This window comes from Grampus griseus (assembly GCF_964374135.1).
Source record: "Grampus griseus genome assembly, chromosome: X".
NCBI classification, from domain to species: domain Eukaryota; kingdom Metazoa; phylum Chordata; class Mammalia; order Artiodactyla; family Delphinidae; genus Grampus; species Grampus griseus.
The window spans coordinates 88,686,780-88,758,868 of NC_138999.1; the positions used below are offsets into that span (position 1 = coordinate 88,686,780).

The following is a 72,089-nucleotide window of genomic DNA, read 5'->3' on the forward strand; positions in this document are numbered from 1 at the left end:
ATCACATTACAAGACTATATAGTTTTTTTCTTAATTTTCATTGCAATATTCTATTTCTGTTTTACACATTTTCATCTTTAATCCACCTGGGATGTATCTTTGTGTATGTGGCTAGTAGGAATCTATGTTCATTTTCTTATGATTGGATAGTCCATGTACTTGATTCTTAGGTTAAAAAACCTCCTTGAAAATGTGTAAAATCTTTAAATAAAAATGCTTATAGCTAAATATTTGCTCACTGCTGTGATTATTTCCTTAGGACAAAGTTTAAGCAGTAGAATTTGGGAGTCATGGAGTATGCAGAGTATAGAGCTTTTGGTATTTATTGTGAATAGAAGCAAAAAAAATGAATATAGCAATTTACTCTTTCATTGAGTATGAAAATGCCTACATCCTCAATAAAACTGAGTATTGTAAGTAAACATTTGTCTATTTGATAGGTAGATAACAACTTGTTTTATTTTATTCATTTTTCATTTGTCTTTTTGCCTTCTACTAAGGTTGGATAATGCTTATTCTCCACATAGATTTACTTGATGAGTACCCTCAATTTTCAGGCTATGGTACCAACCATTTTGACTTTCAGGAGCCCTTAATTACGAATTGTAAACAATTAGGCTCTTTGGTTATAAGAAGACTCCTTCTGCACTGCTCAGCTGAAACAGGGTCTATAATGAGGATTTTTGAAGCAGTTTTGAAGAACATAATTTCATGGGAACCCCAAAATGAAGATTCCAAGGCTATATGCACAGAAATTCTGACTTTGTAAGAGTATGTGTGTGTATGGGGAGCTATTTGTCATAAATTTGTATTTGTAATAAGCACTCTAGAAGATTATAATGTCAGGAGCTGACTTTTTGAGAGACATCAATTAATTATACAAGGTTATATATAATAGTTTTATAGACTGAATTTAGGGAATAATTCCTTTCTTATTGGGTTCTTTTTGAAAATGTAAGTTACAGTTTCTAGAGAAATAGATTATTTCCAATTTTATGCAATCAGAAGTAAAACTGGGCCAAGAACACTAGAATTCTAATTAAGTAAACATTTATTAAGTACCCACTATGCGTAAGTCACAGCAGTAATCAATAGAAATATAATGAAACGATAAAATATAATGAAATATTATAGTCTTTACTTTGAAATGGAAAATGCAAAGTCCAGTTAAGAAATAATGCTTAAGTATACATATATACATATACATAAAACAATATATGTACATATATACACTAAAAGGTATAAATACATATATTTCTATATATGTGTATATGTTTATATATATAATATGTGTTATACATATATGAGTCTTACAAAGAATTCTTACACATGTTTCAGGATTGGAAGGGATGGAGAGAAGGGGATTGTTTCCCTAGATCTATTTCCTACATTACTTTTTGCAATTTACACATGTCTCCTGAGAGTCTTCTGAACCAGTAGGGCAGGCCTGACAGGAGCCTTCAGGGAGGAATCATCCCACAAGAGCAAGAAGACAAAACCTCAGTTCTTAGACTTCAAGCAGCAACTCTGACTATAGCGTGACATCCTTTGCTCAAATTTGAACCCTGGTCCAACCCCCAAAATGGACTCATCATGTCTGACTCCTATGGAGGAAGTGTCCTGTGGCTGAAAATGGAAGGGGCTGTTTTACTAAAAACTCTGTTAAACACTGTGGCCCAAGCAATCCTGGAACAGTCCCCACCTCTGTTAAGCATCACTATAAAGCAGAGAGAAGCTTTAGAAGACAGAGTGGGGATTCAACGCACTGGGGACTCCAGGAAACTCAACGGGGCTTTGGCACTCAAGGACTCCACTGCACCACCAGCAGCAGGGCTAGCAGAGAGCAAAGGGCCCAGCAGAAAAGGCAGCAGTGCCCAGCAGGCCTGGCAGGACCCAGGGGAGCCAGGGGTGGGGCTCAACAGCAGAGGCCTGGCATGGAAGTCCCCACCTCCCTGCCTATTGGACTTGTTCCTGAGCACTGGTTGAGTCATGCCAGGACAATCCCTCCCTCAAAACTGATGTTCTGTAGTGGGTTGGGGTTCTGTATGCATAGGTGGGAACAAGAGCCCACCAAGCACAGCTCAGTCACCTCATTTCTTCCCCACAGCAGCCCTGTGAGGCAAATGTTTTCCCATGAAAAGACTGAGTCTTAAGCAAGTGTATCTACACTAATTGCCAGTTTTATTTCTCTGGCTAAGAGATCCAGAGATAATTTGAAGTTTACATTTCTTTCTTATAGTTCTGTTATTAAGAGTTTATTAAGTGTTTCATTGCCCTTCAAAGGTGATTGACAAGTTCTTTTATTGTGTCTGTTTATTTTAGTTTTTTCGTGACACAAGTAATACACACATATACACACATTTATATTATTCATTATTTTGGAAAATGAGAAGATGCAGATAGGCAAAAAATAAAATAAAATACAGATCACAGAGATTCACTGTTAACCTTTTGGTGTATAATAATTCAGACATTTTTTTGCATTATGACATGTATAAATGTACCTATAAGATATATATAGATAGACATATCTATATATATCCTTTTGCAACATATTATTTTCACTTTACAATATACAATGAGCATCTTCCCATGCAAACGAATGAAACAACCCTATTAAATGAGTGAGATTGGGTTAAAGGATGAAATGGTAACGAGTCATATGTAAATCAAAGGAACACTGAAGGATTGGAATAAAATAGTAGCAAATATTTAGCAAGAAAACGCAGACAAAGGGAACCAATGTTGCAGTATTAATAACAGAAAATAGTTGAATTCAGGGGAGAAATGCATTAAATGGGATAAGGACGGTCCCGAGAATGCCTATGGTTAGAATGCAGAGCCCTAAATTTCTTTCTCAGACCCCTTATCTCTTCCAAACACCTTTCCATCTCGTCTCCCTCTCTTGTCTTTTCTTCATCCTTAAAATGCCTATAGTCTATGTCCTCTTTAAATTCCTCGAGAGACTGAAGCAACCTTTGCCTAAAATTCCCTTCTGTTTGCTGGCGTTCGAATTCTCCATAGGGGCGTTCTTCCTCCCTCTTTGGCACGCTGCACTTGGGCTTTCCTTCATTTTCTTTGCAGGATTTTTGCATGCTGTTGCGGTTTCCTGCTTAAGGCCAGGGAGAAAATGTAGAGTAAGATTGCTTCATTTCTTTTCATTCAAGATTGTCAGTTTCTCTCTGAAGCTAGATAGTCGCCTAATCTCCCACCCCTGCTTCACTGGTCCAGCCCTCCGAAGTTCGAGATGCACCCCTCCCTCCCCTACCCCTTCTCCGCCCCCTTTCCCCTCCCTCAGCAGCCCACCATTTCTCCAGCAGACGAGGCTAATGGCCTCTCTGATGGGCGGCAGGAGGGGAGCGAGACAGGGAGTTGAGCTGTGGGGCCGCTACAAATTTTACCCAGCTCTTGCCCTTCCCAACTCTCACCCTCAGAGACCCCCGTCTGAGTGCTCCCCTCCCTGAGACGATTCGGGATAGTTTCCTCCTCTTTTACTTGCCTGGAGATGTCTGTGAACACAGACTCTCAGACCTGCAGACAGAAAGGAAGGGGCGGGAAGGAGGGAGTTCTCTGTGGATCGACCAGCGCCAGAGACAAGACACACGTTATTATCTTGAATCTAGGATCCTCATCACCGTGTCGCCCCAAATTTCCCACCTCCTGTTTCCCCTCCTGTTCTTATCCCTTCCTACCGAATCTCTGCCCCCAACCCCCCCCCAACCCTCAGGCCTAGTCCCGCAAGGGCCCTGTCCCCACCCCTCCCTCCCCACTCCTCCACATCCCTCTCGCAGGCTAGCATTGAATGAGGCGAACTGTTTTCAAATTATCTCTAAATTTCTCTGTCTCCACATCAGGATTCCAGCCTTTCTCCACGCACCAGCCCACACCTCATTTCCTCCAGCGGAGTTGGGAAAAGAGAAGGATAAAGGGAAATCTTGCTAGTCTGAGAGAAGCTGAATATTTCTAAACTACACTAAACCTCTGATGTCTCTCAGGAGACTTCCACCTACTCCAGCCCCACCCCCCTTCAAAAATATAATTATCTCCGACGAGTTTGCACGGGTTTGGAGAAAGCAATCCTAGACATATTCCAGGCACTAGATTCAGTCACTACCACCCCAAGAGTCCCAGTGGTTCCCTCACACCAACCTTCTGGGATTTAAAGAATTTACGTCCTCTTTCTCTTGGCCACAAGCACGAACGCCTGCAGGGCAGTAAGGAGCTGGTACCCAGAGGAGAAAGAAGCCCGGGAATATGAGGACTTCACATCAGCTCCTGATCACGTGAGGATTATGTCATCCTCCAACTCTGGTCCCCACTTTCCCCTCCCACCAACTGTGCTGCAGAAATGGAACGGCTTACCAACCACCCACCACCCCCCACCAGGCCCTGTCACTCATTTTTGTCATTGCTAATTCCAGAGGTCAAAAGTGGCCCCTTCTCCCTGTAGTTGGAATTTGCCTTTCTCTGATTACCAGAGAAGGGCTGCATTTTCCCATAGTCATATTAACAATTTTTTAATGGTTGTGTGGAGAGAGAGGATTATTCATCCTCTTTTAAAATACAAGAACAGAAAGGGAGCAGTCTTCCCTCCACCCACCCTCTCCCCAGTCACTAATAGCCACCATTTTCCTTGCACTTCAGTTCTTGCAACCAAATTGGAGGGAGTGAGGTAAATTAAGGAAGGAAGTAATGACTGGGATTGTGGTTTTCACTTTCATTCTGATAATTTCCTATTCTTTTCCCCCATAAACATATTATATTCTTTTAATAATCAGAAATATGGTAACAGTACGTACATTTGGAAAAAAGATTCAAGATAGGAGGATAAAAAGATCCAGCCACCTGTTTCTGTTGCTGAGTCATAAGATAAATATAGACCCTCCAAGCAGACACATTTTTGTAAGTTTAGGATGTACAGGGCAACTGGAAGCTACCTTTTTGAGGCACTCCTGAGCATGTGAGGCCTTTTCATTAGGTGAGCTTCTGAGTCCATAATCCTACATACCTAGATTTTCAGATATCAAAAGTCAGTCATAAAATTCTACTGCTTCGATCTCAGTATCATGCCCTCTGTCTCCCAGTTTGTACCATACCCTTGTATCTCCCTCAATACTGTGTTTAAAAGATCCCACCTTTCCTCAACACTCTTATTTAGAATCCAATAGTTTTTCGTTTCTCCCACACATCTCTATCCTATTTATGTTTCCTTAGACCTTACTCAGCCACACTGGGGAATTAGAAGCACTAACAGAAATTGGCCCCATTTAGTCACTTATCACACAAAACTTTTTGTTGCTAAGGCTTTTGGTACTAATCTAAGTGAATCTGTTGTTGATTGGTTAGCTTGAAATATATGCAACAGAAAGAAGGATATGTTCTTTCTTTTAACTTTTTTTTTTAATTTTTTTTTTTTGACTGCACTGTGCAGCTTGTAGAATTTTAGTTCCCTGACCAGGGATTGAACCCGGGCCCTCTCAGGCAGTGAGAGCACGGACCACCAGGGAATTCCCAGGGATGTGTTCTTAGTATTTGTTTTTAGGAAAACAGTGGCTCATTATAAATGCAAAGTTGCCACTAACAACTTTGAAGTAAATGGTTCCAGAAAATATTTAAGAAGAGAAAGAGAAGAGATCTTAAAAAGAGTAAGGCATTGTTATCATGGTTATTAAGGAATGGTTAGTTGTGATAGAAGCAAATGATTTGTTGTTGGGGTGGAGAAATCCTGAATCCTCTATAAACGGCTTTTCATGCAGATCATTAGATTTATGTGTTTTTTTTTCCAATTTGAAAGCAGTCATTCTTTATTAACTGACCAGATTACAAAAATGATGGCAAATACCATAGTTCATCCTTCTAATAAGCCTGCTTTTCTGGTCTTCCCTGTTGCCAGCATCTCCACCTTCTGTAAAATGCGTGGTCTTTTTCTTCATTGTCTTCATGACTGACAAATACCAAGTGCTCCAATAAGTGGCAGGTCTCAATGATTACCTCCAAAGTATCTCAGGAATCCTTCCAATTCCCACTCCGGCTTCCCTGTCACTTCCCAAAGGCAAGCAACCATAAACTCCGACCACTACAACAACATTTACTGGCCTCTTTAACTTACATCTTGCCACCTTCCAATAAAATGAAGATTCTAAACAACAGATATGATCATGTCACTGCCCTGCCTTATTTTACTTCATTCTCCAAAAATTCTATTAGATCTGGACAGCTTTAGTTTATCTAAACATTTCACAGAATACATCTCCATCTATAAGTAAAAGCTGTTATAAAAATGCATGCAAATGCAAGCAAAGTAGGATATTGAGTTAGATTTAATTTGTTTCCCTACTATTGGTTGATGGGACTCATAGGTGAGGACAAAGAGGCATTATGTATCATGAAAAAAAAGTCCAATAATTGGGACCTGATACCTTCATAAGACCTTACCAAAACCCGTCTAAGCCGTGTATCTACAACAATGTCCCAGTCCTCCTTCTCCCAAATCAGTGTAAGGAGACAGGTAAGGGTGACAGGTAAAGAACTGTGGGAGCCATAGACTTTGCGGGGAGTTCAGTGTCATTCATTATAACAACAACACCGATAGTACTTCATACTTACATAATACTTGTAATATACCAGGCACTCTTCTAAGCACTTTACATATACTAACGGAATTACTATTCATTACTACTCACAATGCTATTATTAGCAAACTAAGGAGTACAGAGGTTAAGTAGCTTGCCCAAAGTCACACAGTAAATAGTGGAGATAGAATTTTAACCAAGGTATTCTGACTCCAGGGTTGGCACATGGTGAAAGTCAATTCTATCCCTTTCTCGTGGATGAAAGGGAGAGCATAGTTCTTTCCTCTTTTAAACCAAGTAGAGGTGGAAGCTCTAAGAGAATTACATACAGAGAGAGGTCTGCAAGAACAAGGTACTGGTGTACAGTTCTTAGTTAGATCACTGCTTATTCTGTTGATCCAAAAGAGATAGCAGGGTGAAGATAGACACATAGTGTACTCTCCCCATTGCTATGGCAAGGAGGGGTGAATTTTCCTGTGTGTTAGGTAGACACCAGGCTGACTTGCTGATTCTTTTCCAGTATGGCTTCACAAAGGGTGAGGGGACTCTATAAGCAAATAGTCCTAGAATTGTGCAAAATATGCTCAAATAAACCAAATGACAAATGATGGAAAAACTTGGATTAGGCATATCCTCCTGCCTTGAATAACTAGATAACTGGGCAAATATATCAAATAACTACAAATTTTTTTAGATTCTAGACAATTGGCAGCACAAGGGTGTCGTCCCTGAGAGAAGAGAAGCAATCAAGATGAGCCCTATGATTGCTTTGGATTTTGACTAAAGGCATCCTATGGATTGTGGCATAGAGAGGAGGAGCATTGTGAGGAAGAATACAAGAGATGATTGATTAGTGCAGAAAATCATTCTCCAAAAGTCTTTTAAAAGTTTCCCTTGAGCCTGTTGCTATATATTAAGCTGCACACACATAAAGTGAAACTTCATGAGGCTGGGCAAAGAATGACAAGTGAGTTACAAGCCAGACACAAAAGGCCACATATTGTATGATTGTATTTATATTAAATATCCATAATAGGCAGGTCCATAAAGACATAAAGCAAATGAATGGTTTCCAGGGGCTAAGAGAGGAGATAATGGGGAGTGAATGCCTAAGAGGCCTGGGGTTTCCTTTTGGGATGAAGAAAATATTCTGGAGCTAGATAGTGTTGATAACTGTACATTTGTGAGTGTACTAAAAGACACTGAATTCTGCAATTAAAAATGGTTGAGGTGTGACCAACATGGTGGAGTAGGAAGACCCTGAACTCACCTCCTCCCACAGGCACACCAAAATTATAACTATTTACAGAGCAACTGTCTATGAGAATAACCTGAAGACTAACAGGCAAGATTTTCCATAACTAAAAATATAAAGAAGGAACTACAATGAGACAGGTAGGAGGGGTGGAGTCATGGTATAGTAAAGACCCACACCCCTGGGTAGGCAACTCACAAATGAGAGGATAATCACAATTGCAGAGGGTCTCCCCAGGGAGTGAAGGGTCCAAGCTCCACATCAGACTCCCCAGTCCAGTGTTCCTGCACTAGGAAAGCAAGTTCCAAGAAAATCTTCTTTGAAAGCCAGTGGAACTTGTGTATGGGAGAGCTAGAGGGCTGTGGGAAACAGAAACTCTGTTCTTAAAGGTTTCACACAAAATCTAACAAGCTCTAAGTCATAGTGCCTGGTTTGGACCCACTTGCTGATCTTGGCGAGCCTCCCAGAGAGTCAGGAGACAACTGGGACTCCCTCTGGGCCATAGATGCTGGCAGTAGCCATTTTGGGGAGCTCCTTCTACCACAAGGACACTGGTACTGGCAAGCACTATTTTGGAGTCCTCCCTCTAGCCTATAGCAACAGGAGCTTACCCACCCACCAGCAGGCTGGCACCAGCCTTGGGCCCTCCAGCTGCACAGCCAGCTGCCCCAAGACCCAGGCCCACCCATGAGCAGATTGGCAACTATGACAAGAGGCAGAGCCTGGCAACCAACTGGGCTGGGGGTCAACCCAATCTACCACTGTGCCCACAGTAGTCTACTCCACCACAATAGAAGAGCCCATGTAGCCCACATAGGGGGCATCCTTGGAGCATAGGGCTCTGGTGATGAAAAGGGAGTGTGGTACTGGGCCCAACAGGACATCTCCTACATAAGGTCACTTCTCCAAGATGAGGAAATATAACCAACCTGCCTAATACATAGAAATGAACACAGAGAATTAGGCAAAATGAGGAGATAGAGGAATATGTTTCAAACGAAGGAACAAGACAAAACCCCAGGAGAAGAACTAAGCAAAGTGGAGATAAGCTATCTACCCAATAAAGAGTTCAAGGTAGTGATCATATAGATGCTCACTGAATTCAGGAGAATGGATGAGCATAAATGGATGAGCACAGTGAGAATTTCAAAAAAGAGTTGAAAAATATAAAGAATCAAACAGAGCTGAAGACTACAATAACTGAAATAAAAAATACTGTAGAAGGAATCAACAGAAGATTAGATGATACAGAGGAATGAATCAGAGAACTGGAAGACAGAGTAGTGGAAATGACCCAAGATGAAGGGAAAGAAGAATTTTTTAAAAATGAGAGTTTAAGGGCTTCCCTGGTGGTGCAGTGGTTGAGAGTCCGCCTGCCGATGCAGGGGACACGGGTTCGTGCCCCGGTTCAGGAAGATCCCACATGCCATGGAGTGGCTAGGCCCGTGAGCCATGGCTGCTGAGCCTGTGCATCCGGAACCTGTGCTCCGCAACAGGAGAGGCCACAACAGTGAGAGGCCCGCATACCGCAAAAAAAAAAAAAAAAAAAAAAAAAATGAGAGTTTAAGAGGCCTCTGGGACAAAATCAAGTGTACTATCATTCACATCTAAATACATAAAGCAAATATGAACAAACACAAAGGGAGAAATTGACAGTAAAACAATAATATTAGGAGACTTTAACACCCCAATTACATCAAAGGATAGATCATTCAGACAGAAAATCAATAAGGAAACGCTGGCCTTGAGTGACACATTAGACCTTATAGACTTGATGGATATATGTAGAACATTCCATCCAAAAGCAAGAAAATATGCATTCTTTTCAAATGCACATGGAACATTCTCCAAGACAGATCACAGGTTACACCAAAAAACAAGTCAATAAATTTAAAAAGATTTAAATGATATCCAACATCTTTTCTGACCACAACAGCATGAAAGTAGAAATCAAGTACAAGAAAAAAAACCTGCAAAAACCAGAAACATGTGGAAGCTAAACAATATGCTACTAAACAATCAATGGGTCACTGAATAAATCAAAAAAGGAAATAAAAAAATACCTGGGGACAAATGAAAATGGAAACACAATGATCCAAACCTAATGGAACACTGCAAAAGTAGTTCTAAGAGGGAAGTTTATAGTGATACAAGCTTACCTCAGGAAACAAGAAAAATCTCAAAGAAACAACCTAACCTTACGTGTAAAGCAGCTAGAGAAAGAAAAACAAATAAAACCCAAAGTTACTAGAAAGAAAGAAATAATACAGATCAGAGCAGAAATAAATTAAATAGAGACTAAAAAACCCAAGAAAAGATCAATGAAACTAAGAGCTGGTTCTTTGAAAAGACAAACAAAATTGATAAGTCTATAGCCAGATTCATCAAGAAAAAAAGAAAAAGGGCCCAAATAAAATTTAAAAATGAAAGAGAAGTTAAAACCAACACTGTAGAAATACAAAGGATCATAAGAGATTACTATGAACAATTACATGCCAGTAAAATGGACAGCCTAGAAGAAATGGATAAATTCCTATAACTGTGCAATCTCCCAGGACTGAATCAGGAAGAAATAGAAAATATGAAGAGACCAATTACCAGTAATGAAACTGAATCAGTAAAAAACAAAAAACTCCCAACAAAGAGAAGTCTGGGACCAGATGGCTTAATGGATCAAGTCTAACAAATATTTAAAGAAGAGTTAAAACCTATCCTTCTCAAACTATTCCAAAAAATTAAAGAGGAAAGAGTACTTCTGAACTCAATCTATGAGTCCAGCATCACCCTTTGTCTGATACCAAAATCAGACAAAGAGACCATAAAAAAGAAAATTATAGGCCAATATCACTGACAAACATAGATGGTAAAATCCTCAACAAAATGTTAGCAAACTGAATTCAATAATAGTTAAAAGGATAATACACCGTGATCAAGTGAGATTTATCCCAGGGATACAAGGATGGTTCACTATCTGTAAATAAATCAATGTGATACACTACATTAAAAATTGAAGAATAAAAACATATGATCATATCAATAGATGCAGAAAAAGCTTTTGACAAAATTCAACATCTATTTATGATAAAAAATCTCAACAAAGTGGGCATAGAGGGAACATACTTCAACATAATAAGGACCACATATGACAAACCTACAGCCAACATCATTTTCAATTGTGAAAAACTGCAAGTATTTCCTCTAAGACCAGGAACAAGCCAAGGATGCCCACTCTCACCACTTTTATTTGATATATTCCAATAAAATATATATTTTGTTGGAAGTCCTAGCTACAGCTGTTAGACAAGAAAGCAAAAGAAAAGTAATCAACATTTGGAAAGGAAGAAATAAAATTGTTACTCTTTGCAGGTGACATGATTCTATATATAGAAAATCCTAAACATGCCATGATAAAACTATTAGAACTAATAATTGAAATCAGTAAACTTGCAGGGTACAAAATCAATATACAGAAATCTGTTGCATTTCTATACACTAACAATGAACTATCAGAAATAAATTAAGAAAAACAATCCTATTTACAACTGTATCAAAAAGAATAAAATATTGATACCTAGGACTATATCTAACCAACGAGGTAAAAGACACGTACTCAGAAAACTATAAGATGTTGATGAAAGAAATTTAAGATGACACAAATGAAAAGATATTCCATGTTCATGTATTGGAAGAATTAATATTGTCAAAATGACCATACTCCCCAAGGCAATCTACAGATTTGATGCAAGCCCTATCAAAATTCCAATGGCATTTTTCACAGAATTAGAACAAATAATTCTAAAATTTGTATAGAAACATAAAAGACCCCAAATAGCCAAAACAATTTTCAGAAAAAAAGAACAAAGCTGGAGGTATCATCCTCCCCCTTTCAAACTATACTACAAAGCTACAGTCATCAAAAACAGTATGGTACTGGTACAAAAAACAGACACAGATATTATGGAAGGGAATAGAAAGCCCAAAGATAAACTCAATCTTACATATGGTCAATTAATCTACAACAAAGGAGGCAAGAATATACAATGGGGAAAAGACAGTCTCTTCAATATATGATGTTAGAAAACTGGATAGCTATATGCAAAAGAATCAGCTGGATTACTTTCTCACACCATATACAAAAATCAACTCAAAATGTATTAAGAATTTAAATATAAGAACTGAAACCATAAAACTCCTGTAAGAAAACATAGACATTGAGCAATTTGATATTGGTCTCAGCAATATGTTTTTGGATATAGTCTCCTCAGACAAGGGAAACAAAAGCAGAAATAAACAAATGGGAATACCTCAAACTAACAAGCTTATACACAGTGAAGGAATCTATCAACAATACCAAAGGCAGCTTACTGAATGGGAGAAGATATTTGCAAACCGTATATCTGATAAGTGGTTAATATCCTAGATATACAAAGAACTCATATAACTCAACATCAAAAAAAAAAACCCAACCCAATTAAAAAATGGACAAAGGACCTGAACAGACATTTTTTGAAAGACATACAGATGGCCAACAGACACATGGATAGATGCTCAACATCACTAATCATCACAGAAATGCAAATCAAAACCACAGTGAGGTATCACCTCACACCTGTCAGAATAGCTATTAACAAAAAGACAACAAATACGTGTTGGAGAGGATGTGGAGAAAGGAGAATACTTGTGCACTGTTGGTGGGAATGTAAATTGGTACAGCCACTATAGAAAACATCATGGAAGTTCATCAAAAAATAAAAAAAAAAGTTTGTTGTCTTAAGCCCCTAAGTATTGGGGTTATTTGTTATGTTGCAATACCAAACACAAACAGTAGAACAAAAAAAAGGAACAAAGTGATTCAGGCAATAATATGGATGAAGCCAGGCACAAAAGAATATGTACAATATGATTCCATTTATACAATATTCCTGAGAAGGTAAAACCTATCTATAGTAATAGAAATCAGTTTATTTGTTTCCTGGAATAAAGTTTATTGGGGTACTAACTGCAAAGGGGCATGACTTTCTGAGGTAATGGAAATGTTCTATATCTTAAATGTGGTAGTGATTATGTGGGAGTATACACTTTTCAGTACTCACTACTCATTAGAAATGTATTCTTCATATGTGTACAATTTAATGTCTGTAAATTATATCTCTAACAGTTGTTAGAAAAGTGATCAAAACAAAATCAATACAAGGTGAACCTGACGCTTCTGCAAAACAAGGCAATCAATTTGGACTGTGAAAGGCTATACAGGAGCCCCTCAATTGTCATAATTTTGTAGCATTTTTATCCTAGATGGACATTGCCTGCAGATTGAGTGAAAACCACAGTGATATTTTCAATAATTGCATGCAATTGTAAAACAAAGAAATGCAGGACTAGTTATATAAACTGGGAAATCACTGAGTCAATTCATGTGGTAGAATTCTTAACAACCCTGATCTTGTTTATTATGAGGTCATTAGAAGACCCTGAAACCTCACTGTCACTACCCTTGTTATCATGTTATGATTCTTGAAACTCACGTAAAAAAAGAAAGCTTGTAAGTTTTAAAGCATTTTTATTATAAAATATAACCTAGAAACATTTAAAATGTATAGGGCAGTGAAATATTGTGAGATGAACACTCCTATAACCATAATTCAGATCAATAAATAGAACTTTTTCAGCTACCCCAGAAGCCTCCATTAATGTATGGCTTTTTCCTCCATCTCTTTCTTTTCCTCACAAATTATCTGTGGAAGAACTTGGGCTGTTTCACTTGTAGGGTTTCTCACAGTCTGGATTTTGCTAACTACCTATTTCTTGTTCAACCTGATCCTCTTTCCTCTAATCCTGCAAATTTGCAGCTATATCTAGGAGATTAAAATATTAACTCCAACAGTTTTCCCTTACCCAGTTGATATCATTTTGTGACTACAGGTCTATGGGGGCCAAATTGACTTTTAGGTCTTCTGCTGATATTTTATAGTCATCTTTGAATGAGATCGTGTGCCTTTAACATTAATTAACCCAACCTACCATATTAACTTGTCTAGTCACTCTGTCTTGAAATTTCAGAGCCTTGTCTGACTCTCACCCCCTTTGATAGCCAGTAAGCCTCCATCTTTCTTTATTGTGACAGCTGAACTTATTATGCTGGTTTAGGCCCTTTTGAGCTTGCATCTGAACTGTTATGGCACACTCTTCTCTGGTGTTCTTCCCTCCATTCTCTCTCTCTCTCCTTTTGAGAGGTTTAAGTAAGGTGTCCAAGGTTACATGGCTGGTTAGTGTTGAGTCTGGGAACCAATCCAGGTTTTAGAATGAAGACTGTCTCAATATAACCCTATGTCCTCTCCCATATTCTCCATTCAATTTCTTCCCTTTGTTCACGGTTGAGTCAATAGGTATTTTGGGGACCTCCTCAGATGCCCAAGCCCTGCCCTGTGTGCTCTGAATGATAAGGGTTAGGTCTCAGAGGAGGGTACTATGCTGGTGAAAGATATACTCTCTCTGGGTAGGGCAAATACCCCTACATATGAGGCCATTTGGAGAAAGCTAAAGGAAAGGGTGAACTGTCAGGCCAATAGGGGCTTGGAGATAGCAATGGCCAGGTTCGCTCAAAATAGAAAAGCCTAGAGGAGGAAAAGGAACTTGACCTGGGCCTCAGAACATGGGCACAACCTAGAAGTAGGGTGGGAAAGAGGAGACCTGTCTGACAAGCCAGGCCCACTGGCTTATCACTAATTACTCTGGCCTGTCTCATGCTGCCTTGTGAGTACAAGTCTACTTAGTCCTCCTTTGGAGGTACTTAAGTCTATTGATGGTGTCTATGGTCTCAAAGTGGGTTCAGTGCAAGCTCTTTATGACACAAAATCAGGAAGTCTGTACTCTACACTCCCCCAAGGGCTTTCTCGCTTATTTCCAGGTAATGGAATATGAATTTCTCCACCTTTCTGTATAGAACTCAGGCATTTACATTTAAAATACGGGTGCCCCTTGAGCCCACAAATTCATTCCTAGGTATCCATGCTAAGGAAATAATCAGTGGTGTTCACAAAAATTTAACTATGACAAAGTTATAGTAAATATGGATGATCAGGGTCTCTGTACACCACACGGCTATTCACCCAGTTGATTTTTCTTAGACATAGAGAAAACTTTGTTTTGCACTAAATGGAATTGTGTGTGGATGTAGTATCTCAGATGATCAACTTTACCAAAGTTTGGGTGATGATTGTTAACTTTATTGCCATCACTTATTTTACCCAAGACTGATAATTGCCCCCAGTGACAATTTTCCCTATCTTCCTCTAAGTAATAGGATTTCCTTTCCCAATGTTCTAGAAGAACTCTTGATCACTCAACAAGAAATTAACATTCCCTAGCCTCCTTTGTAGCCAAGTACAGTATGTCTTTTGTTCAAGTTCTTTGCAATAGAATATGAGCAGATGTGGAATGTGCAACTTCTGTATCAATTTTTAAAAGGGAATTGTTTGCCTACTACTTTCTCTTTCTTGCTTCCTGTGTCCTAGAACTCAGACAAAGTATAAGGACAACACTCTAGGAGATAGCAGAGCAACAGAATAGAAGGCACCTGACCTATACAGCAGACAAATTCACCTGCCCAAAAGTCCCTTCCTATCTCTGGACTATTTTGTATGAGAGAAATACACTTCCCTCTTGTCTGAACCATTTTATTCTTGGGGTCTCTATTACAGTGGCTTATCCTGTATCCTAAACAAACTGTGAAGGGAGTGATAGATTTTTCATGTGAAAAGAAAGGTTTTCTCCATATCACTTTTTTCTGAAGCATGGAAAAATGAAGTTAAAATGAATTCATGATATATATTGTGCATATTTCCTAGTTTATTTGCTATGTTTGTTTCTGGTGGTTTTACGTACAGAAATTGCTTATTTTAATATTGATTGTATAAGAATATTCAGAAATAAGGATTGATTATATTTTATCATTACATTCTTTGTTTATATGTATACATATGCATATAGATATATATTACAATCCCATTGAGCATATTGTTTCTAATCTACTTTTCTATTATTTAAAGTGTAAATCATGAAAGGTATTCTTTATCATTAAATACACTTTTACAGTGTACTTTTACTACTTAACAGAACTCAATTATGTGGATAGGCAATAACTTGTTTAAGCCCAATAATCTATATTTGTATATTTTGTTTCTTCTATTGTTTGGCTTTATTTGTTTTACTACAAAGAACATCTTTATGTGCAAATCTTTCCACACATGTATGATTTTTTTCTGTAGAACAGAATGCAAAAAATTAAATGACTATATCAAACAATATGAACATTTCTTTTAATAATTCCTGTCAAATAGCTCTCCAGAAAGAATGAACCAAATTACAGATAAACAACAAGGTCCTACTGTAAAGCACAGGGAGCTAAACTCAATATCCTGTGATAAACAACAGTAGAAAAGAATATGAAAAAAAAGTATATATGTATAACTGAATCACTTTACAGTAGAAATTAACACAACATTGTAAATCAACTGTACTTCAATAAAATAAAATTTTTAAAAAAGAATGTACCAAATTATATACCCACCAATAATGTGAGAATTTTTTTTTGAGTTTAAGTTTACTATGAGAGGAATGATGTAAGCTTGTTCGGCATTTAGGGAATATTTTACTAGAAATAAAATACATATGTAAAAGTGCTCAAATCATAAATATGTAGCTCAATAAACTTTTACAAATCAAAACCATTTAACGAACACTCAAAACAAAAAACCCGGAACATTAACAACACTGTAGAAATTCCATTCCAGTCATTTACCCAAGACTGCCACCCTGAATTCTAGCATCATAGATATTTATGATGGTTATGCCTATGTTTAAATACATACAAACTCATATACATTATTCTTTTTCACTCTGGCTTCTTTATCTCAATATTATGTTTGTGAGATCCATTTATATTATGTGTAGTTGAAATTTGTACATTTTTAACATCTTTCTTGGAATATAATTGCTTTACATTGTTGTGTTAGTTGCTGCTATATTACAGAGTGAATCAGATATACGTATACATATATCTTCATATCCACTCGCGCTTGCGTCTCCCTCCCGCCCTCCCTATCCCACCCCTCTAGGTGGTCACAAAGCACCGAGCTGATCTCCCTGTGTTATGCGGCTGCTTCCCTTTAGCTACCTATTTTACATTTGGTAGTGTATATATGTCAGTGCCACTCTCTCACTTCATCCCAGCTTACACGTCTCTCTCCCCGTGTCCTCAAGTCCATTCTTTACGCCTGCGTCTTTATTCCTGTCCTGCCCCTAGGTTCTTCAGAACCATTTCGTTTTTTTAGATTCCATATATATGTGTTAGCACATGGTGTTTGTTTTTCTCTTTCTGACTTACTTCACTCTGTAGGACAGACTCTAGGTCCATCCACCTCACCACAAATAACTCAATTTTGTTTCTTTTTATGGCTGAGTAATATTCCATTGTATATATGTGCCACATCTTCTTTATCCATTCATCTGTCGATGGACACTTAGGTTGCTTCCATGTCCTGGCTATTGTAAATAGAGCTGCAATGAACATTGTGGTACGTGACTGTTTTTGACTTATGGTTTTCTCAGGGTATATGCCCAGTAGTGGGATTGCTGGGTCATATGGTAGTTCTATTTTTAGTTTTTTAAGGAACCTCCATAGTGTTCTCCATAGTGGCTCTATCAATTTACATTCCCACCAAGAATGGAAGAGGGTTCCCTTTCCTCCACAACCTTTCCAGCATTTATTTTTTGTAGATATTTTGATGATGGCCGTTCTGACCGGTGTGAGGTGATACCTCACTGTAGTTTTGATTTGCATTTCTCTAATGATTAGTGATGTTGAGCATCCTTTCATGTGTTTGTTGGAAATCTGTATATCTTCTTTGGAGAAATGTTGATTTAGGTCTTCTGCCCATTTTTGGATTGGGTTGTTTCTTTCTTTGATATTGAGCTGCATGAGCTGCTTGCTAATTTTGGAGATTAATCCTTTGCCAGTTGCTTCATTTGCAAACATTTTCTCCCATTCTGAGTGTTGTCTTTTCATCTTGTTTATACTTTCCTTTGTTGTGCAAAAGCTGTTAAGTTTCATTAGGTCCCATTTGTTTATTTTTGTTTTTTTTCCATTTCTCTAGGAGGTGGGTCAAAAAGGATCTTGCTGTGATTTATGTGATATTGTTCTGCCTATGCTTTCCTCTAAGAGTTTTATAGGGTCTGGCCTTACATTTTAGGTCTTTAATCCATTTTGAGTTTATTTTTGTGTATGGTGTTAGGGAGTGTTCTAATTTCATTCTTTTACACGTAGCTGTCCAGATTTCCCAGCACAACTTATTGAAGAGGCTGTCTTTTCTCCATTGTATATTCTTGCCTCCTGTATCAAAAATAAGGTGACTATATGTGTGTGGGTTTATCTCTGGGCTTTCTCTCCTGTTCCATTGATCTATTTTTCTATTTTCATGCTACTACCATAGTGTCTTGATTACTATAGCTTTGTAGTATAGTCTGAAGTCTGGGAGCCTGATTCCTCCAGCTCTGTTTTTCTTTCTCAAAATTGCTTTGGCTATTCGGGATCCTTTGTGTTTCCATACAAATTGTGAAATGTTTTGTTCTAGTTCTGTGAAAAATGCCAGTGGTAGTTTGATAGGGATTGCATTGAATCTGTAGATTGCTTTGGTTGTATAGTCATTTTAACAGTGTTGATTCTTCCAATCCAAGAAAATGGTATATCTCTCCATTTATTTGTATCATCTTTAATTTCTTTCATCAGTGTCTTATATTTTTCTGCATCCAGGTCTTTTGTCGCCTTAGGTAGGTTTATTCCTAGGTATTTTATTCTTTCTGTTGCAATGGTAAATGGGAGTGTTTCCTTAATTTCTCTCTCAGATTTTTCATTGTTAGTGTATAGGAAAGCAAGAGATTTCTGTGCATTAATTTTGTATCCTGCTACTTTACCAAATTCATTCATTAGCTCGAGTAGTTTACTGGTGGCATCTTTAGGATTTTCTATGTATAGCAGCATGTCATCCGCAAACAGTGACAGTTTTTCTTCTTCTTTTCCAATTTGTATTCCTTTTATTTTGTTTTCTTCTCTGATTGCTGTGGCTAAAACTTCCAAAACTATGTTCAATAATAGTGGTGAGTGTGGGCACCCTTGTCTTCTTCCTGATCTTAGTGGAAATGGTTTCAGTTTTTCACCATTCAGAATGATGTTGGCTGTGGGTTTATCATATATGGCTTTTATTGTGTTGAGGTAGGTTCCCTCAATGCCCACTTTCTGGAGAGTTTTTATCATAAATTGGCATTGAATTTTGTTGAAAGCTTTTTCTGCATCTATTGAGATTACCTTATTATTTTTCTCCTTCAATTTGTTAATATGGTGTATCACATTGATTGGTTTGTGTATATTGAAGAATCCTTGCATTCCTGGGATAAACCCCACTTGACCATGGTGTATGATCCTTTTAGTGTGCTGCTGGATTCTGTTTGCCAGCATTTTCTTGAGGATTTTTGCATCTATGTTCATCAGTGATATTGACCTGTAGTTTTCTTTTTTTTGTGACATCTTTGTCTGGGTTTGGTATCAGGGTGATGGTGGCCTTGTAGAATGTGTTTGGGAGTGTTCCCCCCTCTGCTATATTTTGGAAGAGTTTGAGAAGGATAGGTGTTAGCTCTTCTCTAAATGTCTGATAGAATTTGCCATTGAATCCATCTGGTCCTGGGCTGTTGTTTATTTGAAGATTTTTAATCACAGTTTCAATTTCAGTGCTTGTGATTGGTCTGTTTATAGTTTCTATTTCTTCCTGGCTCAGTCTCAAAAGGTTGTGCTTTTCTAAGAATTTGTCCATTTCTTCTAGGTTGTCCATTTTCTTGGCACATAGTTGATTGTAGTAATCTCTCATGATCCTTTGTATTTCTGCAGTGTCAGTTGTTACTTCTCCTTTTTCATTTCTAATTCTGTTGGTTTGAGTCTTCTCCCTTTTTTTCTTGATGAGTCTGGCTAATGGTTTATCAATTTTGTTTATCTTCTCAAAGAACCAGCTTTTAGTTTTATTGATCTTTGCTATCGTTTCCTACATTTCTTTTTCATTTATTTCTGATCTGATATTTATGATTTCTTTCCTTCTGCTAACTTTGGAGTTTTTTTGTTCTTCTTTCTCTAATTGCTTTAGGTGTAAGGTTAGGCTGTTTATTTGAGATTTTTCTTGTTTTTTGAGGTAGGATTGTATTGCTATAATCTTCCCTCTTAGAACTGCTTTTGCTGCATCCCATAGGTTCTGTGTCATCGTGTTTTCTTTATCATTTGTCTCTAGGTATTTTTTGATTTCCTCTTTGATTTCTTCAGTGAATCTTTGGTTATTTAGTAGTGTATTGTTTACCCTCCATGTGTTTGTACTTTTTACAGTTTTTTTCCTGTAATTTATATCTAGTCTCATAGTCTTGTCATCGGAAAAGATACTTGATACGATTTCAATCTTCTTAAATTTCCAAGGCTTGATTTGTGACTCAAGATATGATCTATCCTGGAGAATGTTCCATGAGCACTTTAGAAGAAGGTGTATTCTGTTGTTTTGGATGTAATGTCCTATAAATATCAATTAAGTCCACCTTGTTTAATGTATCATTTAAAGCTTGTGTTTCCTTATTTATTTTCATTTTGGTTATCTGTCCATTGGTGAAAGTGGGGTGTTAAAGTCCCCAAATATTACTGTGTTACTGTCGGTTTCCCCTTTTATGGTGTTAGCATTTTCCTTATGTTTTGAGGTGCTCCTATGTTGAGTGTGTAAATATTTACAATTGTTATATCTTCTTCGTGGATTGATCCCTTGATCATTATGTAGTGTCCTTCTTTATCTCTTGTAATAGTCTTTATTTTAAAGTCAATTGTGTCTGATATGAGAATTGCTACTCCAGCTTTCTTTTGATTTCCATTTGCATGGAATATATTTCCATCCCCTCACTTTCAGTCTGTATGTGTCCCTAAGTCTGGAGTGGGTCTCTTGTTGACAGCATATATATGGGTTTGTTTTTGTATCCATTCAGCCAGTCTATGCCTTTCGTTTGGAGCATTTAATCCATTTACATTTAAGGTAATTATCAATACGTATGTTCCTATTATCATTTTCTTAATTGTTCTGGGCTTGTTATTGTAGGTCTTTTCCTTCTCTTGTGTTTCCTGCCTAGAGAAATTCCTTTAGCATTTGTTGTAAAGCTGGTTTGGTGGTGCTGAATTCTCTAAGTTTTTGCTTGTCTCTAAAGGTTTTAATTTCTCCGTCAAATCTGAATGAGATCCTTGCTGGGTAGAGTAATCTTGGTTGGAGGATTTTCCCCTTCATCACTTTAAATATGTCCTGCCACTCCCTTCTGGCTTGCAGAGTTTCTGCTGAAAGATCAGCTGTTAACCTTATGGGGATTTCCTTGTATGCTATTTGCTGTTTTTCCCTTGCTGCTTTTAATATTTTTTTCTTTAATATATAATTTTTTGATAGTTTGATTAATATGTGTCTTTGTGTGTTTCTCCTTGGATTTATCCTGTATGGGACTCTTTGCAATTCCTGCAATTGATTGATTATTTCCCTTGCCATATTAGGGAAATTTTCAACTATAATCTCTTCAAATATTTTCTCAGACCCTTTCTTTTTCCCTTCTTTTTCTGGGACCCCTATAATTAGAATGTTGGTGCATTTAATGTTGTCCCAGAGGTCTCTGAGACTGTCCTCAATCCTTTTCATTCTTTTTTCTTTATTCTGCTCTGTGGTAGTTATTTCCACTATTTTATCTTCCAGGTCACTTAACCATTCTTATGCCTCAGTAATTCTGCTATTGATTCCTTTTAGAGAATTTTTAATTTCATTTATTGTGTTGTTCATCATTGTTTATTTGCTCTTTAGTTCTTCTAGGTCCTTCTTAAACCTGTCTTGTATTTTCTCCATTCTATTTCCAAGATTTTGGATCATCTTTACTATCATTACTCTTAATTCTTTTTCAGATAGACTGCCTATTTCCTCTTCATTTGTTTGGTCTGGTGGGTTTTTTACCTTGCTCCTTTATCTGCTGTATGTTTCTCTGTCTTCTCATGTTGCTTAACTTACTCTGTTTGGGGTATCCTTTTCGCAGGCTGCATGTTCATAGCTCCCGTTGCTTTTGGTGTCTACCCCTAGTGACTAAGGCTGGTTCAGTGGGTTGTGTTGGCTTCCTGGTGGAGTGGACTGGTGCCTGTGTTCTGGTGGATGAGGCTGGATTTTGTCTTTCTGGTGGGCAGGACCGAGTCCGGTGGTGTGTTTTGGGGTGTCTGTGAACTTAGTATGATTTCAGCCAGCCTCTATGCTAATGGTTGGGGTTGTGTTCCTGTCTTGCTAATTGTGTGGCATGGGGTGTCAGCACTGGAGCTTGCTGGTTGTTGAGTGGAGCTGGGTCTTAGTGTTGAGATGGAGATCTCTGGCAGAGCTCTCGCCAATTGATATTACGTGGGGCCAGGAGGTCTCTGGTGGAGGAATGTCCTGAATTCGGCTCTCCCACCTCAGATGCTCAGGCCTGACACCTGGCTGGAGCACCAAATCCCTGTCAGCCACACAGCCAGGTATGTGGAGAGTTTCTTGACTTTTGGGGAGTCTGAGGTCTTCTGCCAGCCTTCAGTAGGTGTTCTGTAGATGTTGTTACACATGTAGATGTATTTTTGATATATTGTGGGGAGGAAGGTGATCTCCACATCTTACTCCCCTGCCACGTTGAAGGTCCTCTAATTTGTACATTTTTATTGCTGAATAATACACTGTGTTAATACACAATTAACCTGTACATTTTCCTGATGAAGAACATTTGGGTACTTGGTAATATTGGGCAGTTTAAAAAGTGCTATTATGAACATAGGTGTAAATGTTGTTTGGTAAACCAATGCAGACATTTTTATTATGGGTGAATCTAGAGTGAGAGTGCTGGGTCATAGAGTATACATATGTTTACTTTTATATATTCTTCCAAATAGTTTTCCAAAGTGATAGTACCAGTTCTAATTGTACTTGTAAAACACTTGATATTTTCTGTCTTTATTATTTTAGACATTCTGGGTGGTGTTTAGTGGTATCACATTTTGGTTTCAATTTGCATTTCTCTGCAAGAGAATGAAGATGAGCATATTTTCACAAATTTACTAGACATTTGGATATTCAGTTTTTTGAGTTGCTGTTTTAAAGTGTTTGCCCAGTTTTCTATTGGGTTGTCTTTTTCTTATTCATTTTTGAGAGTTCTTTATACATTATAGATACAAATCATTTCTCAGATATATGTGTTCGAAAAATCTTCTCCTAGCTTGTGGCTTGCTTCCTTATTCTTTTGATATGTCTTTTGATGAATAGAAGTTTCTGATATTAATAAAGTACAATTTATAATCTTTTTTATCCTTTGTAATTAGTTCTTTTTGTGCCCTCTTTAAGAACACTGCCTACTCCAAAGTCATGAAGATGATTTCCTGTGCATTTTGCATTAGAATGACATTTTTACCTTTCTCATTTAGATCTGCAATCCTCTGGGAATTTATTTTTGTGTGTTACTTAGGTGGAGTTAACAAATATTCTTCACCCATGGATATTTATTTGAACTGTTATGACTTTTTTTTTTAAATCCTTTCTCCACTGCACTGTCATCTTTGCCATAAATCAAGCGACAGTATGTGTAGGTATGTTTCACAGGTCCATACGTGTGTGCCTGTGTCTGTGTGTATACACATATATGTTAATATTTGAGACAATGTCATACTATTTATTCACTATAGCATTGTGTTAAGTTTGGTACCTAGTATGGAAATCTTGGAGCTCTCTTTTTCAAAGTTGTCTTGGATATATTTGGCTCTTTCTTTGCATTTTCATATACGTAGTTGGAATCTGCTTGCCAACAGAAAAATAACCTGCTGGGATTTTTATATGGATTGCATTGAATTTATATATCAATTTGGGAATAATTGACAACTTGAAAATATTGAGTCTTTCAATCCATATTTCTATACTTATTTAGGTCTTCTTTAATGTTTCTCAGAAGTATTTTATAATTTTCAGTGTAGAGGTCTTGTAAGTATTTAATAAGATTTATTCCTAGATAATTTGATTTTTAATTTCCTTTACTGGGGTATAATTTACATACAATAAGATACATACATTTTAACTATACAGTTCAATGAAAATGCATTTTCCAGTGGAGTTACTACTCTGTCAAGATAGAGAACATTTCCCTCAGCTAAGAAAGTTCTGTTTTGCCCCTTTTACAGTCAGAAAAATTACAACCTTCAAGCCAGGCAAACATTGATTTCATTAAATTTATATCAATATAATTTAGTTTTGCCTCTAACTTTATATAAATGGAATCATGCAGAATGTACTCTTTTGTGTCTGGTATCTTTCCCTAAGTATAATATTTTTTGAGATGCATCTCTGTTATTGCTTGTACCAGTAGTTTGCCTCTTTCTATTGCTTAGTAGTATTCTAATTCATGAAAACATCAAATTTGTTTCTCTATTCATTTCTTGATGGACATTTGGATTGTACCCACTTAGGGCCTATCATAAATGAAATTGCTATGAACATTCCTGTGCAAATCTTTTTGAGGAAATGTTTTAAATTCTGCTTGGGAAAATTCCTAAGAGTGGAATTTCTGGGACATATGGTAAGTGTAAGTTTAACTTTTCAAGAAACTGTTGAAATCTTTCAAGGTGGGTGAACTTTTTACCAGCAATGAATGAGAGTCCCAGTTGTTCCATATCCTCAAAAATACTTAGGATTGGGGACTTCTCTGGTGGTCCAGTGGTTAAGACTTCGCCCTCCAATGCAGGGGATGCGAACTAAGATCCCACATGCCTTATGGCCAAAAAAAACCAAAACGTAAAACAGAAGCAATTTTGTAACAAATTCAATAAAGACTTTTAAAAAAAAGTGGTGATGTAAAAACATGGATAAGAGGCTACTATTTAAAAAAATACTAAGGGTTGTCTGACTTTTAAATATTAGCTACTCAGATGAGTGTGCAGTGATATGTAATTCTGGGTTTTGTTTTGTCTTGTTTTTTACATTTTCCTGATGATTAACGAGATTGAGGATCTTTCCATGAGCTCATTGGTAATTTGCATATGTACTTCTGTGAAATTTTTGTTCATTTTTGGTTTTTAGTTTTCTTTTTAATGTTTTTCATATATTATTCTTTTTGATCATTTTTAATTGCATTGTTTGCCTTCTTATTTTGAAATTTAAGAGTTCTTTATATATCTTCTGGATACAAACTTTTTGTTGGTTACACATATTCTAAGTATTTTCTCCCAGATTCCCACTTCATTTTCTTAACCATATCTTTCAAAGAGCAGACATTTTTTTTTTGATAAGCCCAATGTCTGTACATGCCACTACTATACTACCTTTACTACTACATCATAAGTCTGGAACTCAGATAATGCAATTTTCCAGATTTGTGGTTTTCTTTTCAAAATTATTTTGTCTATTCTAGGCACTTTGCATTTCCATAGAAATTTGGGGTTAAGTTTATCAGTTTACATGAAGTTGCCTGCTGCAAGTTTTATTTTGACTGCACTGAATTTATAGATCAATTTGGAGAGAATTAGTATCTTAACAGTACTGAAATTCTTGACCCAGGATCATGGTTTACCTTCACATTTATTTTGATCTTTAGCTTCTTTCAGCAGTCTTTTGTAGTTTTCAATGTATAAGTTTTCTACATGTTTTCTTAAATTTATCCCTAAGTATTTCACATTTTTGGAACCTATCATACATTTCATACACACACACAAAATTTCAATTTCCAATGGTTCATTGCTAGCATACAGGAACACAACTGAGTTTTTGTATATCTATCCATAACTACAACCCTGCTAAATTAAATTCTTACTTCTACAGTAGGTTTATTGTAGATCCCTTAGGAGTCTATCAATACATGATCATGCGATTTGCAAATAGGCATACTTATTGCCTTTTGAATCAGAAATTTGTGAAGGAGTTTCTGTTGTTGTTTTAGTTCTGAAAAACAAACAAGGCTCTGCTGTACTACACACTTATTGGCTCACCTCATGGAAGGGCCTCATGTATCTAGAGGCCACTCACAAGAGGAGCCATCAGCTGCCTTGTCCTTTTCCAAATTCTAAAAACGTAGCTGCCTGTAGAGTCTATATTTATATAATGACTTCGCAGAAGAGACAGGTGGTTGGTCTTTTTTCCAACTTTAACGCTGTTTTTCAAATAAAAACGATTTACTTCCTTTTTTAAAAGTATACTGACTTTTTTGTCTAAAATAAAAGGAACAAAACAGAGAGGTATAAAGAATTTTTAAAAATCCTCTCTCCTGGGGTCTTTTCCAGACACATTTCTTCTATGCATTTTAGTGGAGGGAAAAGGGAGAGATTGGTAGCAGAAAGCACAGCAGGTGGAAGGAGGCGTGTCCTGGGAGCAGAGGAGGGCAAAAGCAAGTCTCCAGAAGAGCACTGGTAATGGCCAACGGCCCCCCGCCCCCCGGGAAGATACTGCCCTTCCGTGGCCGTTAGAGAAAGGCCCAGGAACACACAAAGAAAGGAGAGCGTCGGGGCCCAAGCCGGTGTTCGGACAAGTGACATGGGGGGCAGGGGGAGGTGAGCACCACCGGTTCTGCGCGACCCCGTGGGGCAGAAGGGGGCGGCGCGAAGGCGTGGCGTCCCGCGGTGACGGAGGGCGCACGTGACCGGCCCGCGCCAACTCGCGCTTGCCCTGCTCTAGTGTTAGACTCGGCCGTTGCTCGCTACCTTCTCGGTCCCTGCTCCCGGTGGCCTTGAGGGACTGCGGGCCGAGGTCGGCCCCCAAGGGTAGGAGGCGCGGGGGCAGCAGGTAAGGAACCCGGAGGGGGGTCCCCAGAGGTGGCGTGAGCAAGCGGACACGGCCTGTGGACCCCTCCCCGGGGATCCGGTTGCCCCGGGGCGGAGTCCGCAGCCCCCATGCCCCCTGCGGCCTAGCGTTTGGCCACAGAAAACGGTAGGCCTTCTCTGGGGGCGGGCCGCGCGGCCCTGAAGCGGCTGCCTGCTTCTCGCAACACAGCGAGCTTTTCCGACACCCCCGCCCCGCCCCCTTTCTTCTCGGGGTAGAAAATGGTGGTCGGCGCGGAGGCGGTTGAGGATGGGAGCGGGGGACGCTGGGTGGGGGTGGCCGGGGGTGGGAGATGCGGGGCTGAGAAGGGGCCGAGCGTCCGGATGCAGCAGCCCCCCTTCCCCCACCCTTACTCTCTGCAGGTCTGCGAGTCGAAGTGTTGCGGCGGCGCACTTGCAGCAAGAATCGGGAGGAGCAGGAGACCGCGAGGATAGGCCCAGGTCTGTGCGGGGGACAGTTGGGATGTGGGGGGAACGTGTGGATAGCCCTAAGACCCCCCAAATACCACCCCCTACCCTGTCCTCCATTTTGGTGCCTGCAGAGACGTGGGCATGGATAGGCAGGGAAAATGGTCGGTTTTGGGCGAGGGAGGGGGAGAGCTTGGACTGGGGGCCCCCTAGAGGGCATAAGGAGCCTCTCAGGTGGGAAAACGAAAATTTGAAGAGCCTTTACATCCGGGGCTGGAAGTCTTGAGAGGTGCTTAGTAGGGCCTCTGTCCTCGGTGCTGATCAGTCCACTCAGAAAATAGTCTCTTCTCTCTTTTGTCTCCTAGGAGCAATGGCGTCCAAAGAGGAACAAGCGGTAAAAAATCTCTACATGGAAAATGCCAACCAGGAGAATGAAAACAAGGATGAAAAGGGGCAGGATGCTAATAAAGGAGAGCCTTTCGCCCTCCCTTTGGAAGCTGGTGAATATTGTGTACCTAGAGGAAATCGTAGGAGGTTCCGTGTTAGGCAGCCCATCCTGCAGTATAGATGGGACATGACTCAGAGGCTTGAAGAGCCACAGGCAAGGATGAGAGAAGAGAATATGGAAAGGATTGGGGAGGAGGTGAGGCAGCTGATGGAAAAGCTGAGGGAAAAGCAGTTGAGTCATAGTCTGCGGGCAGTTAGCACTGACCCCCCTCACCATGACCATCATGATGAGTTTTGCCTTATGCCTTGAATCCTGATGTTTTCCCTGAAGTTAGTAGGGAGACACACCTGCTTCCTAAACTTACATGTTTGTGACGTACCTTTGTTGTAAACCTTTTGGTGTTACTTGTTTCTTGTGGGTCTCCTATTACCAGCTTCTAACTGAATGTTGTGTTTCTGACCCAATCTGTAAGTTTGTGTCAGCAGGAGAGTTTTACCTATTGCATGGAGAGATGTTCTTTATATATTGTGACATTAATAAAGCAGTTTAAAAAAGCATTCTCTGTTTTTTTCCCTTAAAATCGTATATATTTTATATCTGAATAGACAGTCTAAGGATATATAAAGTAAAATGATCTCTTTATGGTAGAATTATGAATAATTTTTATTTTCTTATCTCTATTTTCTCGCCCTTTTTATTTTTTTACCTGCATTGGACAACTCCCAAATGATGCTGATTTGAGTACTAGATCTTCCCAACGTTTTCAGTATCACATCCACAGATAATTTCTTGTGTTATTCACAGAGACAGAAAGCCATGTTCATTGTCTATCAGATTTATCCATTTAGAACTCTCAGAGGGCATCCTCATTTTCAAGATTTGAGGTCCTGGCAACCCACACATTATATCCTCCATGTACTTTTTATTTCCTTTGGCCGCGCTGCCTGGCTTGTGGGATCTTAGTTCCCAGACCAGGGATTGAACCCGGGCCATAGCAGTGAGAGCTCCAAGTCCTCACCACTGGACTGCCAGGGCACTCCCTCTATTTTCTCATTTTTCAAAACAACACATACTACTTAATGAAAGAGATTGACAACCTGATAAAGCAATGTGAGCACTTACTAAGCACTTGTCACAGAATCTTGGTTTTAGCTTACCTTGGTCTCTTATTTAGAAGTGTAAACCTAATAATGATGAGACATACCTCTTTAAAAATCATTATGTTTATCAGCAAGATGAAGATAATAATCACCTCCCAGGGCTTTTGTGTGCACTTGAGGCAATAAGTTTGTAAGCTTTCTTTAAGCTCATTCCCAGTGGCATATGCATGACCCAACCCTTTAGATATTACCTTCAGCTATTTGGGGAAGTTCCCAAAGCCAGGTCTTCCCTATACTCACAAACAAGTCCAATAGGCTAAGGGGTAGGTAAGTCCATTCCTCTGTTGTGCCCCATTCTCACCATCTCCACAGGTTGTTGATGTTCAGGAATCCTTAAGGTGAGAAAGTCCCACTATGTCTCTGGAATTCCCAATGAATTGAATCTTCACTCTGTTTTATAAACTGGATAAATCTCCTCTCCCCGTTTAGCTTCATGGAAAGACCTTGCCTGTCTGGGTCTTTCTTAGGTGTAGTTCTTTCCCAAGAAACCTCCATAATTCATGAGACTATACAATGTGTGAGGGAACAGCTCACTTAAAATTTGAGACAGTGCCTCCTCACACCACCCCCGTGAAACCTATGAATGTGAAAAGTTATCCTATATTGAGTTGGTTGCCAGGAGATCATGTCAGTGAATTCAGTGGATACCCAAATGTGGACACCTTTATGAGAAGATTGATTGGAGGACTCTTGGGTTTAAGTGTTCCAGTAGAACTTGGGAAAAAAAGTTGCCTTGCAGTGTGCCAAGTAGGTGAAATACATATTATGCATATTATTTCTTTTGTGGAAATAAACTTAGAATTCTAGAACAGAAGTTGGCAAACCACAGGCCATGAGCCAAATCTGGCCTACTGCTTATTTTTTTGGCCAATGAGCTAAGAATAAATTTTATGTTTTTTAATGGTTGAAAAAAATCAAGAATATTTTGTGACATGTAGAAATCATATGAAATTCAAATTTTGGTGTCCATAAAGTTTAATTGGAATACAGACATGTTTATTAATTTACATATTATCTATGGCTGGTTTTGGCCTACAGTGGCAGAACTGAATAGTTGTGAAAGAAATGGTATGGCCCACCTGTAAAGCCTACATGTTTATTATCTGGCCCTAACAGAAAAAGTTTGGTAACCCTGCTCTAGAATATAACATCACAATAGCACTTAGGAAACCAAAGGGAAAAGTGGCTAGGCAGGTGAAAATGACATGTAACACAGCAAACCACAGACATCATGAATCAGATGCCTAATCAATTTCAAAGCCCTCCTTCCTCCAGGTGCTTGAGACACAAGGTATTACATTCATGTGAGACAAGTATATAGAGAGAAAGGCTAAAGTTGAAAAGACAGGAAAATTGATGAACTGAGAAGCTTATGCCCTACCAAACTTCTCACTCTTTTTCTTATTTTATTTTTTAGCCACGCCATGCGGGATCTTAATTCCTGACTGGGGATCAAACCTGCGCCCCCTGCAGTGGAAGTGCAGAGTCTCAACCACTGGACTGCCAGGGAAGTCTCCCAGACTTACCGCTCTTGATTACCAATATTTGCACCAGCTTCTATGGAAAACAGAAGCATTCTGGCTTTCTTGGCCTAAGGATATTCAGCATTTCCTTCATGAAAAGAAATTGGAAGCTCATATGTGAGTGAATCCATGGTATACCTTGATAGGTTAGACATGCATATGCCCAGAAAAATGTACATCTCTTCGTATATAGGTAGATTCAAGGTGCCCTGTCAACCTCAGAGAATGATGAGTTTAGGATTCTAGTCTCTGGACAGAATGCTTTCTGCTAACCAGATTCCCTTGGCTCTTAACAGAGTGTTTGGATCTGAAAGGGCATCTAAGGGAGTAGTATGTGAGTGGTCAGGCTCCATGTAAAATGCTTGGGCAAGAAACAACCAGCAGAAAGTGAGCAAAAGACAATAAAGGAGGAGGGCATGAAGTTCCTTTGAGGAGAACAGCTATATCTAAGGTCTGGCTGCATTTGCCTGTTGACATCATTTCTATGTGTTGAGCCTCCTTTTCTCCCCCACAGTGGCCATTCTCCACAAAAGGGATAGACCAATTCTTCCCATAAATGCCTAAAAAATCTAGCAAAGAGAAGGCAGTGAGATTAGAGAGTGTTCCCTTTGTTATCAAAGAAAAACGGTGTTCAAGAAAGTTTTGAGATGTAGATATGGACTGGGTCATTGGAGTTTTAGCACATCATACATATCTAGTAGATATCTGATGAATGAAAAACTGAGTAAGTATAGATTTAGTGATATTCAGAAAATGATAAGGATACATGTTTGAATCCTTATGTATTTCTAACAAAATTGAAATAATAATGCAGATAATATAACAGTTGAATACAAATAATTACTGAATTTTTTTCTTTAAAAATACAAATCTATTGAAGGAAATTCAGAAAATAAACTTAAGGGCCACCTTGTGACCAAAGAAAGCAATGCAGTTTGAATTTTCTAGCCAGAGGAAGAGTGCACAGACACTGGACTCTTCCAGGGAGTTGAGATACATAGGAAATGCACTTTGATTAGAAGTGAAATAAAGCCTTCAAAATTAACCATCACGTGAGACATCAAGCCACATTTATGCTTCAAATGAAAATAGAGTAACAGGGACTGGATTTACTTCCCTAACTAAAACAACTAAAATCAGGACAAAATATATAAAAGAACAATTTTCAGTTGCTGAACATCAGACAGTCGAGGGAAAAGTTCTCTGAGAGAGGGGAAACAACATGAGCCTTCGGATTGCCCCCAACTGTGTATTGTAGAATTTATAACATGTGGGAGTAAAATGTATGTCAATAGTAGCACAAAGGCCAGGAGATAGGGAATGGAAGTACACAATTTTAAAGTTCTTATTCTATACCTTAATATCACTTGAAGGTAGGTTCTGAAATGTTAAAAATGTATATTACCAACATATGAGATAAAATGGAATCTTAAGAATACTCAATCAAAAAAATGTTGGAGGGAAAAGAGAACAAAGAACAGATGAGACAAATGTAAACAAATAGCAAGATACCTGATTAAAACCCAAACATGTCAATACCAATAATCACATTAATGTAAATGGTCTAAAGACCTCAATTATAAAGCAGAGATTGTCAGATTGTATAGAAAAGCAAGACACAAATATATACTGCCTATAAGAACCTTAATTTAAATTTAAAGATACAAACTGATTACAAGTAAAAGAATAGAAAAAGATGAACAATCTTAACACTAGTCAGAGCAAAGCTTGAGTGGCTATATTGATATCAGTTACAATAAATTTCAGAGAAAAGAATAATACCAGGGAAATTATGGTCATAGAATGTCATTACATCATTTTAAGTGGTGAGTTTGTCAAGAGGACAAAACAATCATAAACATTCATATATCACAGTGCTTCAAAATACATGAAGCCAAAATTGATAGAACTACAAGGATAAACAGACAAATCCACAATTACAGTCACCTTATCTAAAATATTGATAGAATAAGTAGACAGAAAATCAGCAAGTACAACACTATGAACCAATTCACCTAGTTGACAATTGTAGAACTTGCCACCAACAACAATAGAACATTTGTTTCACATGCACGTGGAATATTTACCAAGATTGTCCATATTCAGGACCATAAAATAAGCCTCAATAATGTTAACAGGATTCAAATCATAAAATGTATGCTATTTTGAGCACAATAGAGTTAAACGAGGAGCTAATGAGAGAAAGATCTCTGAAAAATCCCCAAATATTTAAATTAACATGAAATAATACAGATCTAAATAACTCAAAGAAGAAATCAAAAGGGAAATTATATTTTGAACTGAGTGAAAATGAAAACAACATATAATAATCTGTGGGATGTGGCAAAAGTAGCACTCAGGAAATTTTATAGTATAAACATTTATATTAGAATAGAAGAAAGGCCTATAGTTGTTAAGTAAATGGAAATTTCATTTAAAACACTTCCTCTGAAGAAAACTATAGGTCGAGATGGCTTTACTGGTAATTCTACTAAACATTTAAGGATGACATAACACCAATTATATGCCAAATCCTTAGAAAACTAAAGAGGACGGAATACTTCCCAACTCATCCTACGAGGGTAGAATTACCCAGATAACTAACCAGACAATTATATTACAAGGAAAGATAACTACAAACCAATCTCCTTCATGGACATATATGCAAAAATTCTTAACAAAACTTTAGTAAAATCTAATTCAATTATATATAAAAATTACAGTACACCATCATCAAGTAAGGTTTATCCCAAGGATTCAAGGCAAGGTTAATATTTGAAAATCATAATTCACCATATTGACATAAAAGAGAAAAAAACATATGATCATCTCAAGGGAGAATGAAAAAAACATTTGCTAAAATTTTAAAAATCTCTTATTAAAATACTCAGCAACCAGGTATAGAAGAGACCTTCCTCAACCTGATACAATACATCTATGAAAAACCTACATATTGACCTGTGCCTAAAGGCTAAATGTTTTCCCCCTAAGATAAGAAACAAGGCAAAAATGGACACTTTCACAAATTAGATTCAACACTGTATTAGAAGTTTTAGCCAGTACAGTAAGATAAGAAAGAGAAATAAAAGTCATACAGATTACAAAGGAAAAAAATAGAAAAATCTTTATTCATAGAAAACATGATAGTCCATGTAGAAAATCCTATGTAATATACAAAAACTGCTAGAGCTAATAAGTGAGTTTAGAAAGGTTGCAGGATAAAAGATCAGTATACAAATTTAGCTGTATTTCTAGTTTTCTGAGACTGCTGTTAACAAATAACCATAAACTTGGTGACTTTAAAAAAACTGAGAAATTTATTCTCTCACAGTTCAGTACACCAGAAGTCCAAATCAAAGTGACAGTAATGCTAAGTTCTCTCTGAAGGCTCTAGGGAAAAATGCTTCCTTACCTTTTCCAGCTCTGGTGGCCCTAGGCATTCCTCAGCTTGTGGCCCATCCTAATTCAGTATGCTCTGATCTCAATTCTCAATTAACCATGTCTGCAAAGACCCTATTTTCAAATAAGGTCAAATTCTGAAGTGCTGGGTGAACATGAATTTTAAGGAAAAATATTCAGCTCTCTGCAAGTAATGAACAGCCAGAATAAAATTTAAAACATGTCATTTACAGTAACATCAGAAATATGAATTATTTAGGGATAAATTTGACAAAAGATGTGTAAGATTTGTACATTGAAAGCTATAAAACATTCATGACATAAATTAAATCACAGCAGTTTTTAATAGAAACTGACAATCTGATTCTGAAATTTACATTAAAAAATCCAAAGGACTGAGAATAGTCCAAACAATTTTGAGAAGAGAAACATTTTGGAAAACTTTCACTACCTTATTGCAAGAGTTATAATAATGGTGCCATAATCAAAACAGTGTGGTATCAGCATAAATATAGACAAATTGATCAATGGAACAGAACAGTCAAGAAATAGATTCACACATATATGCTTTTCACAAAGATTCCAAGGCAATTTGATGGTGGAATAGACACTCTTTTTGATAATTGGTGTTGGAACAACTAGTTCCAATTGAACCTTTATTAGTGATCGTGATCATGATCACCATCATCATCATCATAATTAGAATAACTTTATCTCACATCGTATAAAAAGTTGAGTGAAACTGTGTCAAAGACCTAAATGTAAGGTAAAACATAAAATTTCTAGGGAAAAAAATAGGAGAAACTCTTAGGGACTTTGAGTTTGTAAAAAATTTGAAATTAGAATTCAAAAAAACAAACTCTAACAGAAAACAAATCAATATGTTGGACCTCATCAAAATGTATCCTTTCTCGTCAAAAGACATTTTGATTCTCAGAGATGGATAGAGACAGAGTGTTAGAAATCCTAAGACCTCTCTCTACAACAATAAATAAGGACACAGGCTAAGAGAGTACAAGTGTCTTGCCATACATCTGAGAAGCTGTAGGACCATAGCCAGACCTGAGCTGGATTCAACTTTATTAAACAGCAAAAATCTGACCTGCAGGCTTCCAGTTCTGGATAAGGTAGAGCCACACCATCCCTTCCACACCTTTCATCTTACAACTGAAAAACCAAAGACATATCACAACAAAAAGCATAGGAAAACACTGGAAGATAGAAAGATGAAGATGGACTGCCCAGAGATCTTGGGTTCCAAAGGAACTCAATAAAAGTTTATTAAACTTTGACCAATGGGTCAAAGAAGAAATCACAAGAGAACTTAGAAAATATCTGAGACAAATGAAAATGACACATCATACCAAAATTTATGGGAGGCAGTGAAAGCAGAGTTTAGAGGGAAACTTATAGCTACGAACACTTACATTAAAAAAGAAAAAAGATCTCACACGAAAAGCTGACTTTACATATCAAGGAAGTAGAAAAAGAACAGCAAATTAAACCTAAAGCTATTAAAAGGAATGAAATAATAAAGATTAGAGCAGAGACAAATAGAATAGATAATAGAAAAGCTATAGAGAAAAAAAATGAAACCAAGAGTTAGTTCTTCAAAAAGATCAACAAAATTGAAAAATCTTTAGCTAGGTTGAGTAGGGAAAAAAAGAATATCTATGTACCTAAAATTAACTTACAGAGGGGACATTACTACTAGTTTTACAGATATAAAAAAGATTAAAAGAGAGGACTATGAACAATTGTATGTCAACAAATTGGATAACCTGGATGAAACAGACAAATTCCTAGAAACACACAACCTACCAGGACTGAATACTGAAGAAATATAAAATGTGAGCAGAACAGTAATGAGTAAGGAGATTGAATCAATAATCAAAAAGTTCTCAACAAAGAAAAGCCCAAGACAGGATGGTGTCACTCGTAAATTATACCAAATATTTAAAGAAGAACTAACACCAGTCTTTTTCAAATGCTTCCAAAAAATTTGGAACACTTCATAACTCATTCTGTCAAGCCAGCTGCATCTTAATACTAAATCCAGACAAAGACACTACAAGAAATGAAAACTAGACTAATATCCCATATGAATATTAATTCCAAAGTACTAGCAAATGTAATTCAGCAGTGCATTATAAGGATTATACACCACGACCAAGTGGGCTTTATTCCTGGATGTAAGTATTGTTCAACATATTAAAATATAGTAATGTAATAAACCATATTAAGAGAAGGAAGGAAAAAATACATGATTATCTCAATTGTTGCAGGAAAAACATTTGACAAAATTCAACACTCTTTCATGATAAAAACACTCAGCAAACTAAGAATAGAAGGAAACTACCTCAACATAATAAATGCTTTCTATGAAAAGCCCACAACTAACACCACACTTAGTGGTGAAAAATTGAAAGCTTTTCCTTTGAGATCAGAAATGAGAGAAGGAGGTCACCTTCATCACTTCTACTCAATATAGTACTGGAAGGCATAGCCCAAGCAATTAGGTGAGAAAAAAATCCATACTGTATTGGAAAGGAAGAAGTAAATATCTCTGTTCACAGATGACATGATCCTATAGGTTGAAAACCCTAAAGAGTCCTCAATAAAACTGTTAGAACTAAGAAATGAATTCAGCAAAGTTGCAGATAAATCAATGCATAAAAATTGGTTGTGTTTCTATACAACAACTGGGAACAATCTGAAAAGGAAATTAAGGGAATAATTTTTTTACGATAGCATCAAAAAGAATAAAATATTTCAGTATAAATTTAAGCAAGGGTGAAAAGCACTTTTACACTGAAAAATGCAAAACACAAATAAACGGGAAGACATCTTATGTTTGTGGAATTGAAGACAGTATTGTTAAGATGTCAATACTAGTCAAAACAATTTACAGGATTCAGTGCAACCCCTATCAAAATCCCAACGATGTTTTACTCAGGTACAGGAAAATCTATTTTAAAATTCATATGAGGACATCCCTGGTGGCGCGGTGGTTAAGAGTCTGCCTGCCGATGCAGGGAACACGGGTTCGATCCCTGGTCCAGGAAGATCCCACATGCCGCAGAGCAGCTAAGCCCATGCGCCAAACTACTGAGCCTGTGCTCTTGAGCCTGCGAGCCACAATTACTGAGCCCACGTGCCACAACTACTGAAGCCCGCACGCCTAGAGCCCGTGCTCCACAACAAGAGAAGCCACCGCAATGAGAAGCCAGAGCACCACAACAAAGAGTAGCCCCTGCTCTCTGCAACTAGAGAAAACCCGAGTGCAGCAACAAAGACCCAACGCAGCCAAAAATAAATTTGAAAAAATTCATATGGAATCTCAAGGGACCCTAAATAGCCAAAACAACCTTGAAATTGAAGAACAAATTTGGAGGACTCACACTTCCTGATTACAAAACTTACCATAAAGCTACAGTAATCAAACGGGGTAGTTCTGGCATAAAGACACATATAGACCAATGGAATAGAATAGAGTGCCCCAAAATAACTCTCACATATAAGTCAAGTGAATTTTGACAAGAATGCCAAGATCATTCAATGAGGAAAGACTTCACGCCAGTCACTAAGACTAGAGTCCCAGCAATGCCTATATGCTATCTTTCCTAAGGCACTGACAAATTGGACACAATAAATTTATTGCTTTTCTCCCTTTGATTTTAGTGATTTTATTACATGTCCTGAGTTCATAATTTACTTAGCCAATGACCCTGGTTTATGTTTTACTCTCTGCCAAAAGGTGTACATCTCTATATTCTTATGCCTAAAGGGAAATCTTATAGAGGTTACTACAGTACTATTAATGCCATTATAAAAATTAATGGAGATTATTGCTTTCCTCAGGGGGCAACTACCTCCTAGACCACTCCTCAACCACCTGGGAAGAGGACCTCCCACTCTCTAGCACTTAATCCTACTCCCCCACTCCAACTTCCCACCACTACCTCCTGTCTTACGTCTCTGACCATGAACACAACTACCCCTTCTCCTTGGCTATAAATACCACTAACTTTTTCTATATGTTTTACTAAACTATCAGTTCGTACACTCCAACAACATAACTACTGGACTTGTTACCAAGATCTTTTTGTCATAAAATATATAATTCATATTTATAACACTTTACAAGTCTACCAAAAATATTGTTAGAGACCCTGAAAACTTCAGATCTGTTTTCTTGGCTATCACCATATAAATAGGGAATTTGGTTATGGCTGGCCTACAAAGACTCCTCATTCTTCTATTTGTTTTCCTTCTCTTTTTTTTTGTTTTGTTTTGTTTTTTGCGGTACGCAGGCCCCTCACCGATGTGGCCTCTCCCGTTGCGGAGCACAGGCTCTGGATGCGCAGGCCCAGCGGCCATGGCCCACGGGCCCAGCCGCTCCGCGGCATGTGGGATCCTCCTGGACCGGGGCACGAACCCGTGTCCCCCGCATCGGCAGGCGGACTCCCAACCGCTGCACCACCAGGGAAGCCCCTGTTTTCCTTCTCTTAATTCTCACAATAAAATGTTTTCTATGCTGTTTAGGGCAACTTATTCCCTACTCTCTGTAAATATCCCCTACTATTTGGGCCACTCAAATATCCCAAATAATTGAACTTAAAACAGATGTCAAGACATCAAGGGGGTAAATTGTAATATATTTTTTTGTAAAAATGCCTTTTATTCATTTGCGTGACAGTGTGTTGTGCACTGCCATCAAAAGAATCTTTAAATCTTATAAAGCCATAAAGAAAAATGAACTCACACCATATTAAAAAAATTAACTCAAAATGGACCCAAGACCTAAATATATGAGCCAAAACTTTAAAACTCTTAGAAGAAAACAAAGTGATAAATCTTCATGTCCTTGGATTTGGCAATGGATTCTTAGATATGACATTAAAAGCATGAACAACAAAAGAAAAACAGATACATTGCACTTCATAAAAATTTAAAAGTTTTGCGAATCACAAGACAGTATCAAGAAAGTGAAGACAATCCACATCATGGGAGAAAATATTTGGAAATCATATATTTGATAAGTATCCAGAATATATGAAGAATTCCTACAATTCAACAACAAAAAGCCCAATTAAAAATGGGCAAAGGAGTTGAATATATATTGCTCTAAAGAAGATATATAAATATCCAATAAACACATGATAAGATGCTCAATATCATTAGTCATTAGGAAAATGAAAATCAAAGACACTTCTCACCGACTAGGATTATAAAAATTAAAAATGGAAATTAACAATTGCTTTGGAGAATGTGGAGAAATTGGAACCCTCCTCATACATTGCTGGTAGGAATGCAAAATGTTGCAGCCACTGTGGAAAACAGTTTGGCAGTTCCCCAAATAGTTAGATATAGAATTACCATATGACCCAGCAATTCCATTCCTAGGCATATACCCAGGAGAAATAAAAACATACATCCACATAAAAACTTATACACAAATGTTTAAGGCAACACTATTCACAATAGCCAAAAGGTGGAAACAACCCAGATATCCATCAATGTTTGTATGGATAAACAAAATATGATATAGACATACAATGAAATATTATTCAGCCATAAAAAGGAATGAAATACTGTACATGCTACAATGTGAATGAACCTTGAAAACATTATGCTAAGTGAAAGAAGCCAGGCACAAATGGTCAAATATTGAATGATTCCATTTATATGAAATATCCAAAGTAGATAATTCCATAGAGGCAGAAGGTAGATTAGTTGTTGCTAGGTACTAGGGGAAGAGGAGAATTGGGAGTGACTGCTTAATGGGTATGGAGTTGATGAAAATGTTTTGGAACTAGATAGAGGTGATAGATTCACAACATCATGAATGTACTATATGCCACTGAGTTGTACACTTTAAAATGGCTAATTGTTCTGTTAATTTCTCCTAAGAAATAGACATAGTCCTATTTGAGAAAAAGATGTATATGAAAATATATTTTCTAGGCCAGTTGACCTTCTCCCTTTTTTTTATATTACCCCTTTGAGCATCTAATGAGAGTAACGGATCCTATCCTAGGCAAATGTACACACCCAGTAAAAATGTGTATACCCTACCACCCCACACACGCGCACATTATTTTGAACATAACTCCAGGGGTTTCTTTAGTTAAGAATGCCTGAACCCAAGGAGTAAGTGCTCTCCCTCTAACATAGCTCAGCTGCTATTTGTCTCTTCTCCTTCCTGTCTCATTCCCAAGTAGCTCCTTCTTCTTCTGTCTTTTCTCTACCTCATAGCTTCTGCTTCTTCATGATGTCAACCTGATCATGTATCAGGGTTTCTGAGGCTCCTAGGGTACAGCTCTTCTTTTCATAAGTCTACATACTCTACTACCTTCTAAGCACATGCTACCTTGCACATTATTTCAGGTGGTCCACAGACTTCCTCAGCTGAAAACACCTGGTCTAGGTCAATCAGTAATGGTCAGTCTGTCAGAGTTCCTTAGACACTGGTCTAAATCTGGCTGAGAGAGCACCAGGGTGGGTGTGGACTTGCAGGCAGCAACTCTTCAGCGTGGCTAGGCTCCTCCTAGGTGCCCTGGAGGTAAAGATAATAGAGTTGAAAGACCCAGCAGGCTGCATCTCCTTAGTTAGGTGGTAAGCAGTAGACAGGGTCAAGGAAGTTTCCACCTGGGCACTGGGAATAAGGGTAGACAGCAAGCAGGTCTGGAGGCTCTCCCCCCAGCAATCACTTCTACAGGCTTTATGGAAACCCTCTGCTGCAGGGGTCTAGAAGGGATCTGTTTTGGTTTCCAGTTGTCAGAACAGCATTCCCAACTCTGCTGGAGTTGCATAATCTCTGTGGGAATTTGGGGGAGGGAGGGAAGGAGCCAAAAGCATTTATTGAAGTCACCACCTTGGTCACCTCTCCATGTATATTTTTGGGTAAGCAACAGTCAGGTGCCTGAATGCAAAGGATGAGAGGCTCTGAAAGGTGAGAAGGGGTCGGGACAGCATATTCCTCCTCTCTTGATAGGGCAGGGAAGATCAGAGCATGTCGGCACCCCTCAGATCCTCAGCTGCCTTGCAGCACAGCTAACCCTCTGAATGAAAATAGCCATGGGCCAAATTTTCAAGACTGATATTGTGTTAGCCATCATGTTCCAGCAAGTGCACTTAACACTCAGCTATTGTTTGGGAACATTAAATACACGTATTTTCGGTAGAACATGACAGAACCAGCTATTTATGAAAACTTAAAGAATTCTTTTGTAAGTAGACAATCAAATCTATTTTCTAGTAAAAATTAATACTAGGAACTTACGTTGCTCTCACAATTTGGGGATGTTGGGTTTTTCCTCTACCTTAAACATGTTCTTTTTCCCAAATGAAAATAGCTTTATTTAACTTTTTGCTTATAAAAGTAACACACGGTGAGGGAAATAAGTTAAATAAAACTGAAAAAAAATTATTTAGAAGAAAATAAAATCCCTATTTCAACTACCTGCTTCCCTACCTACCAATGCACCCTGTACCTCTTATGTGAAGGTCTGGAAGACAGGAGTGAGCACCAGTGTCAGAGTGGAGAAGTAGATGGAGGGGGTGGGTGCTTTGAGATCAAACGAGAGAAAGAAAGAAATTCCACAGAGATGGATCAGTGGGGCCAGTAGCCCTGGGAGAAGACGCAGCCCCTGATAAGACAGAAGAACAAATACATACCACAGGAAGAAGGGGCCCCATTTGACCTCTGGGATTAGCCACGACCAAAATGAGTGACAGGGCCTCAAGAGGTCAGGGGAGGATACTGAAGAAGGGTGAGGTGGGAGGGGGCCAGTGAAGGGAAGAAGGGGGCTGACTCCTGAGGCACTTCCTGCAGGAAGGAGAACTAGGGACCCGAGCCCACTGGTGATGTTTCCTTCATGTGATTGGGAGCCAACGCGTGCAGAAGTCCCTCTCTTTCAGGTATCAGCTCCCTATTTCCGTGGAGGAAGATAGATTTCAGACTGAGGGACCAAGGGGACAACTGCCCTATAGCCCCGCAAGGTCGCAGGTCGGTACTAGCCAGAGTGGGGAAGGGGACACCTGAGGTAGGGGTAGTAACAGATAGAGGCTACACAGGATCCGGTCTGCTTTCCAGATGCCACCCTCCCTTATTTATTTTGGCGCAGAAAATTGTGTGAGTGTTGGGTGAGAGGTCTGGGTACCATCTCTTATTTCCCTGGATAAGTACTGGCTTATGGCAGCAAGAAATGTGAGAAGGAGGCATCTCCCTGAGATGGTCACAAATTCACTGCCTCCTGCGAACACCTGGGGTGGGGGTGGCAGAGGGCAAAGACCAGAGCAGGTCCAGGACTAGATTCTCTCTACCCCTTCCCTGATGCCCATCCATTTGGTGCAAGAGATGGAGGGCTTGGTGGGAGGAGATGGAGAGGAGCCAGAGGATAAGAATGGGTACCAGTTGGGATCTCTTAGGAGGCAGGTTATCAGGGGACATCTGACAGAGGGAAAAGGCTAGCGGAGGGGGATGGAGGGGAAATGGCCTGATCCTTCCAGGTGGAGGGAGGAGGGCAACGCCTGTGAACCCAGGATGGGGAGGGCAGACCCCCTTGCAAAGGGGCCAGGCCTGCTCTTCTCCACCTTCGTCCTTTTTGCAGGGGGGGGGGATGTGGGGGGAGGGGGATGAGGGGGAGGGGAGCGGGAGAGATGCTACAGAGGAGGTGGACTGAAGTTCAGTCTGGAGACCAGCTCCCTATAGGGCAGGAGTGACTCCTGAACTAGGGAGAGTTGAGAGGAGGTAACATGGACCAAAATTTTTAATGAGTTTGGAAATAATTTGTCTCTTGCATTGCAGGAAAATGTGGTCTTTCTGTGTATGTGGAAAGGGAAGGGGTGGCAGGAATGCTCTGGACATTTCTGCTGTGCTCCCTGACTCTACCATTACCGTTTTCAGAATGAGTGATGGGCTCGTTCTATCTGGGTGCCCTGGGGTGAGGGTTTGGAAGGTAGAGACCTGAGCAAAACTGGATATGCCTTCTGAACATCACTGTCCTGAACATCACAAGGAAAAGTGAGATAGAAATTTGGAAGGAAGATTGGGAAACATAGAAACACTTTGGAAATAATCTCTCTCTGACATTTCTCAGTGGTTAAAAAAAAAAGGAGGCTGTTAGGGAGGAGCTGTAGAGGGGGATCAGAGAAGCAAGGGAAAGGGCAAGGGTATGGCAGGAGCTGGGAAAGTACTGACAGCTAGAGTCGGAAAAGAATCAGTGTCCTCATTGCCACTCATTCACTTCTCAATCCCTCATTCACCATCTGTCTCCTGTTTCTCTACAGGTCTTCGGGTCTGTGGTTGTAGGCACCAACCCAGACAAGGAAAGGAAAGACCTGCAGTATCAGTGCAGGTCAACGGAAGAGGGCAACTGCCCCAGGACCCCTGGGAGTAGGAGTGACTAAAGCCTGAGCAGTAGTTGGGGAGTTTACTACCTGCCACCCCTCCTCCAAGCCTCCCTATTCCAGTCTCAGAATACATGGCCTCTGTCAGGACCCTAAGGGAACCTGGTGCTTTATGGCTGGTGAAGACAGTGGGGAGAACAAGGAAGTGAGAGTTGGCAGGTGTGGCATCTGTGAAGTCCTTGAAGATAACAGAGTATCTCTAATATCTGAGAACTGGCCATTGTCTGGTTATATCTGCAGTTCTACAAGTCTTACAACTGTAGACAAGGGGAAAAAGAAACTGGCCAGGTTTCTTGTGGGTCAGTCTAAGTTGGGACCACCCAGTTAAAATTGTTACCGGCATAGCCAAGGCCAGAGAAAAGTTTAGGGACAAATCTGCTCTTATACACTTGTCAGCACAGCCCACTTAAATGTAGGGAAAAGCACCTGTGGAAGTGTCTGCAAGGTGGGCTCATGTTAGCATGTGTGCCAACCTTGTATACACTGGGAAAGAAAGGAGAAAATGTATGGGCGGGAGTGCACCCCGCCCATAGGGGTAGGCCATGAAGATCTTAAATCACAGAGGCAAATACTTACCAGAACCTGTATTTCACCACCTAAGTCCTCAGTCTCCTTTGTCTCCGTTTTGTCTCCTAGGACAGGCAAAGGAGGGCAAATCTCAACATGGAGAAGGTCTACAGAGAAAATGAAGGAAACCCAGAAAATGAAGGAAACCCAGACAATGAGGGAAAGTCAAAAGATGCAGTAGATACAGAAGATGAAGGAAAGTCAGATGAGGAAGAAAAGCCAGAAGTGGAGGGGAAGACAGAACACGAGGGAGAGCTCCAGAATGAGGGACGGCCAGAAGACCAGGGACAACCAGAAGATGAGAGGAAGAGAGAAAAGCAGGACAAGTCCGAAGCTGAGGGAAAACCACACGGTGAGGGCAAGCTGGAATCCCAGGCAAAGCCAGAGAGTCAGCCGCGGGCTGCCGAAAAGCACACCGATGAAGACTACGTGCCCCGGAAAGCAAAAAGAAAAACGGACAGGGGAACGGACGATTCCCCCAAGGACTATCAGAACAACTTACAGGAAAGGCATCTGGGCAGTGAGGAGATGATGACAGAATGTGCAGCTATGTCAAGGGCTCAGGAAGAGCTAAGGAAAAGACAGAAAATGGGTGGTTTTCATTGGATGCAAAGAGATGTACAGGATCCATTCACCCCAAGGGGCCAACGGGGTGTCAGGGGAATGAGGGGCAGAGGTAGGGGCCAGAGGCGCTTACATGATATCCCATATCTTTAATGCCTTTGGCCTTCAATTCTGACTCCTCTGATGAGAATATCGCTGACCCTGCTTTCCCTGGCAGGCATTTGCCAGGCTATGTGCTTTAACCTTAAGCTGATTCTTTGCTTTAGGTGTCACTCTCGTTACCAGCAGCCTTTTGATCCAACTACAGTGCTCTCTGTGTTTCAGTAGGGGATTTTCACCCACGTGCATGGAGGAGATGTTCATGGTACACTGTAAAATAACAATAAAGAAAAACACCAGTTTTCAGAACCACATATACAGCATCCACCCGTTTTTGAAAAAATAAAACAAAAAAGTTATACAATACATCCATGTACAGGGAAAACTGAAACTGAGTAGACCAAAAGCAAAATAATGGTTTTCTCTGGGTGCTGGTGGTAGAGATTATCCTTTCACCTGTACTTTTCCCCCTAAAATACACAGATTACTTTTGTCATAAAATAAATAATAAAGTATTTGAAACATAGGAAAATACCAAGCAATCAAAATAACTGCTCAGTGAGTTTATGAAGGTAGTGGAGACACTTAAAATTCCTGTTGTCAGGATGTGAAATGATGCGTAAAACACATTATCTCTGGGACTCACAGCTGGAGGAATCAACCTGGCAGTTATTACAGAACCACTGACGTAGGGAACAGTCTTCTCATCAGTGAATTGGGGATAAAGCTTGCCTTCCAGGGCTGTGGAGAAGATCAGATGAGATGCTGAGTGTGTGAACTGTGTTAGGATGGTTCCTACCCTTTCCCCTGCACTAGCAGGACCAGAACCCCATCAAATGTTTGGGAGAGGGCTGAGGGAGCTCTCACGTGTGTCCATAAATAAATCCAGACAGCTGAAAGGTGGGTGTCACTCTCCCCCAGGTAATGCTGTATCTGAAGGACACTCTCCCTCTTCTCATGTGTCCTGTACTCTCCTTAGGGCCCCACTGCTGCTGGTGAGCTGAAGTCCTCAAGGTAACAAAGCCCCTTTGATTTCCCTGGAGTCTCTAGTGAGTTACACCCCACTATGTTCCCTACTGAACTATGGAGAAGGTCCCCCTTCTCACGTTATAGTTTTATTAACTATAAAACTATAGTTGACATGAAATGTGGGAAACGCTTTGTAAAATCTTAATTAATGCATTTTCAGGCATTATAATTAGCCCACTAGACTTGCCCTATTCAAAGCAAAGAATTTATCTTATTCATTTTGGTACCTACAACACATGACAGAAGCTTAAAAATCAATACATTAATTATTGAGTCAGAAGGCCTCAATTCTTGGCCCAGTTCTGTCCCTGATTGAATACATAATCTTGAGCACATAATTTCATTCTTTAGCAATTGAAACTTGCCACTCCAAAAGGAACACAGCAAGAGAGGGATTATACCACAATCCATTGTTAAATAATTTTAACATTGGATATAGTAGTGTTTCTCAAAGTTTGCTAGCTACTAGCAGACCATCTGCATCGAAAACACCTACCTTGTTGAAAATGCAGAATCCTGGCTCCCGCCTCAGATCCAATGTATCAGAATCTCTTTTGACTTTTCCTCAAAATGTCTCTGTGTATATAAGTCCATGCCAATCCCTCACTTCGTCCCAGCTTACCCTTCCCCCTCCCTGTGTCCTCAAGTCCATTCTCTTCGTCTGTGTCTTTATTCCTGTCCTGCCCCTAGGTTCTTCAGAACCTTTCTTTTTTTTTTTAGATTCCATATATATGTGTTAGCATACGGTATTTTAGATAGCTAGTGGGAAGCAGCCGCATAGCACAGGGAGATCAGCTTGGTGCTTTGTGACCACCTACAAGGGTGGGATAGGGAGGGTGGGAGGGAGACACAAGAGGGAGGAGATATGGGGATATATGTATAGGTATAGCTGATTCACTTTGTTATACAGCAGAAACTAACACACCATTGTAAAGCAATTATACTCTAATAAAGATGTTAAAATATGTCTCTGTGTAGGTGTCCTTTGTTTTTAGCTCATTTTTATTTTTATGGATATATGTATAAAATTAAAAAACCCAATAGTGTAAGAGAATATATTATTAAAAACTGCAGTCTGCCTCATCATTCCACATTCTCACTGTCCAGAAGCAACTACCATAAATGTTTTTGGTTTCTTCTGGTATTTACCTCCGTATTTCAGAAGAATATGCTTATGCTGCTATTTCTTTCTCTTTTATAAAATTAATTAAATTAATTTATTTATGGCTGCGTTGGGTCTTTGTTGCTGCGCGTGGGCTTTCTCTAGTTGTGGCGCACGGGCTTCTCATTGTGGTGGCTTCTCTTGTTGTGGAGCATGGGCTCCAGACATGTGGGCTTCAGTTGTTGCGGCGTGTGGGCTCAGTAGTTGTGGCTTGTGGGCTTAGTTGCTCCGCGGCATGTGGGATCTTCCCGGTCCAGGGCTCGAACCCGTTTCCCCTGCATTGGCAGGCGGATTCTTAACCACTGCGCCACCAGGGAAGTCCTGATATTTCTTTTTTTAACGCCTTTATTGAAATATAATTCACATATCACAACATTCACTCTTTTCTTCATAAAAATTCACCCTCTTAAAGTGCACAATTCAGTGGTTTTCAGTATATTAACAGAGTTCTGAAACCATCGCCATTATTCAGTTACAGGACATTTTTATTGCCCTAAAAAGAAACCTCATACCCGTTAGCACATAATGGTGCTCCCATTCCCTCCTCTCCCCGGCAACTGGCAAACACTGATCTGCTTTCTGTCTCTATGGATTTGCCTATTCTAGACATTTCATAGAAATGGAATCATATAGTACATGGCCTCTGTTGTCTAGTTTCTTTCATGTAGCATAATGTTTTCAAGGTCCATCCACGTCCATATCAGTACTGAACATTCGTGTACATTTTCTTTTGTCTTTTAAAATAAACTATTGAAAATTCAAAATATAAAATTTTCAAGTACAGAAATGATGGTTCTGCCTTAGTTTATTATGTAGATAACCTCAGACCATGCTGATTATTATGTCCAAAGTTGCTTTTAACTTCATTTGAATGCTTTGATTCATTTTATGAAGAGGTACTGTAATATATTTGTTTTGTTTCTGATTTATAAAAAACACAGGTATGTAGTATTTGATACACTAGTTAATCATTTCTGCTGGAAGAAGCAAAGGTAATTTCTTTCCATTTTTTCTTTTTTTAATTAAAATTTTTACCAGTTTTGTTGAGACATAATTGACATACATCACTGTATACATTTAAGGTATACAGCATAATGGCTTGAGTTACATATATTGTGAAGTGATTACTACAATAATTTTAGTTAACACCCATTATCTCATATAAGTACAATAAAAAGAAAAGAAAAACATTTTTCTCCTTGTGATGAGAACTCAAGATTTACTCTCTTAACAAATTTCATATATATCATACAGCAGTGTTAACTTCTTGCATGTAAATATGTTTTCAATTTTCTTGAGTATATACCTAGGAGTGGAATTGCTGGTTCATGTGGTAACTCTAACTTTTTGAGGACCTGCCAAACTGTTTCCAAAGCAACTGTGCCATATGACAATCCTATCAGCAGTGTACGAGGGCTCCGATTTCTCCACATTCTCACCAACGCTTGTCATTGTCTGTATCTTTTCTTATAGCCATCCCAGTGGGTATGAAGTGGAATCCCACTGTGGCCTTGATTTGCATTTGCTTGATGGCTAATGATGCTGAGCATGTTTTCATGTGCTTATTGGCCATTTGTATATCTTCTTTGGGGAAATGTGTATTCAAGTCCTTTACCCATTTTTAAATTAGGTTGATTGTCTTTTTATTGTTGAGCTGTAACAGTTCTTTGTTTATTCTGGATGCAAGTTCCTTATCAGACATATGACTTAACAACTGCTATTCCTCGACTTGTTTAGTTATTACCTATAGACTTTCTGATATGACACTTGAGTAGTACTCTCTTACCATCATAATCACCACTATCATAATCACTTGCCTCTCAATATAGTTTTCCCACATATAAAGTGTATTTTAACAAGAATTCCAGTGATTCTGTTGCTTAACTCTGAGGACCATTTGTGTGTTTAGGCTAAGCTTATGATAGGATAGCTACCAACCCCCAAACATCAGTGGCTTAACACAACAAAAGTTTATTTCTCACACTTCATGAGAATTGGGGATGGAGAGGTTCTGCTCCCCCTAGCTTCCCAGAGATCCAAACTAATCATGATACCACTGCAGCAGAGGAAAAGAATACATGGAGATATCACACACCTTTTTCTACACTGTGGCCTAGAAGTGATGTAAATCATCACTGTTCACAGTCCATTTTTTCATATTTCTAGCTCTTTTAATTCTGACAGGCAATTTTGAGAGAGGTGTTATTGTGCCTTCAATATAGGTGACTAAACTGAGGCTCAAAGAGTGTATGTGATTTATACAAGGTTACATACCTGTAAGGGGAAGAGCCTAGATTGGAACCTAAGGATTTGAATTTTATCTTCACCTTATTGCCCAGCCAATCCTTTAGGATGTCCGAATAGTGGTAATGGTTCTTCAGATGACAGACCTAAAAAGCAAGGCTCACAGTGGCATTGCTTCCTCCACCATTAATGCCTTAAAAAGGCATTTAATGCCAGTTCACAGCTTGACTGCCTTAGTACCCAAATCAGATGCTGTGCCTACAGCACATGAGGGTATTCAAACAGGTGGTAACACCTGTTTTCTCCTGAGTTGGAGGACCACATGCCTTTGTAAGCTCCCTTGCCTGCTGTCTCCTGTACTTCTGGGACTGGGCTGAATCAAACATCAGAAGCAAGGCATCAGGCAGATACAGAACTGAATTCACCACAAAACCACTAAAACAGGCCCAGGCACAACCAAGGCCCTTCTGGGAGTCTGAGCAAGGTTGTTTGGGGTTACTGTCCAACTGCATCCCCATCACTATTGCTCTGGATGCTACTTCACTGAACTCTGAGAGAAGGGTTCAACCCTTCTACTTTAAACTCAAAATTATCTGGTCAGTCTTAGTTTGTAGCTGAAAAGGAGAAATTCTTTACATTTTTAGGCTATGGAGTTTTATTTCCATCTCTACAAAAGTCTCCTTCATACCTCAAAGGGAAAGAGGACAGGGAAGAAATGCAAAGCTTTACGACTGACAATTTATGAGTTCTCATCATTCCAATGATAGGAATAGTCTCCAGACTATTTAACTTTTCACCTGTTCACCTTGAGCCAACAGACAATGGCCAATGTTGCTAAAGACAGCCATATAATAAGGAATATCTACCTTGCTTCTCCCTCACTATCCTCCCAGACACAAGAATATTTTTGGGATAATGAGAGAAATGTTTCTGAAATAGGCCCCAACTCCCTGTCCAGTGCAAGGCACAAGAGCAAAAGAGATTGTACTGCTTATGGGAACCAAAAGGAACTTTAAATCAAATGTTATATTTAAGTTGTAAAATGAACAAGTCAAATTTTAGTTTCAGCTCCAAATGGAGAGCTGAAAAGAATGCTACTCACACTTACAACAGGAAAAGAAGTTGGATAAATGCAAAATAACATTTTGCATTTTTAAATATTTATTTATTTGGCTGTGCTGGGTCTTAGTTCAGCATGCAGTACCTAGTTCCCTGACCAAGGATTGAACCTGGGCCCCCTGCACTGGGAGCATGGAGTCTTAACCACTGGATCACCAGGGAAGTCCCCAAAATAACAAATCTTCTTAAAACCTTTAGAGAACTGAGGTCACAGGGCAAATGATTATCCCAAAATCTAGAGAGAGACTCATGTAGGGAGAAATAGGACCCAAGCATTTGCTTATCTGGAATAGACACCACCAAACACCATGTAGACCAGTTCGAAAATTCAGCTTGAAATTTCTAATGAATTTCTAAAGACTTAAGGCTAGCATGAGAGTGTTCAGTCCCTGAAGTCCACAGACATAAAGAGCTTGCACTCTCTTTCAAGCTTTAATCCAGAAACCCCACTAGGTGTTATCAGGGAGAATTTGAGAGAGCTTTCCCCATATTGCCAGCTAAGAGAGGGAGATAGCAGTCACTGCTGAAATTCCAACCAGACCTATCTCCCCTAGTAAACAAAAGACTTAATCTGCAGGGAAACGGACAACAAAACCCATATCCTAAAGTCTAAAGTAGAAACCCACTGCAGCTAGGAAAGGGAAACAGAAAAACAAAAAAACCTATGAGGAGAGGCTTAGCATTATACCTGGAGGAGAGGCATGAACACATGTGAAGATTACACCACCAAAACTCAGGTTCACAGTGGTTGCCTAAGATGAAGACACAATCAGAACACCAGAGAATGCTCGTCCCTCCCTCAACACCACACTAACAAACACTGAGTAAAAATAACAGTGGAGGACAGCAAGAAACAGGTTCCTTTTGGGGAGAAATACAAAGGGAAACTGCAAAACCAGGTGGAAAGACTCAGAGCCAAATAGGAAGAAAACATCAAACTCAGCCCAACTTCTAACTAGATTAATGCAAACTTCACACTAAAAGCTTTGTAGGAATGACAGGCTCATCTCCAATAATAAACTCCATTTACCTCAGTAATTACTGTCTTATACAAATCCAGTTTTCAAGTAAAAATTATGAGAAATACAAAAAGAAAAGAAAAGACTCTGAAGAGGCAAAGCAATAATCAGAAATGACACAGATCTTGACACCATCAGACAGGAAATTAAAAATAACTATGGTTGGTGTTCCACTTTTGGCAAGGCAATATGAGGAACTCTGAGGATCCATTTCCCAGTGAAATTGTTAAAAGTTATTCTCCTAAAATACAATCATTTAAATTCTTTGGAAATGGTCCTAAGGGCATACAGCAAATGAAGAAACGTTTTTAAAAGACAATCTACTATAACAATAAGAACAATGATAATCTGTGGCATTTGAACCAAGATTCTTTTCTTGCCTTCCCACTTCCAGCTTAGTATGATGGAAACTTCACTCCAGAAGGGTGTAGTCAAAAACACAGGTCTCCTTCTCCCCCAGCTCACATCTGAAGGGTCACAGTATCTTCCCAGGAGAGACAAAACTTCTCATCCTGCCTTGAGTTGACTGTTGCTCAGGCTAAATTCCAAGTGAGTGCAGCTGAAAGGTTGGGGCTCCTTCTGCTCCTCCCCCATTCATCATAAGGAGGCTCTACCTTCAGCATAGTGTGCTAAGAATACTGGGGACTCAATTTCCTGGGAGAGGCAAGCCAGGAAGACCTGAAGGAACTACCCATCCTGAGTCAAGTGTACAGCTCCTAAAGTAGCAGTGTCACTCAGAGAGAATTGTGCTACTGTCACCATCCTTAGCTCCAGAGCCTTGTATCAGAGATTTTCCCAGGGGGAGAGGCAGGCCTTAAAACAGAGAGCTCCAAAACTCTTTCCAAAGGAACTGACTTCATTTGTCACACAGTGTGAACTTGAAGGCTACAGGTGCTATAAAAAATGGAGGTTGTAGTGAATAACAATTAAGAGGAGGTCAGTAGATTCATTAGAGATATAAGCTAAATGTTAGGCCAGCTAGTCTACTAGAGAATTAGGAAAATAGACAGCTAAGTAGAGTCTTCTTGGAGTCCAAACAAATGTCAAACAATGACCTCAAAAACTGTATCTGAAAAGGAGCCCAAATTTAATCCCATGAATCTGTGGAGCAACTTATGCCCCCGTGTATTGTCAAAAACAATAAAGCAATCAACCATTCAAGTATGTTCAGGTAAGGAGTCAGTAAAGAGAGGACTGCCAAAACCACTGTCATCCCAGAGTGACTATGGGCATACCAATACTGTACACTCTGAGGATCAACATAGAGGCATCATATAGCAGGGAGGAAATGGACATGATTGAAATAATTCAGCCAGTCACTAAAAAAACAAGCAAATAACAACAAAAATAAGCCCCAGAGAGAGAGGATCAGTACTCAGAGTTGCTAAAATATATTATCTGAAAAAATTGCAAGACATGTAGAGAAACAGAAAAATATGACCCACATGTGGGGAGCAAAGCAGGCAACAGAAACTGCTTGTGAGAGTAACCAGATGTAGAATTTAACAAATACTTCAACATGGCCAATACGTTCAAAGAATGAAAAAAAACCTATGATTAAAGAAGTAAAGGCAGGTATGATGACACTATTATATCAAATAGAAAAACAATCAATCAATAGATAGATATTATAAAAAGAAACAAGTGGAAATTCTGAAAAATAGAAAGATTGAAATGAAAAATTCACTAGAGGAGCTCAACAGTAGATTTGAGAATTAGTGAACTCTAAGATTCATAGATTTTATGTAATCTGAATAAGAAAGAGAAAAAAGTAATGACTGTGGTGACCTAAATGGGAAGGAAATCCAAAAAAGAGGGGATATATGTATACATATAGCTGATTCACTTGGCTGTACAGTAGAAACTAACACAACATTGTAAAGCAACTATACTTCAATAAAAATTAATTTAAAAAAAGAAAAAATCATGAAAAATGAACAGAGTCTCAAAGATATGTGGGACACCATTAATTGCACCAACATACACAAAATGAGAATACCAAAAGGAGAGAAAAGAGAGTGAAAGGAGCAGGAAAAAGATACAAAGAAATGATGTCCGAAAACTTCCCAAATTTGATGAAAAACATTCATCTACATATCCAGGAAGCTCAGTGATTTCAAACAGGATAAACGCAAGAGACTGACAAACAGACACAACATAGTAAGAATGCTGAAAGCCATTCTTACTATGCTGAAAGTCAAAGACAAGGAGAAAATGTTGAAAGCAGCAAGAAAAAAAATGACTTCTGACTTATAAGAGAACTCCAATAAGATCAACAGCTAATTTATCACCAAAACAATAGAGGCCAGAAGGAAGTGGGATAGCATATTCAAACTGTTCAAAGATACAAAAAGTCAACCAAGAATCCTGTATTCACCAAAGCTATCTTTCAAAAGTGAACACAAAATAAAGACATTCCCAGAAAAACAAAAAAATGAGAGAACCTTTCACTAGCAGACCCACCTTACAAGATATACTAAAGGAAGTTCTCTACTTCTGAAAGCAAATGACCCCAGACAGTAATTTGAATCCACTGGGGGAAAAAAGCACATATAAAGTTAATTATGTAATTATAAAACACAGTTCAAATGTATATTTATTTCCCCTTCCTTCTCTCAACTGGTTAAAACAGTATATATATAATGTATTATTGGCCTTATAACAGAGAAAAGAAATATATTTGCCAATAAAAACACAAAGGAGATGGGTGGGAGCAAAGCTGCAATAGGCTAAGGAAACAAATCCAGAGGGTAACTAAAATCCCCTGGAAGAAATGAAGAAAACCAGAAGTGATAAATGAAAAGGTTAACATAATAAATTCTATAAATATATACTTGCTATCCTTCTTTCATTTTCCATAAGAGACGTAAAGTTATGTAAAGTAATAACGGTAACAGTGGATGGGTTTTATAACATTTTGTTGTAACATGTATAACAATACCACAATAAGTGGATAAAGGGAATAGAAATATATAGAAGTGATGTTTCTATATCTCACTGGAATTAAGTTAGTATAAAACTGAAATAGAACCCAATAAACTAAGATGTATATGTCAAGTCCTAGGGTAACCACAAAGGAAATAACTCTAAAAGATATAATGAAAACGTCATTAAATAAATTAAAATCCTTCATTAGAATATATTTAATTAATGTAAGAAAAATGGAGGAAAAGAAGAGAGGAACAAAAAACACATGAGATATATGACAGACAAAAAGTAAGTTGACAGAGGGACTCCCCTGGTGGTCCAGTGGCTAAGACTCCGCACTCCCGATGCAGGGGACCCAGGTACCATCCCTGGTCAGGGAACTAGATCCCACATGCTGCAACTAAAAGTTTGCATGCCACAACTAAAGATTCCACATGCCACAACTAAGGATCCCGTGTGCTGCAACTAAGATCCGATGCAGCCAAATAAATAAATAAATAAATAAATTTTTTTTTAGAAAAAGTTGGCAGAAATAAATTCAATCATATCAATAATAACATTAAATATGAATGGATTAAACAATTCAAACAAAAGGCAGGGATTGTCAGATTAGATTTTTAAAAGATCCAACTGTATGGTGTTTACAAGAAGCATATTTTAGGTTTAAACATATAAAGATTGAAAGGAAAATGATAAAAATATGTATATCATGAAAACAGCAACCATAAGAAAGCTGGAGTAACAATACTATTATCAGACAAAATAGAATTAAAAATAAAAAAGGTTACTAGAGGTAAAGAGTGACATTTTATAAAGAAGATAAAACAATATTACAAATATATGGAACTAACAATAGGACTAAAAGTACGTGAAGCAAAAACTATGAAAACTGATGGGAAAGATAGACAATTCAACTATAATAGTTAAAGAGTTCAATATTCCACTTTCAATAATGCATAGAACAACAAAGCAGAAGATCAACAAGAAAATTCAAAGACTTGAAAAATGCTATAAACCAATTAGACCTAACAGACATCTATAGAACACTCCACCCAGCAACAGCAGAATATACATTCTCCTCAAACGCACAGTGAAACTTCCTCATGATAGTCCATATAGGATAGGCCATAAAAATCTCAATAAATGTAAAAAAAAAAAAAAGAAATAATAAAAAGTATATGCTCTGACCACAGTAGAATAAAATGAGAAATCAACATCAAAAAGAAATTTGGGATATACACAGATATACAGAAATTTTAAAATGCTTTCCTCAATAATCACTGGGTCAAAGAAGGAATTAAAAAGGAAATTAGAAAACACAATGAGGTGAATGAAAATGAAGATATGACATCCAAGACTTATAGGATGCAGGTAAAACAGTGCTTAAAAGGAAATATATAGCTGTAAATATTTATATTAAAAAAGAAGATCCCAAATATATAACTTAAACTTCTACCTTAAGACACTGGAAAAAGAAAAACAAACTAAACATAAAGTGAACATAAATAAGGAAACAGAAAAGATTAGATTTGAAATTAATGAAATGGAGAAGAGAAAAAATCAGTTAAACCCAAAGTTTATTCTTGGAAAACATCGAAAAAATTGACAAACCGTTAGCTAGATTAACTAAGAAAAACAAAGAGAAGACTCAAATTACTTAAACCAGAAATGAAAGAGTGTGGGCTTCCCTGGTGGTGCAGTGGTTAAGAATCCACCTGCCAATGCAGGGGACACAGGTTTGAGCCCTGGTCCACAAAGATCCCACATGCCGTGGGGCAACTAAGCCCATGTGCCACAACTATTGAGCCTGCGCTCTAGAGCCTGCAAGCCACAACTACTGAGCCTGCGTGGTACAACTACTGAAGCCCGTGAGCCTAGAGCCTGTGCTCCGCAAAAAGAGAAGCCACTGCAATGAGAAGCCCGCGCACTGCAATGAATAGTAGCCCCCACTCGCTGCAACTAGAGAAAGCCCGCGTGCAGCAACGAAGACCCAATGCAGCCAAAAACAATGAATAAAATTTTAAAAAAGAAAGAAAGCAAGAAAGAAATGAAAGAGGGGCATTACTATTGACCTCTCAGGAAAAAAAATGATTAAAAGGAATACTATGAACAACTGTATGTCAATGAATTAGATAACTTAGATGACATGGACAAATTCCTATCAAAATTGACTCAAAAAGAAAACGATAATCTGAATAAACCAATATAATAATAAGTTAAGAAATTGAAATAATAATAAAAAATAATTATTTGCCCCCCAAAAGCCCAGGCCTAGATGACTGTGCTGATTAATTCTACCAAGCATATAAAGAAGAATTAATACAAATCCTTAGCAAACTCTTCCATAAATAGAAGGGGAAGGAACACTTCCCAACTCATCGTAAGACCTGTATTACCCTGATACTAAAACCGGTCAAGGACATCACAAGAAAACTACAGACCACTAACTGTTATGAATATATATGCAAAAGTACTAAACAAGATGATAGGAAATTGAATCCAGCAACATATAAAAATCATCATACACTACAACAAAGTGGTATTTATCTCAGGAATGTTCGGTTGCTTTAACATCTGAAAATAAATTAATATACATCTGTACAATGGAACACTACACAGTAATTAAAAGGAACAAATTTCTGATTCACACAACAACATGTATGCATTTCAAATGTATTTTGCTAAGTGAAAGAAGCCATACTCAAAAATATATGTATTGTCTGATTCCATTTATATGACATTATGTAGAGGTTAATATATATAGATATAAAAGAGGCTTCAAGGGTGAGGATGGGGGGAGTAGTTGACTACAAAGCGGTCACACAAGGGAAATTTTAGAGTGATAGAACTCTTCAGTATGGTACTGTGGTGGTTGATACATGACTATATGAATGTTTTCAAATTTCACAGAACTGCACACCACAAAGGGTGACTTTTGCTCTATGTCCATTAAAAAATATACAAATCAAGATGTAGGGGAGCCCTAGACGGAAAGCACACTGTTGCAAATGAATCTCCTATATTATAGATGTATGCCATAACTTCAATAAAAAGGGTAGGGAAAAAAAAGAGCTGACCTAAGCTGCTTTGAAAAAGTGACTGGATATTATAACGGTCAAGACAAAAAGAACTATACAGAAATGCTATGTTCTGGTGGGGAAATTTGTTTCTCACAGGGGTACATGACAGAAGTTCTGAAACTACTTTAACTATATACTAGAGTTAAATAAATAAGTAAATAAATTATGCATAAAGGAGAACCAGGTTTCTCACTGTCAGAGATAGTATTGCACAAATGTTAATTTCTTTGTTTTTATAAATGTACCACAGGTATTAGGCTAAGCTAGATGTAGGGTTTACAGAAAAGCTTTGTACTATCTTCTTTAGAACTAAAATTATTTCAAAACAAAAAGTTTAAAAAATAAACCAGACTGAGTTTCAAAAACCCAAAACAAAACTCTCTTAATGAATGAAAGTCATTGAATAGTTGAGGAAACAAACTGAAATGTCATTAAACGAATTCATCATTCAGTGAGAAACAGAAGATTTGACAGACCATAGTTGACAGCAGTTACTGGAAAAAATAAAATTGTTCCATGTTTATACCAGAAAATTAGAACTACTTAATAAACTAGTTGCATACACATATATGTATGCATTATTTGTATGTGCGTGGGACAGTATTCTCTAAATACTGTTCTGCCACTTTCTTCACTCAAAAATATAACTTCAATATAATTTGATGTCACTACACATTTTTTATTTCATTACTTTTTATATCTGCACAATTTCCACAGTGTGGATAATTTATTTAACCATTCCCATATTAGCGAAAATTTAAATCGTTTCCACCAACTTGAACTTTCAACATTGGAGGGGTTACAAAGTTGAACCAGATAAGGTTTTTGTCCTATGGCACTTACAGATAAGTAAGGGATACAAAGCAGAAAGTCAACAAAACAGGATGAAAGAGTTAGGATGGGTAAATAGAGTGCAGGCAACTAAGTCAGAATCAACAGGTCAGCAAAGATTTTCTTTCCATTATAAACTTAATATTTTAAAGCACCTAGCCAGCAACAACAGCACTCTCTCCCCAACAACTCTGCTTTTGCCACAGGAAAAAGTTGCCTGGTCCAAGCTGTAGTACAGCTGAAGTGTGCCTCTCCGCAACCTAGCAATATGCTCTACATAGATACGAACCTCAAGGCTTAAGCAAAGCAATCTCAAGAATCTAGCTGAGGTGGATCTTAAGCATTCTGTCACATAGTAAGAAAGTCTAAGCAGACCAGCTCAAGGATTCCTATTACTGTGGTCAACACAGACACCATGGGGACGTATGAAAGGGCAGTGGTTATGACACAGCATTTCAGGTTCACAGCAATTCATAAGCATTATGCTCTGGATAACTAGAAACTCTTGGCCACAATAATCCACAATGTGTGCAGCATTTAGCTGTGAGTTCAGGAAGTGGGCAGAATTATCTGGAAGAGATGAAAAGTTGTGCTTCAAGTTAAGTTCATTTGCTTGGATGTGGCCAGTGGCTATTCTGAAGAGTTTGTGGAACTTCTGAAACTTACGCATGCCAAATTTCCAAATGTCAGGGAACGTAGTGACAGGAGAGATGGTAGAAGAGTTTACTTTCTGAAGCAGAGACTTACAGTCTAAGTGGAAATCAGCCTGGGCTCTATGTGTACCATTTACATCAGAACATGAGTGGACTACCCGCAGTCGAGCAAAGTGACGAAATGCGTTGGGTCTCGTTGCACTCCAAAGGGGCAAATCATCTCAGAAGACAACTGCTTTGAGTCCATGCACAGCAGCCAAACCTTTGGATCTGGAGCAGATTTTGCCATACTGGGAGGGATGTTTTCAAGCCATAGATAGTGTGCTAGAGAAGCGAGGGAGAGAAATAGCCCTCTCAAGCTATTCTATGGGATGAGCTTTGAAAGAGCAATAAGAAATATGCAGGAGTTGCTGAATACAGAGCCTCAGGAAATGACTTCGAAAGAGAACATAAAAAACAATATTCTGGATATCATATTCTTGTATAAGAGCTCCTTTCTCCTCCCCTCACACCACTTGAAAGGCTTTAGACTTTGGAGCTATCCCCAGTGCCCTCTTGGTGTATAAAAACAGAATATTGATTGGGTCAGAGGTACATGGTGTCTACTCTCCAGAATTCATGTCTTCATTGTTTAAATCAATTTGTGCCCTCTTTTCATTCCTTTTTAAAAATAGTTTTTAATTGACAAGAATGCTCTTGTCTCCAAAAATCTTACATTTAAAAAGCTACTGTGATTAACTTGATTTCAAAGGCAGCTGAATGCTATATTGATGCACTGAAATTGCTCAGGGACGAGGATGAAGGTAAAGGCCTGTACCATCTGGCTCTTGGTAAGGTGTGAACCAGTGAGCTGACTGATCTCTCTCTTATGACTATTTAGGAAAACAGGACAATATCCTCTGTCAGTAGCTCCATAAAAATGGTATTAAGGTTGTTCTGACTATCTGTAAGTAGAATAAGCAGAGGAGGGGGACAATGAAACTTCTGCTCCAATTTTTGTGCAAGCAGAAAGAAGGATCGTCTGTGAGCCAATTGGCATACAGCTCCTTCCGAATCTCTGAGATTTCTGGGAGATGCACTGTTTAAAATCACAAGAGCCACTCAAGCAGCATGAGAGCTGGAGCCTGACCCCCACTCTCCATCAACCCACATTTGAACATCTGCCTGGTTAGATAACCCCCACCCAACACAAACACAAACACACAGGAAAGGGGAAAGGTAAAAGGCAACATTTGCTAAGAGCAATATGAGGGGTGCAGACCCTACCTGCAGCATTGATGGGGCAGGGCGAGGTAGAGATCACTTCCAGCTGAGGTGGCTTTAGAGGCTGGGTGATGAAGGTTAGGTCCCTAAGAATGAGCAGGACCAGGATCTAGGAGGAAGAGGAGTGCAATCAGGTGGAAGAACATATCATGCAAAGACAGAGAAGAAGGCATACTTGGGCATAGTGTATGAGAGTTCCTTTTGGATGGGGCAGAGAAGTAGATGACAAGTGTGGCTCAATTCTGATCAACACTGAATGTCAGGATGAGGAAAGTAGGATTTAATTCACAGATAGTGGGGTTGCCAGCCAGGGCCTTTGAACAGGAGAATGACAAGTTGAAAATAAGAAAGAGTGAAGTTTAATTTGATGGTAATGTGCAAAGTAAATTGAAGACGGAGAGGGAGGCCTGAAGGTAGATAGGTCAGAGAAAAGGTTACCCTAGTAGTCCAGTTTGAAGCAATGTTTATAGCAACTCTTTTCATTATTACTCAAAACTGAGAACAACACAAATGTCCTACTGAGGGTACATGGACAAATAAACTGGAACATCCATATAACAGAATACTACTCAGTAAAAAGAAAAGAATGAGCTATTAATGCATGAAACAGCTTAAATGATGAATCTCCAGGGCATTATGCAGAGTGAAGGAAGCCTGTCTCTAAATGTGACATGTTGTAGATTTCATTTATGTAACATCCTGAAAAAGACAAATGATAGGAGTTGGGAATAGATCAGAGGTTGCCAAGAGTTCAGGAAAGGGGGGTAAGGTATGACTGCAAAGTGGTGGCATGAGGAAGTTTTTTTGGGGGTGATTGAACTGTATCCTGTATTGTGGTGGTAGTTCCACAAATCTATACATTTCTTAAACTTCATAGAACTGTACACCCAAAAAAGAGTCCATTTCTCTATATGATAATAATTTTTTAAAAATATCAGTTATCCCCTGTTAAATATAACATCTGAAAGGATGGAAATATTTTGTGGTACTTAATGGTTACATCTTTATAATTCAGTAGCTATATTTATATTAAAAACTCTCCCTCGAATAATAGGAAATATATCCATCAACTGTGGAATAAATTCTTCATGCTTAAATATAAATGATAAAACATTAAGACAACAAAAATACTTTTTCCAACCCTGCTTTCTCTGTGGTGGGCTCTGTTTTTGGCTACCGCATCCCACTGTGACCATCCTAGATAAGAGACCCCTCTCTGCCTCCTTCCCCTGACTCTCCAGCTGGCTCCACTGGCCAGACTGCCATTCCCAGCACCAACATACCTCCAGGTACCAGTGGATTCTGGGTTGCGGGGATATCAATTTCCTCTTTTAACTAATATTTTTACTGCAATGATGTCCTCTCTGCTTTCTGATCATAACAATTATGCATGTTGATAGTTCTCTTTTCTAATGGATCAAAGTGAATGATATCAGAATATCTCAAGAGTGGCATGCAAGAACAAAAATTCCACCTGTTAAAAAGCCTCACACCAAATGGTGAGATAGAGGGAACTCTCTCCTTTCTGAGTGTTTCAAGGATGTATGAGAGTTATTTTCCAACACATTTTTTTGAGTTCCAAAGTAAAGTTGACTCCTTTATAGACTCATCTGATTAGCAAGGCACTGGATCCTACAGAGGACATGAGAAGAGGCAGTGTGCCTAAAGCCTCCACTTAAAACTCAAGCGGAAGCCATGCAGCAGTCCTCATGAAAAGGTCAGACATCTAATACTTGATAACTTCAGTTCAGCCAGAAAGAGAAAAAGTAGTGGATTACTTACATAAAATTGCTACACAAGGGAAAACTGGGCCTCTTCCCACAGATTAATTTGGGGTCAGGTTTGTTTTGTTTTGTTTTGTTTTTGTGGTACGCGGGCCTCTCACTGTTGTGGCCTCTCCCGTTGCGGAGCACAGGCTCCGGACACGCAGGCTCAGCGGCCATGGCTCACGGGCCCAGCCGCTCCGCGGCATGTGGGATCTAACGGACGGGGGCACGAACCCGTGTCCCCTGCATCGGCAGGCGGACTCTCAACCACTGCGCCACCAGGGAAGCCCTGGGGTCAGTTTTTAAAGGCGCTGCTTTAATAAGATTTTAAAAACCTTTTCTAACAGATCAATATATTGTAAAAACTGTCATTTCATTTGCAGCCATTAGAAAACTTTTCCAAAGTCTTAAAAATTCATGTAACTAATTTGTCCTCCATATTGTGCCAAATATTGCTTATGTGGAATCTCTTTCCTAAAAATCATTTTTAAAAAGTATGCTGATTGTTTAAAACATTACACAAAGCAGAAAACTATTCAAGAGAACTAGTAAAAAGAATTCCACACCCTCACTCCCACATTCTTTTCTAGCCGCCCTCCCGCCCCCATCTACCACCTTCCCCCATTTTAATGCTAGACAGGACTCCAAGGGAAATGGTGGACTGGAGGACCTTGGGGGAGGCGTGGAGGTGAAATTGGAAGCAGGAGAGAGAGATGATTCCCCAAAGAAGAAGGAGAAATGGTCGATTCACCCCGAGAGGCTGATTCTCCCTGGTAACCCGAGAAAAACGAGTAGAAACTGCTGGGAGAAGATACCAGTATTGTTGTCTCTGATTGGCAAATACGAAAAAAGATTGACAGTATCAAGTGGAGGGAACGCAGGGGGCGGGCTGCAGTGTTAAATGGGAGGGGTAACCGAAGACTCGAGCTCATTGATGACGCAACGCTCACGTGACCAGGAGTCGACGTGTGCAGAAGTCCTTATAGTCCAGGGCCTGTTTCCCTGTAGCAGCTCCCTATTGCTGGAGGAGAAAAGTGCCCCGGATCCTTTGAGGTCAGTATAAAGGTGGGCGCTGCCTTCGGGACCCTGGGGCCTAGGAGTCAGAGAGCAGAAACCAAGCGTTGCCGGTACCGCTTTCCCAACACTACGGTTCCGCCAAACTCATTTTTGTGCAGGAAATTTGGGGCTGTTTGGGGGTGGGTGGGGGTGGAGAGGGAGAAGGGCAGCCAATTGAGGGTCCCGAGACAGAGACATAGAAACAATTTGGAAATAACTTGTCTCCCACTCCCTGCTTGCAGGGAACCGGTGGGCACGGGGGAAGGAGGGCGGGGTTGCCTTAAAAGGAGGGAGAGGATGAGGACGTGGGGAAACTTTAGACGAACAAGGCCTAGAATCGTGAAAGGGACCCGTGATTCAGGTACTGACCTGCTCACCAAGCACTCCTGTCTGCAGGACTCTTGGTCTTTTGGGAGCGACCCAAATCGAGTGAGGGAAGAGGGAGGAAAATCCCCTGGATCCCTGCAGGTCAGTGTAAAGGTGGAATTGCCTCAGGTCCCTGGGGGTGGCTGTGGGGGGTGGGGTGTGAGTCCGGACGACACCAAAGCCCATCCCGGGTCGCTGCCGCCTCTCTCCATCCGGTTGAAGCGCCGGAGGCCTGTGCAGAGCCTGCAACGGAAATGGGGCGGGGGCGGGGGGGAGGAGACTGGAGAGACGTGGAAGGGGGAGGGGAGGCCAGAGACTGGACCAGCCGGTCTCAGGTGAGAGGCAGGAGGTTGGAATGGCTTGGGAAAGCCCAAAAGGGCGGGAGTGTTGGGAGACCCGAGGCAAGGGAGGGGTTAATTGCTTCTGCGCTGCTCCCGTTTCGGTGCTAGGAGAGGCCTGTAGCAGGGCCTGCTGGGAAATGGTGGGCTGGAGCGGGAGCGAGAAGATGGAGCTGGAGCAGGAGGGGGAGAAAGGGGAGGGGGAGAAAGGGGTGGGGCCAGGGGAGTTCTGAGCCTGAGGATCTAGTCTTCTCTAGTTGGAAAACTTTGACAATTAGGGACCTGAATGTGAAGAGGCCAGTCTCTATGGAAACCCATGCTCTGACTGCTGGTCCATTTGCCTGGCATCTAGTCGTTTTGTTTCCTTGTTTTCCAGGGTTAATTTATTCAAAAAGGAAATAAGAGAAAAATACTCAACATGCAAAAGTCTTGTGAAGAAAATGAAGGAAAAGCACAGAACATGCCAAAGGCTGAGGAAGACCGCCCTATGGAAGCTGTACCACAGGAGGCAGAAAGAAATCCTCAACCGTCTGAAGAAGGTGAAAGCCAGGAAGCAGAAGGAAACCTTAGAGGAGGGCTGACTCAGCCTGGTCAGGGATATAAAGAGGACACTCCGGTTAGGCATTTGGACCCAGAAGAAATGATAAGAGGAGTAGATGAGTTGGAAAGGCTTAGGGAAGAGATAAGAAGAGTAAGAAATAAGTTTGTGATGATGCATTGGAAACAAAGACATTCACGCAGCCGTCCTTATCCTGTGTGCTTTAGGCCTTGAATTCTTTTTTTTTTGGTCTGATGTTAAAATCTGGCCCCTGCTTTCTTTCTGTTAGCATTTTCTGATGTATCTTTGACTGTTGTTTTATTTTTAATCATGTGGTGGAGTTTTGTTGTACGTAGTGTCCTTATTACCAGCATCTGGATTTTGTATTTTGACACATTCTCCAGGTCTGTTTTTCAATTGGGAAGTTTCACACATATGCATGAAAATATGTTCATTCCATATTGTAAAGTAAAACATAACAGGTTACAGCATATTTAGTATCAGCTCACATATGTAGGAGAAAATCTCAAATTGTGTGTGTGTGTGTGTGTGTGTGTGCGCGTGTGTATACATACATATATCAAAAATTTAACTGCTTATTTCTGTGTGGTGTGAGTTTTTTTCTTTTTGCTTATATGTATTTTTTAATGAACACGTCACACATACAAAAAGAATTAAAGTTTTTTTTTTATAATTAAGAGTCAATCAAATAATTTGCAACCAGCTTATAAGGGCAATGGGGGGACCTAAATTCTTGATGAAAGAACTATTAAAAAAAATGTAAACCTCAAATTACTTCTGGATCTCTTAGCCAGAGGAATAAAACTGGCAGTTATTACAGATACACTTGCTTAAGACTCAGTCTTTTCATGGGAAAACATTTGCCTCACAGGGCTGCTGTGGGGAAGAAATAAGGTGACTCTGAGCTGTGCTTGGTGGGCTCTTGTTCCCACCTATGCATACAGAACCCCAACCCACTACAGAACATCAGTTTTGAGGGAGGGAGGGTCCTGGCATGACTCAACCTGCGCTCAGGAACAAGTCCAATAGGCAGGGAGGTGGGCTCCCCTGGGTCCTGCCAGGCCTGCTGGGCACTGCTGCCTTTTCTGCTGGGCCCTTTGCTCTCTGCTAGCCCTGCTGCTGGTGGTGCAGTGGAGTCCTTGAGTGCCAAAGCCCCGTTGAGTTTCCTGGAGTCCCCAGTGCGTTGAATCCCCACTCTGTCTTCTAAAGCTTCTCTCTGCTTTATAGTGATGCTTAACAGAGGTGGGGACTGTTCCAGGATTGCTTGGGCCACAGTGTTTAGCAGAGTTTTTAGTAAAACAGCCCCTTCCATTTTCAGCCACAGGACACTTCCTCCATAGGAGTCAGACATGATGAGTCCATTTTGGGGGTTGGACCAGGGTTCAAATTTGAGCAAAAGATGTCATGCTATAGTCAGAGTTGCGCTCGAAGTCTAAGAACTGAGGTTTTGTCTTCTTTCTCTTATGGGATGATTTCTCCCTGAAGGCTCCTGTCAGGCCTGCCCTACTGGTTCAGAAGACTCAGAATATGCATAAATTGCACAAAGCAGTACAGGAAACAGATCTAAGGGAACAGTTCCCTTCACCCCATCCCATCCCCAGTTGATACGTGAAAAAAAAAAAAACTTGGAAAGGCAAAAACTTCATAAATACACTTAAAATAGAATGGCTTCTATGTAAATGTTAGGAATTATATTTTCCTTACAGATCAAAGACTATCTTTTCCTCCTGATATGCCACCTACTTGTAACACATCATGTTTCAATATTTAATTGACTTCTTGATTGATTATTGCTAAGGAGCCAGTAGGTTTGTCCAAATTCTGCTATTGACTCAATAATCTTACACAAGTCTTTTTTTTCTAGTATTATTACAAGCAATTCCAGAAAGAAACAGTTCATGGAATGGATTGCACTCCAAATGTTTTATCAAAGCCTTGCATAATCACCTGCATCAGTATCACCTGGGGAGCATCTTTAAAATACTGATTTCTGGGCCCCACCTAAGACTTACTGCCTGGAGGTGGGCTGTAGAAGTAACAGGTAACAAACTCCTCCAGGTGATGATGCTATACACTGAAGCATGAGGACAACTGGTATATACAGTATGCTTTCCATTATTGCAAATATGAAAGTAAAATAATTAGAAGAAAATACTGGTGAACTTTAATTGAAATTCAGGAAGTAGAAGCCTATAACAGCATTTATCTTTTTAAGTATGAACTTTTAAAGGAAAAGGTTGACAGGTTTATATATAAAATTTTAAAGATTCATTTTAACAAAGACAAGATAAAAAATCAAGGGGGGGAGCTATATAAGATGCATTTTTCTTGACGGAGCACCATCAAGAAAATGTTTGGCCATGCATTCACTCCTTCCAATATGAATAAAATATATTAAAGTTCTCCTGTGATCAGCTCAGAAAACAATGAGCCATCCCTGTCCTCTTTGGCTTTTTAAAAATTTTTTCACTGTGTGATGCCATTTGGGGGGAGTGTTCATGTCACCAGCCCATTCTCCAAAGTTATGGCAGCCTGATGGATGCTGGTCAGGCTGGAGTGAGATGAAGGTCCAGGAACTCACTTGCCAGCATTATAAGATGGGATGAATCCAGTGCACTGGCACTGAGGTTTGGAACTGGGGCAGGATGTGGAAGGGCTCCCCCAAGGCACATCCCTCTCCAGGGTGGTCTGACTTTGGTTTCTGTGCTCCAGCCTGCAGCAGGCACCAGACTCTTCTAGGCTGAAGGCCAGGCTGTCCTGGACATACATACCTGGAGGACAAGGACTGTCCCCATTGCAGGTCAGAGCACTAGACTTCCTTTACCCCCTTTTTCTTTCACAAGGGGGCTTGATGGGAACTTTTGTTTTCACTGTTTGAAAAGCTTTATTTTTTTTATGGAAAGGCATTTTATTTTAAATACAACCGTGTGTACATGTCATTCCCAAATTCTCAATCTGTCCCTTCCCCCCACCCTTCCCCCTGGTAACCATAAGTTCATTCTCTAAGTCTGTGAGTCTGGTTTGTAAATAAATTCCTTTGTTTTTAGATTCCGCATTTAAACAATATCATATATTTGTCTTTGTCTGTCTGACTTCACTTAGTATGATAATCTCCATGTCCATCCATATTGCTGCAAATGGCTTTTTTTTTTTTTTTTTTTTTTTTCTGCAGTACACAGGCCTCTCACTGTTGTGGCCTCTCCCGTTGCGGAGCACAGGCTCCGGACGTGCAGGCTCAGCGGCCATGGCTTATGGGTCTAGCCGCTCCGCGCGGCATGTGGGATCTTCCCGGACCGGGGCACGAACCCGTGGCCCCTGCATCAGCAGGCGGACTCTCAAACACTGCGCCACCAGGGAAGCCCTATTTCATTCTTTTTAATGGAGTAATATTCCATTGCATATATATACATACCTCAACATAATAAAGGCCATATATGACAAAACCTACAGCTAATATCATACTCAACAGTGAAAAGTTGAAAGCATTTCCTTTAATATCAGGAATGAGATGAAGATGTCCACTCTCACCACCTTTATTCAACGTAGTTTTGGAAGTCCTAGCCATTGCAATCAGAGAAGAAAAAGAAATAAAAATAATCCAAATTGGAAAAGAAGTAAAACTGTCACTGTTTGCAGATGACATGGTACTATACATAGAAAATCCTAAAGATGCTACCAGAAAACTACTAGAGCTCATCAATGAATTTGGTAAAGTTGCAGGATACAAAATTAATATACAGAAATCTGTTGCATTTCTATACACTAACAATGAAAGATCAGAAAGAGAAATTAAAGAAACAATCCCATTTACCATCGCATCAAAAAGAATAAAATACCTAGGAATTTGCCTACCTAAGGATGGGAACTTTTTAAGGGAAGAAGATAAGACTTCAAAATTCACTAACTGAAGATGTTGGTTTTGATAGCCTTTGGCCAAGCAGTTGCCTGAACTGGATCTGATCAGGTAACTTGGAGTTAAAGCAGGAAGGGCTGACCCTTCTCTCAGTGTCCAGTGAAATAGCTCCCAAAACAATTGGGGTGAAAACGGGGATAGATCTTAGACAAGATCTCTGTCATGCCTCTCCCACCCACCTTGCTCAGACTTCCAGAAGGGCCTCTGTTGTGTCTGGGCCTGTTTGGGTGGTTCTGTAGTGACTTTAGTTCTGTGTGGGCCTGATGCAGTGCTTCTGATGTCTGCATCAGTCCAGACCCAGAGGTAGAGGAGAGAGCCCAGGTAGAGGAAGCTTGCAAAGACATGTGACCCTACAGCTCAGGAGGAAAGGGGTGTTGCCTCCTGTTTGAACAACCCCATGCGCTGTAGTTCTAGCCCACAACTTGGGGGCCATGGCAGTCAAGTTATGAATTGGTACAAAGATGCTTTTGCAGGCATTGATGGTGGAGGAAGCAATGCCATTGTGACCCTTGCTCTTTAGGTCTGTCATCTGAGAAATCATTACCACTTTTTCTGGTTGGGCAATACGGTGAAGATGAAATTCACATTCTTGGGTTTAGGAAGGCAAAGTGGTTATGTATATGACCTTAGAGTCAGATAAACTTGAGTTCCAATCTGGACTCTTCCCCTTATAGTACGTGACCTTGCATAAATCTTTTCTTGGAGACCCATGGGATGTCCGGACATAAAACTCTTAGATCAAAAATAAAGTTTCCTTTCCATTACCATCATTGCTGTTATCATCATAATTATCATCATCATCACCATTATGATCAAGGGATAGTACTGAGTGAATAACCAATGGATTCCTGTTGGGCACAGGTGTCATACTGTGAAGGATTGTAACAATCACTGGCGAAGCCTTGGAAATCCATCATCTGAAAGGGTGGACCCAGTATAATCAGAAAACACTGGCTAGAATTGGATTCTCTGCTTATAAGAAGTGTGAGGCCAGATTGGTTCATTCATCTGTAAAATGAGTATAACCCACAAGACTGTAGTGGGAAATAATGCAGAAAACTATGAAATTCCTGGCATATAATGGCTTTCAGAGAATGTTAGCTCTTTGATCATCATTATCATCCGTGTTGTCATTATCATTGTCATCATCATTATCATCAGATAATGCTGAGATAATACTCAAATAGGAACCCCAAAAGTCTGTGCTCGTTCCTTTCATCCAACCTTCTCCCTTGCCTAAAAGAAACAAAGTACAAACAAAGTACATAAACTAAATGGAAAAACTTTCATTCATTTGGAATTATAAAAGAAATAATTGAATTCTATATACATTTACATCATATATGAACTCTGGTGCCATTTCTGTATTGTAGGATGAGAAAAAGTTCCCTTCACATTTCCATTTTATTTAGTTGCCAGAAAATGTGAAATCATGAGGAAAGTCTTGCTGTCAGGAATGACAAAATATAATCTAGAAATATATCATTGACACGGAAAGTTGTTCCTTACATACTGTTTTGTGAAAAAGCCAGCTGCAAAACACAAGCACAGGTTAAGGATAAATATCAAAATATTTGAAGTGAATATTTCTAGATGGTGTTATTACAGGAAATTTATAACTTCATCTTTATCCTTCTCTCTGTTTCCAATTTTAACATTTTCAATGAGCATGTTCAGTTTTTATAATTAGGAAAAAAAGTCGTGAAGGTGAAAATAGTATAATTCTGTTCCTCCTTTCTCTTTAGCTGAAATAGGGGCTGTTGGATCTTGCAGTTCCTCATTTGCTTTCTGTTCCCTCTTACTTCTGAGGAGAACCTGGCATAAGTGTCATAACTCTGTGGGTCCTGGCTGAGAGGCTTCCCCTCTCTATGCTACCTCCTTGCCACTCTCCCTTGTCAGCTAAATTTGTGCTGGATTCCTGTCTTTGGTCACAAGGTGGCATTTCATAATTACTTTCTAAATATTCTCCCATTTAAATGATCTTATTTTTCAAAAATAAAATAGCAATAAACAAAAATTTCAAAGAACATTATGAAAATGATTCCTAATTCTGCTTTAAAAATGTACAGGTATAGCAAAATATTGGAAGGATATACACTCAGTTGAATTTGCTAGAGACTCACAAATTTAATTTCATTTATTTATTCATTCAACAAATACTTACTGGTTGCCAACTATGTGTCAGCCAAAATCAATTTATCCATCTCAGACTTTTCTCCTGAGACTCTGTTTTCAACTGCCTGCTGATACTGACCACTTGGACTAAGATAAACATTATCCAACAATATGGGCATAACCCTACATAGACACATACTCATCACTTTTAGCCAGTTTATCCCTTAATCCTGGAGGCTCACCATGTAAAGTGGAGAACGTATGAAAAAGCAGGAAAAGTAAAGGGTTAGAGTCAGAGAAACTTTTGCTGTAATAACCATTTTTTAATTTCAAAACCTTTGTAAGTGATCAAAAGGATTCTTAGTAAGGCAAGAAGTGGATCAATAATATCAAGTTTCAAATGCAAGACATACCTATACTATTTAAAGTTGAGAGTCAAAATCTCCATTATGCATTTGAATACCATTGATTTAGATGATTTCCAAGGCCTGCTTCTTTTTTCCCCAATGTTTACTGAGCTCTTGCTAAGTGCCCTGGCCCGTCGTTAGTTCCTGAGACTCAGCAGTGAACAAAACAATGTTCCCGCCTTCATGATGCTTATATTCTGATTTACACACTTTAAAAAATTGAGGTAAAATTTGCATACAGTGAAATTCACAGATCTTAAGTGTATACTATTGAGTGTAAAATGGGACATTTCCATTACTCCAAAGTTTCCTGTCCTCTTCCCAGTCCCCCTCCCCCCACAAGTACTCACTCGGCTTATTTCTATCAATTTATATTATTTTTATCTGTTGTAGAATCTCAGATAAATGGAATCCTACAGCATGTACTCTTTTGTGTCTAGCACGTCACTCATTTTACTCGATATAATGTTTTTTAGGATTCATCCTTATAGTTGTGTGTATTGGCAGTTGATTCTTTTAAAATCATTGCTGGGTGGTATTCCATAGCGTGAATATACAACAATTTGTTTTTCTATTCAGATGTTCTGGACATATGAGTTGTTTCCATTTTTAATCTATTATAAGCTGTGTTGACTTAAAAGAATGCACAACGTGAAAGTTGTGAGTTAAGTTTTATTTGGGGCAAAATGAGGACTGCAGCTGGGGAGACAGTTTCAGGTAACTGAGAAACTGCTCCGAGGAGGCAAGGCGGGGTATCAGGTTACATAGAAGTTTTGTAAAGAAAACCAGATATCTCAAGTTAAGGAATTTAGTGCTTTTCTGTGTATGGGAAGGTGCAAGAGTCAGGGCTCACTGAAATCATTCCTTTGATATGCACCTCAGCTCTCTGGGGCCAGTATCCTGTGTTTTCAAATCCTGAGTTTCCTCAGGGCTCACAGGCTCACGTTGGAGGGCTGAAATCGTTGATGACTGTGACACCCTTTGTTTGCTGATATGGCAGGAAGTATTTCATTTGTAAATATTCCATTCCAGTATCAGCTGCTATGAACATTCTTGTGCAAGTTTCTGGTGCATATATGTTCTTATTTCTCTTGGGTAAATACTCAGCAGTAAAATTGCTGGGGCATAGAAGTAGCAACTGTTTGATTTTATATGAAATCACTGAAGAGTTTTCCAAATTTCCTGTACCATTTGGTACTCATATCAGCAATGTTTGACAATTTCAGTTGTCTTACATTCTCACCAAAATGTCAATGCCTTGAAAGAAGACTAGAGCACAGTTCTAGATTAAAACAGATTAAAAGACATGACAACTAAATATAATGTTTGACTAAGGACTATAGTTTAGATAATAGTATTATATTGATGCTAAATTTCCTGAATGTGATCATTGTATTGTGGTTGTTTAGGAGACTGTTCTTGTTGTTAGGATACAAAATGTTGATGTATTATAAGGGCTGTGATTAACTTAAAATAGTTCAGCATTGAAAAAAGGATAGAAAAATACATAACAAGAGAGAGAAAGCAATTGGAAAATATTAATTGGTGAGTCTAATCTAGATGAAGGGAATGAGTATATGGGCATTCACTCTACTATTCTTGAAATATTTTGTAAGTTTGAATTTTTTCAAAATAAAAAGTTGGTGGTAGTGGTGGTTGGGGAAAAGACAGAGATATCTGGTCAGTTCTCCAGGAGAAAAGGTGGCGGAATGAGAATCTAGAATCAAGATTGACAAATTTAGTTATCTTCAAGCATGAGGTATGTCGACTAAAGAAAAACAACCTAAACTTTGTGAGCTATGTTTTATTCGGGGACCTTACTGAGGACTATAGCCCAAGAGACAGCCTCTCAGATAGCTATGAGGAACCGTTCTGAAGAGGCAAGGGAGGAGCCAGGATATATAGGAGTTTTTGCTGACCCTCCCCCAGGA

General features: G+C 39.2%; 3 protein-coding genes and 1 pseudogene across 5 annotated transcripts; 3 read left to right on the plus strand and 1 right to left on the minus strand.

The window, feature by feature from the left end:
- Positions 1 to 2,792: 2,792 nt before the first annotated feature.
- TCEAL7 (transcription elongation factor A like 7) lies at positions 2,793 to 4,225 on the minus strand (the record flags this gene model as incomplete). Its single annotated transcript, XM_082681626.1, has 2 exons — positions 4,150 to 4,225; positions 2,793 to 3,112 (listed from the first exon to the last, which is right to left on the minus strand). The coding sequence occupies exon 2, from the start codon at positions 3,093 to 3,095 to the stop codon at positions 2,793 to 2,795; it is 303 nt and encodes a 100-aa protein (XP_082537752.1). The 5' UTR covers positions 3,096 to 3,112; positions 4,150 to 4,225.
- Positions 4,226 to 26,485: 22,260 nt separating this feature from the next.
- LOC309839921 (protein BEX1) lies at positions 26,486 to 28,141 on the plus strand. The gene is made up of 3 exons (XM_082681918.1): positions 26,486 to 26,693; positions 27,092 to 27,169; positions 27,502 to 28,141. The coding sequence occupies exon 3, from the start codon at positions 27,507 to 27,509 to the stop codon at positions 27,891 to 27,893; it is 387 nt and encodes a 128-aa protein (XP_082538044.1). The 5' UTR covers positions 26,486 to 26,693; positions 27,092 to 27,169; positions 27,502 to 27,506; the 3' UTR covers positions 27,894 to 28,141.
- Positions 28,142 to 30,305: 2,164 nt separating this feature from the next.
- Positions 30,306 to 44,314, plus strand: LOC309839959 (annotated as a pseudogene). The gene is made up of 2 exons (XR_014298559.1): positions 30,306 to 30,384; positions 43,717 to 44,314. The product of XR_014298559.1 is annotated as an uncharacterized misc_RNA (transcript).
- Positions 44,315 to 62,342: 18,028 nt separating this feature from the next.
- Positions 62,343 to 64,546, plus strand: TCEAL8 (transcription elongation factor A like 8). Of its 2 annotated transcripts, XM_082681266.1 has the most exons (3): positions 62,348 to 62,457; positions 62,857 to 62,928; positions 63,541 to 64,546. In XM_082681266.1, exon 3 carries the CDS (start codon positions 63,583 to 63,585, stop codon positions 63,934 to 63,936), a length of 354 nt encoding a protein of 117 aa, XP_082537392.1. In that variant the 5' UTR covers positions 62,348 to 62,457; positions 62,857 to 62,928; positions 63,541 to 63,582; the 3' UTR covers positions 63,937 to 64,546. The 2 variants fall into 2 exon arrangements, with proteins under 2 accessions (XP_082537393.1, XP_082537392.1); XM_082681267.1 differs by lacking the exon at positions 62,857 to 62,928 and having other exon boundaries at positions 62,343 to 62,457.
- The last annotated feature ends 7,543 nt before the right edge of the window (positions 64,547 to 72,089 follow it).

Coding starts and splice junctions, on each gene's coding strand:
- LOC309839921 (XM_082681918.1), top strand. CDS start 27,507: ATGGCGTCCAAAGAGGAACAAGCGGTAAAAAATCTCTACATGGAAAAT.
- TCEAL8 (XM_082681267.1), top strand. CDS start 63,583: ATGCAAAAGTCTTGTGAAGAAAATGAAGGAAAAGCACAGAACATGCCA.